This window comes from Vitis riparia, chromosome 18 (assembly GCF_004353265.1).
Source record: "Vitis riparia cultivar Riparia Gloire de Montpellier isolate 1030 chromosome 18, EGFV_Vit.rip_1.0, whole genome shotgun sequence".
Lineage (NCBI taxonomy): Eukaryota > Viridiplantae > Streptophyta > Magnoliopsida > Vitales > Vitaceae > Vitis > Vitis riparia.
This window is the reverse complement of record NC_048448.1, coordinates 390,087-447,706: the sequence shown is the minus strand read 5'-3', so window position 1 is coordinate 447,706 and position 57,620 is coordinate 390,087. Positions and strand designations below refer to the sequence as shown.

At 35.6% G+C, this 57,620-nt stretch overlaps 8 protein-coding genes across 15 annotated transcripts in view; 3 read left to right on the top strand and 5 right to left on the bottom strand.

Moving 5' to 3' along the window:
* Positions 1 to 494: 494 nt before the first annotated feature.
* On the bottom strand, positions 495 to 7,915 carry LOC117906805 (pyrophosphate--fructose 6-phosphate 1-phosphotransferase subunit alpha). Its single transcript, XM_034820011.1, has 19 exons — positions 7,789 to 7,915; positions 6,072 to 6,244; positions 5,597 to 5,709; positions 4,610 to 4,684; positions 4,410 to 4,523; positions 4,250 to 4,317; positions 3,942 to 4,025; positions 3,636 to 3,689; positions 3,302 to 3,382; positions 3,083 to 3,181; positions 2,921 to 2,989; positions 2,593 to 2,703; positions 2,451 to 2,495; positions 2,298 to 2,354; positions 1,969 to 2,073; positions 1,760 to 1,876; positions 1,519 to 1,622; positions 1,157 to 1,322; positions 495 to 867 (listed from the first exon to the last, which is right to left on the bottom strand). The coding sequence occupies exons 1-19, from the start codon at positions 7,876 to 7,878 to the stop codon at positions 742 to 744; spliced, it is 1,851 nt and encodes a 616-aa protein (XP_034675902.1). The 5' UTR covers positions 7,879 to 7,915; the 3' UTR covers positions 495 to 741.
* A 1,868-nt stretch (positions 7,916 to 9,783) lies between these two features.
* LOC117907116 (bZIP transcription factor 60) lies at positions 9,784 to 12,839 on the bottom strand. The gene is made up of 3 exons (XM_034820504.1): positions 12,265 to 12,839; positions 11,702 to 11,925; positions 9,784 to 10,277 (listed from the first exon to the last, which is right to left on the bottom strand). Exons 1-3 carry the CDS (start codon positions 12,750 to 12,752, stop codon positions 10,015 to 10,017), a joined length of 975 nt encoding a protein of 324 aa, XP_034676395.1. The 5' UTR covers positions 12,753 to 12,839; the 3' UTR covers positions 9,784 to 10,014.
* Positions 12,840 to 16,160: 3,321 nt separating this feature from the next.
* LOC117906730 (splicing factor U2af small subunit B-like) lies at positions 16,161 to 21,477 on the bottom strand. Of its 6 annotated transcripts, none has more exons than XR_004649885.1 (3): positions 20,320 to 21,383; positions 17,622 to 17,692; positions 16,161 to 16,505 (listed from the first exon to the last, which is right to left on the bottom strand). XR_004649885.1 is itself a non-coding variant. In XM_034819897.1 (2 exons), exon 2 carries the CDS (start codon positions 21,193 to 21,195, stop codon positions 20,377 to 20,379), a length of 819 nt encoding a protein of 272 aa, XP_034675788.1. In that variant the 5' UTR covers positions 21,196 to 21,249; positions 21,392 to 21,477; the 3' UTR covers positions 20,110 to 20,376. The 6 variants fall into 6 exon arrangements, 1 of the variants encoding a protein (XP_034675788.1); XR_004649884.1 differs by having other exon boundaries at positions 16,176 to 16,505; positions 16,590 to 17,692; XR_004649883.1 differs by having other exon boundaries at positions 16,176 to 17,510.
* Positions 21,478 to 22,538: 1,061 nt separating this feature from the next.
* On the bottom strand, positions 22,539 to 29,607 carry LOC117907489 (mitotic spindle checkpoint protein BUBR1). Its single transcript, XM_034821038.1, has 11 exons — positions 29,362 to 29,607; positions 29,195 to 29,254; positions 28,317 to 28,461; positions 28,040 to 28,197; positions 25,048 to 25,129; positions 24,904 to 24,970; positions 24,785 to 24,839; positions 24,185 to 24,347; positions 23,992 to 24,074; positions 22,996 to 23,073; positions 22,539 to 22,899 (listed from the first exon to the last, which is right to left on the bottom strand). The coding sequence occupies exons 1-11, from the start codon at positions 29,550 to 29,552 to the stop codon at positions 22,836 to 22,838; spliced, it is 1,146 nt and encodes a 381-aa protein (XP_034676929.1). The 5' UTR covers positions 29,553 to 29,607; the 3' UTR covers positions 22,539 to 22,835.
* Positions 29,608 to 30,887: 1,280 nt separating this feature from the next.
* LOC117907490 (calvin cycle protein CP12-3, chloroplastic) lies at positions 30,888 to 31,554 on the top strand. Its single transcript, XM_034821039.1, has one exon. The coding sequence runs from the start codon at positions 30,977 to 30,979 to the stop codon at positions 31,379 to 31,381; it is 405 nt and encodes a 134-aa protein (XP_034676930.1). The 5' UTR covers positions 30,888 to 30,976; the 3' UTR covers positions 31,382 to 31,554.
* Positions 31,555 to 32,898: 1,344 nt separating this feature from the next.
* On the bottom strand, positions 32,899 to 35,232 carry LOC117907661 (probable mannitol dehydrogenase). Its single transcript, XM_034821286.1, has 6 exons — positions 35,119 to 35,232; positions 34,376 to 34,477; positions 34,121 to 34,234; positions 33,505 to 34,018; positions 33,272 to 33,425; positions 32,899 to 33,193 (listed from the first exon to the last, which is right to left on the bottom strand). Exons 1-6 carry the CDS (start codon positions 35,154 to 35,156, stop codon positions 32,985 to 32,987), a joined length of 1,131 nt encoding a protein of 376 aa, XP_034677177.1. The 5' UTR covers positions 35,157 to 35,232; the 3' UTR covers positions 32,899 to 32,984.
* Positions 35,233 to 41,730: 6,498 nt separating this feature from the next.
* Positions 41,731 to 50,522, top strand: LOC117905967 (chlorophyll a-b binding protein 7, chloroplastic). 2 transcript variants are annotated; one of them, XM_034818867.1, is made up of 6 exons: positions 41,732 to 41,954; positions 42,041 to 42,207; positions 43,425 to 43,571; positions 45,345 to 45,477; positions 46,012 to 46,104; positions 50,057 to 50,522. In XM_034818867.1, exons 1-6 carry the CDS (start codon positions 41,802 to 41,804, stop codon positions 50,357 to 50,359), a joined length of 996 nt encoding a protein of 331 aa, XP_034674758.1. In that variant the 5' UTR covers positions 41,732 to 41,801; the 3' UTR covers positions 50,360 to 50,522. The 2 variants fall into 2 exon arrangements, with proteins under 2 accessions (XP_034674759.1, XP_034674758.1); XM_034818868.1 differs by lacking the exon at positions 43,425 to 43,571 and having other exon boundaries at positions 41,731 to 41,954.
* A 6,193-nt stretch (positions 50,523 to 56,715) lies between these two features.
* Positions 56,716 to 57,620, top strand: part of LOC117906666 (microtubule-associated protein futsch) — a 6,939-nt gene continuing 6,034 nt past the window's right edge. Inside the window, exons 1-2 of one of the 2 annotated variants that reach the window (XM_034819789.1) lie at positions 56,716 to 57,027; positions 57,182 to 57,620. The exon at positions 57,182 to 57,620 is cut by the window's right edge and continues 2,032 nt beyond it. In XM_034819789.1, the coding sequence (XP_034675680.1) occupies positions 57,238 to 57,620 (383 nt within the window). In that variant the 5' untranslated portion in view covers positions 56,716 to 57,027; positions 57,182 to 57,237. Of the gene's footprint in view, positions 57,028 to 57,112 lie in introns of both variants that reach the window. The other variant, XM_034819788.1, reaches the window with a different exon arrangement.

The window sequence follows — 57,620 nt, the reverse complement described above, 5'->3', positions numbered from 1 at the left end:
ATCCTACGTGATGGCTAATATCATAAAATAAGGAAATAGCAATCAGATAATGGAATGTGCAGAGCTCGCGCTGAGATGTCTCAAAATGAAAGGCCTACTATGATGGAAGCTGCACAAATGCTCAGAGCAATCAAAACGAGCAACAATTAACAAAACACCCTTTCTCCCATTTGTTGGCTTATTTATTATATGTTTTTGCTTATCTAAATGTCGGCCACGTTATGTACATTATCTCCATCCAAACATAAAAGCAATCTAAGTTAGAAAATAATTTTCTGTTCTTTAGAACAGACAACTCTTTTCAAGATCTGTTACCAAACATAGGCTATTACTTATAATTAAACTACCGTTATATGGTAGACAAATGTGAGCTAAATATTAAAAAGTACCAACAAACAGCAATATTAGAGAAAAAGCTGTGGCATTGGGGTATTTGTGGGCAAGGGAAATCAAACTATCGTGGTTTGATTGTTTATACCTTCATGCAATCGATGTAGTGCTGACAAAATTTCATCTTTAAAAAAAAAACCGCAGTACAATTCTCTCATAATTATTTTGTGAAGTTTACACCAGAGCAAAACTCAGTTTATTGCCATCATCTAAGCGTTCTGTACCTAACAAGAAGTTCAGGATATAAATCACCAGAAACCAGACAAAAAAGGCACAGTGGATATTGGAATTCCAGTACCATTAGCAGCAGCACCAGAAAGTTCCAAGGGAAGGGTGTAATTGGTTTGACTTTCAAAGCGGTGTCTGGCCACTAGAAGGTGATGTCATTACAGAGAGAATCTCTGTCACAGAAGCCATGGCACTCAAAGCTGCTTTGAGAACATCCTGTGAGCATCCTGGTTTCACAATGGTTCGCACCTGCAAAAAATTAGCAAGAGATATCAATCATAAAGTGTGATAGAGCAAATATGAGAAAGTATCTGCAGAGATTACAAAAATGGTACTCCATCTTAAGTAAGAGATTTCGAGCATGCAGGGTAAGCATACTATTCGTGGTTTTAATATCAACCACTGCTTCCCCTATCTCTCTGTCAACTTTATATTTTCTGACAAAGAGCACACTCAACAAAGGAACAGTGGTTGACTGTTCATGCTGCAACATTATAAGATTCACAGCGGGGGGGGGGCAACAGAAATTTGGGCACACCTTGTCAAGATATTCCTGGAGTTTCTTGATACGACCCATGTAATCCTGGTCCTCAACGCACAAAGTCACAGCCTTGGCATCAGCACCTGGACCATCAAACTGGAGGGGTCCTGGGTTTCTGTAAAGGTCGTCCAGCAAAAATTTTGTTGCATTTCGACTCAGAAGCCTGCAACAAAAATCATGCACACTCTTTAAACCACAAATTAGAGAAATGATTCAGACATACTTCGTTCATGTATAAAAAGAGGGAGGGAGAAAGATATTAAACACCCCCTTCCCCAACCAAAAAAATAAAAAAAATTAACATCATTAATAATTATTTCATATCCCAGAAACATCTGAGAAACTATGCAAAGACATACTCATATGCTTTGCCCTTCAGATCCAAAGCATAAGGATGAAGAGCAGGTTTTCCAATTGAAGAGGTCCCAGGACCACGGGAATAACGCTTTACAGTCATCATCGCCTGAGGTGTATCAATGCAGTCAAAGGAGTCAACATTCTTCTTCCAAAGATAAAAAAGTGAACTAAGAAAAAAAATTCAAATTTCTAATTTCATGTCATGGAGGAAACTAGACACACAACACAGTGAAAATTCCCTACTGTGATTGGAGCGGCACCACAACGCCATTTGTTCACAGGATTCTTTAGGTTAGTTACAGTTGCCATGTAACCATTTAAGCCAGCTGCTAGAACATGGTAGCAAATGTGCCCAAGAACCTGCATGGATATCGTTTCATATCAATTAAAAATGGTGCATATCAATAACTTCAAAAATTGAAGTCACAAAGTAACCCTAAATGAAAACATACGTAGGCATAATCACAGTCAAATTTTGATGGTAAGGATCCCCGAGCCTGATAACCAAAGAAGTGGCAGATGGCATTGAATTTCTTCCCCTTGTATGTACCTTCCTTCTGTTTTTATACCAAAGGTATCAGCGACAAAAAATGTGATAATGTTGAAGGATAGACTGCTAACTGAACCACAGAGCTATAAGCAAGTCCACAAGTAGCAGTTTGCTTTTCTTTAACCACACAGAACATTTATGTACAGACAAGAATGAATCATGCTCCTAGAGGCTACAAATGAGTTGGTTAGCATCAAAAGACAGACTAAAAAAAGATTGTGTATATCCTACCAATCGTTTGTTCATTTCTGCCTCCACAAGATGTGCGAGAAGTTTCTCTGTTTCAATCTGAAAAAGAAAGAAAAAAAAGGAGCACAATAATAACAAAAGAACGGAATTCACTAATTCTTTTTATAGAAACAAAAGGATCTCAAATCCCAGTACCTGAGATAACTGTGCTGAGTCATCTGATTCAGGGTAAAGGAGCAGCTGTAACATTAAATCCTCAACATTAAATGGGCACCACAACTCATCCAGATAAAATGTTAGATATCCCTCAATGTGAAGATACATAGCAAATTAGTACCTGCTTCTTGATAAAGGGTGGCAAGAATTCAAACAAGGCAGATGCCCAAGGTGAAAGTTTAGAAGAAATGTTATCAGCAGAAACACCTTGCCTGAGCAAACCATGAATTTCCTGAGTGGTACACAAGGAAAATAGAACAAAGTGACAAACATCATTTATGTCACGAGAAACCACAGGCACAAGCAAGAGACAAAATGTTAACACAAAAATATTAACAAAATAATTTATGTCACATGAAATCATGGAGCTTCTCCCTCCCTCCCTCCTTTGGGAGGAGGATGGAGGGGGAGGACATCACCTAAAGTACAAAGGTGCAAATGTGAGTTACCTGCAAGAGAGCATAAACTTCAGGAATGCTCTCAATAAGTCCTTCAGGAAGTAGGATGACACCATGATACTTGTCTGGTCCAAAAACACCAGGTCAGTCAGATAACAAAATTATTAATAATAACTGCAGAAATAGGAACAGTGACATCTTAGAGATTTGAAACTTGTCTTGTTCAGCCCTGGCTTGAACTGCATCACAAATTTGTTTTGTCAAGTCAAAAAGAGTAAGCTTTGATGCAGCCACCTCCTCACCAAGAATGACCTGTGAAGAGCATATTAAGTGTCATTTAGAAGGTTGATCAAACCAGTTGTAGAAGTCTTACTCATGTGCTCCAAATAGCTATCTTTAATTAGAATTAGATGGCAGACATAGAATACTAACCATATTTGGATGTGACTGAAGAGTGCACTCCAAAGCAACATGTGATGCTTTCCGGCCCATGAGTCGGATAAAATAATAATACTGAAACAGGAAATAAGTTAATTTAGCTTTGTGCAATGATAAGTTCCAGACAACAAGACTTGAAGATTTGGAAATTAATTACATATGAATTATGTATAACAGTGTACACAATAGAGTAGTTTCCAATTAAAAAGAAACAGAAAATAATATTTTTTATTGCGTGCAAGTTTTCAAGAAAGGCCATTAGACACTCTTCTAGTATAAACAGTTTGCAAGCATACGATATGATCATCCCACTTTTTGAGTGCTTTACCTTCTCTGCAGAAAGAGCATCAGTGCAGACATTGCTGATGAGTTGGGAATTGACCTGAATACAAAACCCAAAATTAAATAAATAAATAATACAAATCAGGGTTATCTTTCATCCTCAAGTTTATTTGATTGCTCCTAGCTTGTGTACAAATATGATCCCACCAATAAATTAAGTCATGCGGAATGATCCAGCAAATAAAATTGGATGCTCAGGAAAACTAAGAAATACAATATATTAAAATGAATAAACATATTGAGAGGACATGTATCACACAAAACGTTCAGGTATTGATCACAAGACTAATACCTTACATATTGTATCAAAACCAACATTGCTTTCAACAAATTGGTTCTTCAGATCCCCATTCAAAGTAACAGGAACCCCAACCACCTGCAAAAGCCCAACTGTTCAATTAACTAAATATTATTGATAGTTTACCAAAGATGACATGAAAAGTAGAGAAGTGTTGTAATATTTTTTGCAACATAGGCATTGAGGAACCAAATGGACCAGATACAAGAAAACAAGGAAAGCAAGAAAAAGATTCATGCGTGAGTTTTAAGAATATAAGCTGATTGACTTTCAATTTTGAACAAATTACATAAATGAAGTACCTTTGTTTGGCATTTTGCTTCTGCAAAGGTTTCTGCAAGCTGAGCAGCATCCGTGTTTGATGTCACCCCTTCAAAAGTACCAAACTTGTATATTTAGAAATGTCAAAACTGTATATATTAATCATATTGCATGAGTTAGATAATAGAAAACATGGCATACCTCCAAGAATGACAAGGCCCTCCAACTTCAAATTTTTGCATGTGGATAATGCAGCATTAACTTGTTCAGTTGTTCTTATTTGATCCTTTGTCCGTCCAAGCAAATCATAACCACCTTGGAAAAAAAAAATCATTTAGTTTGTAATATTTGGGGTAAAATTAAAGGTGTCAACATGACAATGTTCCAGTAGAAATAACTACCTTGATTCTTGTAGGTTGAAAGAATGTCATCAGTGATCTCAAGAGTTTTCTGAGCAAATAAACCTTCAGAGCCACCTGTTTAAGGCATAAAAGTAACATGTTTATTAAGCACAATTTTCCTCCAAAAAAAAAAGACAGGAAAAACCAACTAAGAAAATGGCTAGCTAGAATAAGGTCATTCTTGGATCAGATGAAAACCTAGATGAAGATGAAATAAGATATCCATATTATTAAGTGAAAACCATTTTCCTTGGCAAAAGAAGGACAAAAACAACACAGAAAATGCCTAGATAAGTTCATTCTCAGATGACAACCTAGGTGAAGATGAAACAAGCAGGATATTTTAGAGAGTGGATTATCATCTGAAGTATCCAGACTTCCAAATATATAAATGAAAGCTTTCAAGTGTTATGGGTAGCAGTTTCAATCTGCTTTCTTTTTCACAAAAAAAGACTCAAATGTATGTTAGAGTTGTATGCATCATAAGCCAAGTCTGAAGTGCTGAGAAGCGTTCTTGAAGTTTATTCTTCATATTACGAAAATTTGAGCATGGTAGCATTTCAGCCTCAAACCTCAAGCAGTAAGACATTTTTACAGATTCACTCCACAACCCTCAAACATCACCATCACACTGTTAGAATAACTTAAAGTTATTTTTTCCCCCTTTTTCTCCATAGCATAAGCAGATGTAATTTAAGTAATGACGATGACATGATTGCCCAATTATCCATCCGATCATACTGAGCTCATTGTGTCCAGAATCATAATACATACCACTCCAACCAGATGAAAAAAAATAAAAGCATAACAAAAACTTCAATGAGAAATCAACAGATCCCATTTGATAACATATGTGCACATATGCCAATCCATTAGATAAAAGCTTGCAATCAAAAGAACCAAAAATTAGAATTCTCTATACCCAAAAACAATCCAAGAATAAAATTCTCCATAGCTAAAAAATCCTAAGTATAAAATTCTTCTTACCCAAAAACCCAAGTAAAACATTCTTAGGGTTGTGAATTTTGAGAGCATTGTGAAGACCCCATATGACATTGTGTCCTCCCGGAGATTGTCTCCCACAGAAGACCACTCCCACCCTGAAAAATGAAAACAAATATAAATAAATTGAATGTTTATGATTGATGATATTGAATATGATCATTTTTTCCATTTTCTCTGTGTACGTTCTTGATGTTATATTGCCAGGCCCATTATCTCCACTACCTGTTTGACTTGTTTTGCCATGTGGACAATTTTGTCAAAATGATTGTTTAAAATTCTAGACACATCCAACACATGTCCAGCAATGCCATAGGAGTTTCATGTCCGATAAAGAACAACTCCTCTTTAAAAGTGCCTTTGATACTAGAAAAATAAGTTACATTTAGAATATGCCCAAGGAAAACTTCATAGAGATCATCTCTAAAAATTAAAATGGGTTCAATGGTCAAATGCACACCTAATGGGTGGATGCTCAGTTATAACCTGAGCATCAGGGACCTTTGCAGTAGCCCTGAGAAAGTGAGCCAATGGCTGACCATATGTGTGAGGAAAGGATCGGCTTATTGTGCGGGCACCAGAGAGGTCTGGAGCAGTTGTTGCATCACCAAATTCTACCCTGACAGTAGTCCCCTGAGTAAATGAAATTGTACAAATATTAGCTCATTGCATGTATATACAAACAGAAGTTACAGCGTTATAACTTTATAAATAACTGAGGAATAAACTTGCTTCAAAGGCTTCCATGCATAAATTGTCTGGGGAACAGAGCAACTCCTAGTATTCTCTCTGCTGGTGAGTCTACCTAATACAAAAGGTTTCTATTGATGACAAGATGAGTATCAAAAGGCATGCAAGTCTTGCATCTACTAAGTTGGTAACAGGGAGGGGGCTGGAAGAAGGAACCTCAGCAAACTTGTTTTGAGTTCCTTTTTCCCTTCCCTTTGTGGCAGGAAACTGTGATTGCATGCAAATGACAAAAGGGTTAAAGAAAGAATATAAAGGGTTTCTGGATGCATTTGTTGATGCAAAATTGCAATGGTTAAATAAATAAAAATGTTCTTACAATTCTCTTAATTTAAGATTAATTTTTCTTGGTTGGAGAAAAAGATATTCTGCAGACTGTCAATTATCCATGTTTTACACAGGACAAAAGAATTCATGCTCCTAACTACTTTCAGCTGACTTTAAAGCCAAACTATAAATTGATAACATCTTTAACGCAAAAGGCTTGAATGAAGGATACAAGAAACCAAACAGCATTAATACATCCAGTTTGCTCCTAACCATTTCAAATATTTCAATCTAAAAATAAAAAATAAGAAAAGAAAAAAAGGCCTAATACACATGGTATGCCCAGTTCAGCAAACTGTGGACATAAGATGCACGATTAACTATGTGTATATTGTCCCACATACACAAGGTCAAAAATCTCAATAACTCTAATCATACAACATTTGTCAACACGCAAGTTTCCATCAAAAGTTATTACACTAGTAAGTTCATTATTAGTAGTATTCTTCAAAAATATTTCTGAATACAAGCATCGGAGCATTACAATGTGGTTAAATCCAACATGCATGTGAGCCCATATGCACAATAATAGCAAACTCTTCAAATCCAAAACCTACAGCATGATGCCATATTTCTTCACGGAACACATGCAACAAAATCAATGAAATGCATGCATCATCTCATCCACCCGGTTTCTGCATAAGATCAAAGCAAAATGCATGCACCACACACATTAGATCGAAAGATCAGATAGATTTTCCTCTGTTCTATTTATATACCACTTTAATACAGTAATCCAAGCAGCAGTGAACCAAAATGGGAAATCAAAAACAAAAATTTCTAAAAACAAAAAAAAAAAAAAAAAACAAAAGATCCACTCCAACAATTCGACATTGTTTCCTCCACGCAAGCAGATCCCGACAAAAACAGGACTCCGGCGATCAAAAAAGCAAACAGCCGAAATATTCAAATCGCCTTTTTTTTTTCTTTTTTGTTGCAAAAGGTAAAAAAAAAAAAAACAAATCCAGAGATCTACGCGGATTGCTCGAATATCATGCCATGAACACAACAAGAGAAGATTCATCGTAAACAAAAGAAGAAAATAAATGAAGAGAAGTGGACTTCATAGAATCATGAATCAAGAAATGAGAGGGTGGAGAAACCTGAAGGCAAGGAGGGAGTTCAGGTTCGTAAAGACGTCGGTGTTTTTGAAGATCCGAGAGTTCTCTGGGAATGCCGAAATCTGAATCCATCGCTTCGCTTTCGCTCTGCCCTCTTGTCTCCGAGCCTGCGTCTCTGTTAGAAGGCCTTTTTTATAGGGAGTGGGCGATACAACCAACCAAGCCACTGGTTTGGGCCTTAGGGATCCATCAACAAAATCGCCCTCCTTTCCGAAATTATTACGACACAGCCACGATGATTTTTTGTATAATTACTGAACTACCCCCGAGCTCTGTTGACTAGTTCGCCTTGATCCTCACTTGTAGATTCATTTACCTAACCACCCCTCCTCTCCCCAATTTTTATGAAATTGCCATTTCATTTAGCTGTATATTTATTATTATTATTATTATTATTTATTTTTTTGGTATAAGCATTTTTAATATTTTTAACACTTGAATAACAAAAAAATTCAAATATTAAAAATATTAAAAATATTCCTTAAAATCATTATCAAATGGATTCTAAATTTGAGTATGATTTGACTAATTGAAGTTAGGTTTATAAAATTTTATCCTCTCTAAACAAGAAAATTAAAAATTATAATAATTTTATTGAAAATTATTAAAAACAATAATGATGGATTTTTATATTATGTTTGAAAATATAAAGGATGATTTATAAGAGGTTTTTATTAATTCTTTTTCCTATACTTATTAGGGCTCATGTTATAACACTTTCTTTTACTTTTGGGTTATATGTTTGGTTTTGGATGAATTTGAGAAAGAGATAATTTATAAAAAAATTATAACTTTTTTCAGAAAAAAATATAAATTACTAGAGGATGCAGTTTTCTTTAAAAAAAGTAATTATTAGAAAAGCATTTTTATTTTTATTTATTATTGGTTTTACCTTGATTTTCATACTTTTTATTAGCTTCCCCCAGGGATTGAAACATGATAGAGAAAAACGTGAGTTTTTAAGAAAAGGTTGGATCATTTGTATTTCTTTTTTTTCAACATTAAGATAATTAATCGACATAACTGAGTTAACGAAATTGGGATGGAAAAGAGCGAGAGAAAGCGAAGGGGCAAATAGGTAAAAAGATAGGAAGTAGCTGAAGTGGGAATATGCGGTAAGGATATTCGGGTAATTTGGCAAGGAGCCCACGGAGACACCAAACAAACATAAACCTACTAGGCCCCTTGTATTCCCTTCACCTAACACCCCACCACGCACACGGTGACAAGCCATTGGCTCTTTTCAGGGGTTCTACGTTTTGAGAGCTTTTCTTGTGTTGCCACATTCCTATCAGTTATCACCTTCAGCTGCAAGTCTCTCGGCATCTCGCCATTCTAACTGCCAAACAACACTTGTCAGTTCTCACTCATGCTTTACACCCGTATGGAGTACAATTTTTAAGGGCATTCGAGGCTCCTCCTGATCCGGTCCCTTTAATTAATTGACAATCAATTTTTCAAAGGGATAAAACCCACTCCTAAACATAAAAAATCAAGGACACAGGTCGGGGCCTCCCTCTGAACTGCTAGTGATATCACACCCCAGAAGTTGTTGGGGTAGCTATGACGGCAAAAGTCTCACGGGAACAACTAACCACTCAGCCCACAGAATTTGCTATTCTATTCAAACATTTCTTATTTCTAAAATGACTCAAACCAGGGGGCTTCTAGACTAAAAAGCTGAGCAACATTTCAAGGATAGAGAAAAATCCTGGTCAACAAAATATTGGTGCTGACCTTCGAGTCCTATCTTTTGACATACCGCTTTTGAATTTTGATTGAAAAATCAGAACCCACCATTATTTTGATTTTTATTTAAATAACACAATCCAAACCAGTTTACTCAAATGATCAAATAATTAACGACTTCTATTATAATTAAAAACCAAATCACATATTGCGAAAGTCATGGTCGGTGAAGCTTCAACGATCGTCATTCTAAGGATGAGGATTGAATACTTACGAGAGAAATTAAAATTAGAGTAAAGGGCGCCACACCAGCATTATTAGTTAACAAAGAAGCAGGCAACATCACAGAAAAAGTGGGTTCTAACTGGAAAACTGAGGAACAGTGTTAATTCATTTTACAGACTACAAACATCTCACCAGCCATTTTTCAGTCCACTAGCTCAGCCTACACCACCCCCTAAACCCCACAGGATAAAATAAACAACGAAAACTGGGGGTATATAGGGGAACATAAATGTTTCACACCAAAACTCCATGAGCAAGAGAACCTGGTTTCATCTTTGTTTTTGAAGCTTTGCATCTCTTACTCTTGACATAAGACTGTAACAACCATAATTCAAAAATTTTACTTCCTGGCCCTCTTGGAGCCACACTTTTCTGGCCTTTGTCTTCCACGCTTCCCATTGGAACGGCTTCCCGACTTAACTGGAACTGTACGGGAAGAGACGGAGCTAGACACATGATGCCCAGGAACCAAAGCAGGGAACCCAACAGCAGGGATTCTGCAAAGCACCAAACTCAAATGTTCTCAAAAGTTCCAAACACAAGAAGGAAGAAGAAGACTTTCATTCTTAATGACCCCATCATTCAACAGAGGGCAAAAATATCACAGTGATCAAAACAGAAAGAATTATTCAGTTATATGCAGTCTAAAGGCCCTTTTTTAAATCCTTCCCCATGAAGGTACATATTAATGTTATTAAGTATCTTAAGCAGAAAATGATTTATGTTGAAACTTGATGGGCAGAGCCTCCAAGCAGGCTCTTCTAATGTAGCAACCAGAAAAGCTCAAAGCAAAACTTACCTTCACTTGTCTGGTCAAACAAAAATAAATTTCCACATCTCATGGCAAGCCAGAGTAGCTCGTAAAAGAGGGGTACAGGATCCATATATAAAGAACCAGATTCATGTTTAATGTCACAGTAATTGGGTTAATTTCATTCACCTCCCATTAGGTTTTTGTTAAATACACCTAAACTCCTTTGGTTTGAAATTTCATCAAACAGCTCCTCTCTCATTTTCATTTGTTATTTTCACCCACCTTCCTTCATGTTATATTCACTCACCTCTCCTCCCACTCAAAATAAGGGAGGTATTTCATGAAATCTCAAAACGATAAAAGTCAGTCTACTTAGCCAAATCCCAGGGAGAGATGAGTAAAATTAACCCCAAAATAATTCTGTTTCACCTCTAAGGGCTATTTTCCTCTTTGCTTATTTCTCAAGTCAATAATGTAAAAATCATACCCACTCCCGTTAAGAATAAGGGATATTATCTACTATTTCCCTCTTTGCTTATTTCTCCTAAATATCATACCCAAAGCAATTTCCTGTCCAACCTATATCAAAATTGTATGTATGTATACAATCCAAAGCTTTTGTGTGGAACTTGTTTTGAATCACTCTATCCTTAAAATCTTAAAGCTACTTAAATTTATCGGTTCCAAGAATGCGATAATGAAGCAAAAAAAGAAAAAAAAAGTTTAAGAAAAATATTTTTATCATATTTGGTTTAGCATGATTTTTTTTTAAAACATCAAATATAATTTTAATTAATCAAAAACTTATAATCCCTAGATGAGGAAAAAAAATAAGTGAAAGGGATTTCTAAAAATATCATATAAAAATAATTTATTAACTTTAAATCTATTTTTTTTATTTTACTTCACTTTCTTTTTCCTTTTACATTCTATCCTTATCATCTTTCCCATATTTTTTCAAAATCCAAATAATGGGTTAAACAATTCTTACAACATTTTATCCATATTGTCACAAGTTGCCTTAAATTTGCATCAAACAAAGGGTAAGCTAAGAACTTAATTACGAAGATTAAAAGACCAAAAGGGGACGTATTAAAACTACGAGTCTCCAAATGAAAACTAGGCTGAGAACAGAAAAATGATTGATAGAAATATGACGTTTCGTACCCATCAAGAGCACAGCAGACTCCTGCTTGGTCACTGAAGCACCAAAGGCCTTCTCATTCTGCAAGTGAAGACGTAGAGTTTGATTCTCTGCAAAACAGCACTGGAGCAAATGCCCCAGCCTTCTGCATTCCGATTCAAGATACCTACTCTTCAACTCCAAATCTCTCACATACGTCTTTTTCCTCTCCCTTGATCTCACTGCAGCATCCCGATTTCTCAACTGCCTGAAAATCAAAATTCATATTACATCCTTGTACTTGGAACACACAGGAGGCATACAAGTAGCTTTCCCCGTAGATTTCTTGTCCCATATGGTTAAAGGACTATCAATCTAATTATTTAGCATAAAACATAATAATAATACTAATTAATATTTTCCTATCAATTTAATTCAGAATTGAACCACGCAACCTGAAGAAAATCCACAACGCAAAGTTTGTACATTAAAACTTAACCTCGATCTGACTTTTATGCATGAAGATAGATAAAAACCCTAAATACCTAGAAAACCCTAAAATTTAGGTAATCGTTATCGGCTAAAGAAAATCCTAAATTACAGGTACCTTCTTTGTTTCTTAGAGGCCTGATCTTCATCCTCCCCGTCGTTCTGGGCGTTTCCGTTATAGCCGTTGATCTTTTCCTGCTCGGGACTACCATCGCCGGAAACATTCGAATTTTTGTCAGGGGATGCATCAGCTTGGCCAGCAGAATCAAGAACAGTAGAATCCTTATCGCTGGAAGCGTCAGCATCAGCATCGGCATCGGCATCGGCATCTGCAGGATGATCAAGAACAAAACCTGCCAAGAAATCCTCGCCAAAATCCTGATTATGCTCAACAACGACCTCGTCGTTGTCGTCTCTCATCAACAAATTCTCGATCTCACCGATCCAGGAAGAAACCGAATCTGGAGAAGAATCCGATAAAACATCGGGAGGCGAATCGGAAACGAGGGGAGGATCACCGATTAAGACTTCCAAATCCTCCGGTAATTCACTGAACATTTGTTCCCAATCGATGATTCCATCCTCCCCAATTTCCAAATCGTCCATGACTAGAGGAACAATTCCTCAAATGTTAAACCCTAAATACAGAGAAGCACCTCGAAGGAAAAATATATTTACAGAGCGTTTTTAAAATTGTCATATTTGGAGGCTATAATTTATAGGTGACCCAGACGCGTTTTCTTCGGTGACAAGGGAACAGCGCAAAGATAGCATACTGCGCATACATCATAACATTGGTGTGCGTTCATGGGTCCTTTTGCTACAAGGCAATTGATTTTTATCATATGGCCACGTGGACACATATGGAAGAGTGGTTCAGGAAAAATAAAAAACTCCACGCCACAGGCAATCGTGGAAGCGGACTGCATCATCGGACCAATAGAAACGCTTATTACTGTCCCCCTTAGCCCACGTGGCATTGTGATCAGTGACAATTTATATTTGATTTATTATTTATTATTGATGGAGTTAGGATAAAAATAGTAAGAAGAATAAAAAATTTATTTGTTAAATTATTCGAAAGTTAGGATATTAAAAAAAAAAAAATTATAATTTGTTTGATTCAAATTCTCTGTTTCTTGTAATTCATGCATTTGAGACTTTAATCCTTAAAAAGAAAAAATTCTGGTTAAGCAAAAACGAAATTTTTTTTTTTTTTTTTGTCAAGTAAAGAGAAATACAGAAAAAGAAAATGTATATACAAAAAAAAAAAAACAACATCATCATCTCACTTCCAACCCCGTGAAATAATAAATCAAATAAAAACGAGCTAAAATCTAAATGTATTATGTCCAATTCAAGAATATGTGCATAAAAATTGTATAATTGTTTGATCCACCGTTTCAAAATTGTCAAAGGCTCTTTAAAGGAATTACTATCCATATCTTTTTCTTTTTCTTCTCAGTAAAAAGCACCATGTCAACTAAAAAAGGCATTATTGACTAAAAGTGGTATCATCCATTATACATCAAATATGTTAGAAAAAATTATTAATCCAACCTAAAGTAATTAACATAAAGGAATGGTGAGTAGGGTGATGATCTCTAAATTATATGAATACAAGAGACAATTATATACAAATATATAATAAAACAATATAAAAAATAATTACATATTAAGTAAAAAAATATATATATATATATAAACACAAGATTTTTATAATGGTTCGATACAATCCGGTTTACGTCCACTCTTTTCTACCTTTTAAAATATTTAAAACAAAATAATTCTTACATGATTTTAGTATATAAGTAAAAAATGTAATGTATGAAAAACCTAGACACCCACAACATTATAAAGAAATATTATGAAACTTAGGTTTTGAAAAATACTTTTCTTTAATGTCTTCTTCTTCTTATTGATTTCTCTTTGGCTTAATTTTATCGTTGTGATTGCCATTTTGAAAATTTTATTGTCTAATCGCATTTGAAATATGATTATTAATTCCAAACATTGTTTTGTTAGCATTAAAATCGAAATTAACCAAATATTGGTTTCACATAACAGAATAAAAATAAGTTACCAAAGTATGGCTACTTTGAGTCAATCAAGAAGAATACGATTTGTTAGTTTCTCGTATTCTTTATACAAATAACACGTATTCAGTAAACACCAACCCCTTCTTTTTAGTTGATTTAGAGTTAGAATTCTTTCTTGAAAAGCTTCAAAAAAAAAAAAAAAAAACTAACCCTCCTTAGGACCCAAGGGTTCCACACAATGGCTAAAGGGAATACCTTCATTCTGCAAATTGCTCAAGACAAGTAAAAAGATTTAATTGTAAAGAAGTCACCCTTTAACGCCACCAAATCATGACATATTTGATATCCTTTCCAATTTCTTGCCCTTACAATCTTTTGAAAAAGACTTTCACCTCTCTCATCTCCCAATCATTATTTTGTTTTGTGAATACTAGATGCCAACAACTCACTTTCCCTAACTACTCTCATATTTGGTCTACCCAACATCTTTAGCGAACAAATTTAGGGAAACCTCCTCTAGGCAATCCTCACCACACCACCTCATTCCAAAATCTCACCCTTCTACCATTTCTTACCTGAATTCAACCTTTTTTTGTTAAACTCTCTCTACCCATTCCTAATAACATTCCAAAGCTTTACTCCATAACCTTCTTCAAAACTCCAAAACATCAACCCTTTATCTTCCTTCCATACATTCTTATAATCACTTGTTTCCAAAAAAACTCGTTCTCAAATGCAAATTTACAAGATCATTTTCCAAGAAGGACCTCATTCAGAGTAGATAAATTTATAATACCCAAACTCTCATCCTTTTTATCAATGTAAACTATTAACTAGTTCACCATCTAGGACTTATTTTAGAACTATCCTTCCCTAGAAGAAAATCCATTTAAATCTTCTCTAATTTTAAACTAACTACACAGGGAATTGCAAATAAAGACATGTAGTAGATTAGTAAGCTAGAATGAATGCTCTTTGCCAAAGTCAATCTCTCTCTCTCTCTTTTTTATCAATATCATCTCTTCCATTATGCAAGTTGTTTCTGAAACCTTTTTTTCACTACATCCCAAAGATGCTCCTAATGGTAAACTTAAATAAAAGGAAAGGAGAAAACCCACCTTACAACCCAACACCCTAATTAATTTCTCAAAATTAGAAACCTTCCCCAATGGGATCAACTCACTTTTATCCAAATTGATTTTTAAATCGAAACCGCTTCAAACCACATGAAAGCCCAATTCAAGAACTCTAAATGCTCCTTATTAGTTATAAAAAATTATCAACAAACAAAAGATGTGACATTACCATTTGCCATTGATATTAATTAGAATGTTCTTAAATTATAGTATTTGTCAATAGAACTTGGTATTCAAATATGAGAAGAAAAAAAAAACATTTAATGATATTTTTGGAAGAATCAACTTATAAAAATTCTTCCAATATTTTTTTTTCAGATTTTTAAAAATAAATTTAAAAAATAAACATTATCAGCATAGAGAAACGAGTTGAAACATTAGAAAACACTAGTAATTTTCGCCTCCATAAACTTTATTAATGATATTTTAAGAATCATTTCTAAATGATTCTAGTGATTTTTAAAAATCTTACCATATATATTAAGAACCCGTTTAGTAGCGATTTTAGGAAACACTTTTAATATTTTTAATACTTGAAATTTTTTATCATTGTGTTAAAAATATTAGAATCGCTTTCTACCCTCACTCTCAAACACACTCTTAACTTTTGCATGCAAGGAAAACATTTCCAAATATTAGATCTAGAATCACTCATCACTTTCAAATGTTACAGCAAGTGCTTGCAATTGAAATGTTGCTATATTGAGAATCACTTCCCTGCTATGAGAAGGGGCATTTTAAAGAGAGGTGAGGTTGACCTCAATCCATGGCTCTACCGCATCCTGAACATTCGAGATACAAATTCTGGCAAGTAATTTTAACCTATGGCTGTCAACAAATGATACGAAAATTAATTATATCAAATAAAATTCTAAGAAACCTTTGACATTATTCCTTGCACATACTAGAAACTTGCGTCCAAGTAATAGTACATTCCTACAAAGAGACTTTAAAATTTGATTATGACGGGCCAGTTTATTATATTACCTAGCAGTACCATTTTTCCCATCACTTTTAAAAGAGGGGTAGACGACCATCTTTTTGATGGCAAATGACAATTAAATGTCCAAAATGTTTGGATTTAATGCATATTCATCCAAGAAATAGGGCAGGGATCTGTACTCCAATCTACGTCTCCTCAACTGACCCCGCTAAAATCTGTCTTCATAAATACCTGTCCCTCCCTGAACATTATTGTAACATATTAAGATTTGACTTGAGACGAAATAAATTGGGCACTAATTGGATATTTTCTAACAAAGAATTACTGTTTGGAATGCGGCAGCGTCCAGAGAACCCATAACTAAAAGCTTAAAGACCTGCAAGGTATTTTACCTTCCCTACAATTTCCAAGATTTGTCAGGATATATCAATGAATCTTGAAATCAATTAAAATGAACGCATATCCAAAGGTTAGAGAATCAGTTCAAAACGCAGGCATGGTAGGCTTAGTGCCTAATTCTCCTCCACACTTCTGAGGAATGGTTTGTACACAGAAGGAATCTTCACTATAACTTTGGGGAAAAACTTGCAAATGAGTTCCTGCACTCTGGCCTCCAACCTTAATCAATCAACTTTTAAGATCAAACATGTTAAAAGATCAATAAGCTTTCCCCTGAGATGCTTGCTAGAGACCACCCACAAGAGATATAAATCACCTATCTGTAGATTTAGTATCAGCAAAAGCTAAAAATTTATCAAGTCACCATCTCAAAATAGAGCATGTCCTAGCCAGGAGACTAATGGCTCGAACTAAATCCTACCTTCCAGGGCAGGAAATACTTGGGAGAATAGCATCACAGAAACCAGTATAGCCTTCCCTATCACACTAACATGGAAAAGAAGAAACATCTTGCCTGATTGATATTTTTTTTTTTACCAAATTTAGAAAATTTGCTGCCCAATGAAAAAGTAAAGATACAAGAGGATTTCTTTCTTTATGGGATGGGCAAACCTAGCTAACCAGCAAAAATGCCAGGAAGCTAGTTTAATCCATCTGGTCAGATTGTCGATTTCCCTGTTTCTTCAGAGACAGGAAATCATGCCAATGTTTTGAAAACCTTATTTGATTGTTTCAAACAGCAAAAAACATGATTGACCTTGAGGCTTGGCTCAAGTGGTGGCAAGGCGTTGGATTGGAAATGTAGAAGTTCAAGATTTGATTTTCGGAACAAGAAAAAGCATATTACCTACAAAACAAAAACAACCAAAAACATATTTGCACATCTATTTCACTTTCCCTGCCAAAGCACCTGTTATTTTAAAGTGATAGAACCAAGGAGCATGGTTGATACACTAACCAGACAGCTTGGAATGTTTTCTGACCAACTTCATGTTCAGTAGCCCGATTTCAGGGCTTCCCAGACAGGCCCTAAAAGCACACGCAAAAAGTAATCAGGAGAAAAGGACAAGGTTTCCATCTAGATGGAAAATAAAATCAGCAATATAAATGCAAGATTATTCTCACCCAGTGAACTGACCTTGAGGCCCCAAGGTGAGACCTACGAATTACTCTGACACTCATGGTGAAGTTTTACTCCCAACTATAACTACAACATGCTGTGGAACTTGTGACTGCAGATCCAAGTCTACCATCATGCCACTCAATCACACCATATTACAAATACCCCATGATCCTATATAAAGCTATACCCTCCGGCGGCCTGAAATGGTGCATTGCCTAAATAACACATGAAAAGTCTTTTATTCTTACACTCCTTATGGGGGATTTCCTTTCTGCAAAGCGTATAATTAGACATAATATCCTCCTCTATGCCCACCATGCTTACCATTTAGCTTTTAATTGGAGTTCTATTTGTTAATTTTATTTTCACCAGAAAAAAAGTGAGTTTTTGGATTGCATGGCTGCAAAATATTCATTAAGCTAGGTAATTAGCTGCCAAATATTCAATCGGCAAGTACGAAAGGCATACAAGGACTTGCAAGCTACGAAAACATGCATCCACAATAATTTACAAGTCATGTGTAAGAATACAAAGTGTGGTTGGGTGTCTGCATAATAATACTTCTAACTTGCCCATGACTTGCTTGAACATTATTTGAGAACCTCCAAGAATTTTAAATCTTATTAAAATGTTACATGAGGTGCATGCCTTGAGGCCTTAAAGGCTCCAGTCCTTGGTCTCAAACCTTGAAGTGTGAGTAATTGAGGAAATGCAAACCTCACGACATGAAGCTCATATCAATATACCTTATGTGTGCTTCACACGCCCAGCAAAGAGTAAGTTCGTTCTCATACATAAAATGGTGATAGAAAACTGAAAGAAATCTGCTAATACACAAATTTGATCAGGGAACTAAAAAATACTGATAAATACAGCATAAGACATGTGACTGTTAGATGTATAACTGGGAGGAATAGCAAGAAAGTTTGGTGGAACTCAATGAATTGAAAGAAAGATTATAGGACAGCATGAACCATGACAAGGAAACCAGTTACCAGGAAAGCTTCTGGAATTCATATTCCCTACTATAAAAATGCATCATCAAGGTAAGATAGTTCTATTTAATCTTCCAAGTTAAGCTAGAGTTCACAAAAGACAATTACAGAATGGAAGGTGAGAAAAATTCTACATATCCTTCCAACAGCATGGTTTGAAAAAATAAAATTTGTTTTCTAGTTTAAATTTCATGTATCATTCTAGAAGTTAGAAGTTACATCTGAACTATGAATCAATTGGGGAAACAAATAAAGCAATCATATCAATCCAGAGATTTCTACTCACCAAAATAATCCAAAAATTTTCTAATAGCACTTCATGCAGCCAGTTACACAAGAGTTCTACAGAAAAGCCCACATCCTCAGCCATACAATCTCCAACTAGGAATGAAAGGCACATACTTTTGAACTTTTAAAGACATAGGCTGACATTATATTTCCCTTATTTGTTTTCTGAAAAGGAAACTAAAAGAAATAATGTGGACTAACAGCTTTTGTCTCTTAATGTTAGAAGAGAATGAGGCAGAGCAGTAAACTGTTGTAATTTCATTCCCTTCTAGCTCCCTCCAATGTCTGAAGGGGAATTAAAACTCTGCACCTTTCCCTTCTATCCACTCCTATTTCCTTTTTCACTAATCTGTCCTCACAAACCAAGGAAAGAACAATTTCTGCTCCTAGCAGCCCTTGTAAGTAGAAAAAAAATAAATGGTGGATGTAGGGCAGAAGTAAAAGTGGAATACAGTGGAGACGGTGGCAGAGGCAGCTAAGGGGGTGGCAGTCATGGTGGTGATAACAGTGGCAGAGATGGTGGTGGCAATGGAAGTAGTGATGAAAGTAGAGTCACTACACAATGCCAGCAGTGCTGCTACAGCACCAGCAGTTGTATGCATGTGATGGCGGTGGTAGTAAAGGTAATAATGAATGACAATGGGGGTTTGGACAGTGACAGCACCTGCTGTGGTGGTGGCATGAAATGGTAGGAAATAAAAGGTGGAAATGGCAGTAGAGGTGAAAGCATAAGAGTCACAATCAGAAGGTTCCATTAACAGAGAAGCTTACACCTTTAGAACCTGGCACCCACAAATACCAAGTAGCAGCTAAGTCTTGTCAATCCTCATTCTCTCAAGATTTCAAAACCTCCAGGACCTAAAAAACCAAAGATTTTAGGTCGTGAAGAAAAAATAATTATTTTTTTGGGCAAGAATAAATAATCCTTGCTCAAGGCAGATTAGAAATTGGTCGTGAAGAAACCTTACTTGTGCAAAAGAGAGAGAACGTAGACATTCTCAATATTCAGCACAAGAGAAAACCAAGATAGGGTCCAAATATAGTATAAAGGTTCGAAGGAAGTGCCTAGAACCCTTGTAAGACACAAACTAAAAATCCTTCCATCAGTGCTAAATGCTAATTTAACCAATACAAGTAATCTGACCATCACACTACGACCTCAAGGTTCCCCATCAACATGGAAAAGAAAATCATTTCAAAGGTTTTAGGGTGCATAAACATATCATCTGATCTGGGCCTAGAATAATTACCAATAAGAGAAGAAAAATGCCAGAGCCAGCCCCAAACAAAGGACGAGAAAAATGACTTCACTGCCTTTCCTCTCTTTCTCGATTCCACAGCTCAATCCTCGCTCTGCGCTCCTCACTCCCTTCTCTCACCAGACTCCTGCTCCGCCTGGGACTGCCATGTCTTCTTCGACCCCCATCACTCCCGTGCTTATCCTCGCTCCGTCGCCCATTTCCTCGGTAATCTCCACGGTCCCCGCTCCTTCGCCTATCAGAATCCCTCCGGTAACGTGGACTCAAACTCCTGCTCCGGCTTCGACTTCTCCCATATCCGCTGTACCTCCCAAATAGCTTCCTCCTCAAATCCCTTCCAATAAGCTTCACATGCATAAAATTACAGTAACCCCCTCGGTTGCAATTGTTCTCCTCAAATTGGCGACACGTTGCTTCGCGAAAGTCGGTAACGGGAGAAAAATCCGCAATGATAGGGCGGCCGGAGTAGAACCGCCCCTGCAAAGCTTGCAAAGCAGCGGCCGCCTGCTCCTCCTCCTTGAACTGAACATAAACATTACCGATCATGTGATCGGCCAGGTTATCACAAACATTGAGACTCTCGATCTCGCCGAACTTGCCGAGCTCTTCAAAGATATCCTCGTAGAAGTCCTCAAAGTGTTCCTGAATCTTCCTGGGATCAATAGGCTGGCCTTGAGCGTCTACACCTGGAGTAATCATGTCGGGACGCTGATACATGTTGGAGAGGAGAAGCGTTGGGGAGATCGTGGGGCGATTGTGGAGGCGCGAGCATCGATCTCCGTGACGACAAGCACCGATCTTGAAATAGAACGGACAGTTCACGCGGTCCTTTTCGGTGCCAAAGATGGAAGCCAAGTGCTCCGCCATTGACGCCCCCTGGATCAAGCTCGTTAGGGTTTTTTATTTTTATTTTTCTTTTGCCTGGATAGGGAAACACGAATTGGAATTGATATCAATATGCAATTGATTCCATAGCATTGGAAACAAACAAACAAAAATCACAAAGAAAATGAAGAGATGGTTGGAATCAATAAACCCTAGTTTTGGGGGATGCGGAACCTACTGTTAATGGAAGGTTCTAGTGTCGTACGACCTGACCCAACCAAATAACCAGAACCAAACATCAACGGTTGGAACTTCACTGGCGTCCACTATAAAGTATAAAATCCTCGGACCCAAACCCAACTGAATAATGCTATCCGCCCTTAATGGGCCTTTTATTATTTATCCATTTGAATGCCTTTTAACTTTCACCGACTGCTCATTGGTTGTAAACAGTAAACTGGGCTTAATATTTTATTTTTATTAAATATTAAGCTGTTTATTTTTTTATATATTAAAAACCAATATCTTGTATTAAGAAAAATAATATGATATAATGTATTTCTAAAAAGTCCAAAATAATAAAATTGTTATAATTAATAATTTATCATTATCATCCTTAAAAAAACAATTAATATATTTATTTTTTATATAATATGAAAAATAATGGATTGTTAAAAACTAAATCAAATAAAAAAAAAACATAACAATTCAAGTACATATTTTCAAATATCCAAATACATTACATTTTGTGTTAATATCTAAATATTACATTTCTTACAACTATAAAAAACTTAAAATGTCAAGTTAATTAAATACTTGAAAGAATTCTTTTGCAAGTTGGTCTCGAAACTGTTGCATGGATTATTGATCAAATGCTGCAAAAAAACCATTTGTAGTTGAGTTTGATTTTGATTTGTATCATCACTTTCCAATTCCACTTCATTGTCATATTTAGAAAATAATTTATTTGCAAATGAGATTTGTCAAATAAAATTATGAATGAAAAAACATGCCTTGATAATTTTTGTTTGAGTAGTAAACAAATAAGGTGTCATTCTCTTAATTGTGTTTTGGAATATGGACCCTTTTAAATAAAGCAAGAAACATGTTTGGTTCCTATAAATAAATACAGAAGAAAATGATTTTTGGTTCTTTGGTTCTTATAAAATATGGAAAATAATTTTTTGATGTTTAATTGTATTAAGAGGAATATTAAAAAATAGTAAAACACTTGTCCATTTTCAAATTTTCTTTTCTTCCATTTCTCCGCTCTATTTCTTCCCCCTTACATTTTCCCTCAAAAATTCCTTCAACCCAACATAGCCTTAAACAAAATGGGAGATGAGAGAAGCTCTGGTACTAATTTCACTCAAACAGTGGTGATGGGGTTGGATCAGAATTACCTAGAAATATCAAAACACCATATAAATGGCACAACAACATGAACATAGACACAAACTCGTTACCCCGGACAGTTTGTTCGATGGTCAATGTTTGAGAAAATAACATGCAACAGGAAAAATTCAACTTCTTCAAGCTTTAAAGATAAAAGCTAACCCATTATAAAGATAAAACAACATGAGGAACATGAATGTAAATCTGATCTAGAAGGAGGCCATTTCCCTGCTTGTGTGGGCAAAGGTTGAAGGCTTCCTAACCCTGGCCACTGATTTTTTGGCTGATCATCTGGGAAGACTGTTGAGTGGGAAATTTCGCAATGGATTTTCCCTCAATAACTGTGTTTCCCTGCATAAGTAAGAATTTCAAACTGTTAATTACTTAAAATGGACTCAAAAACTTTATTTTGGGCATCAGAATATCCTGATGGCCATTTTTGCTCACCTCTTAAGGTCTACGCCATCCCCCTGCTCGAGCTGCGAAGTTGAAGGCTTCCCATCCTCACCACCCATTTCAGGCATTCTGGTAAGAGATGACACAAGTCACCAACAAAAGAACTTGTATAGGGCAATATGGTTGGTGAAATTTTACATTATAAACAACTTTGATGTGTGATTTTAAGGGAAACAGGTGTCTATTATACTTCATAAATAACAAGAATTACTACAACTACCAGTCAAAATTAAAACTTAATTTGATATAAATGAAATCATTCAGAAGCAGAGAAACATTGTTAGTACTCATATTTCAAAGATTGAATAGTAGAAAAACTAAGGTAGTGTTTGTTTTTTTACTTAATTCTAAATAGAACCTTAATACTTAATAGTATTAAATATTAGGTTGTTTGTTTTTGTAGTATTTTATTTCTATTAAGTATTAAAAAGTAAAAAAAACCATTGTGTTATTTTTTCTATTTAGAAAAAGCCACATATTTTGGTTTTTTCTATTTAGTAAAAAGTTTACAATAAGTCATGAAAAAGTAAAAAAACAAACAACCTAAATTCTAAAACTAAATGGTTTTCAGCAAAAAGCCAAAAAAACAAACACCACCTAACTCACACCAGATAAATGAAACCAAATTTTAGTTGCATTGTTTGATAGTATCCTCCAAAGAAACCATTTCCAAATAGAAAATCATCCTTACAGGTATTCATATGTGAACAAATGGAACCGTATTCTGGTAAGAGACGTGACAACAAAAGACAGAATATCAACAGCAGAATTATAATCAGATAGCATGTATTAATATTAAAACAAATAAACACATACACACATGCACATAATCAGATAGTACATAAAGGTACACATTCCTTGACAGATAGCGAAGCAGACTTCTCTTTTTCAGTGTGTTTAACCAAATATACGAAGTGTGGCATGCAGAATATAACTCAGAAAATCATTTCTAGTAGGAAAAGGTAAAATCATGTCATTATCACTCACTCTGCATACTCCTCATCAACAAACACCTCAATTCTGGGAGTTGCAGCTGGTCGTCCAATTCTAGGCACAGCTCTTTGTGGAATCTGAAAGAAAAGGATTTAATAGGTTGAATACTCTCTGGGGCTCTAAAGAGAGAAATCATACTGCAAGTGGAAGTGCAGATAAAGATGTGATTAGAAGTTAAAAAGATAACCTTATATGATGTCCACTTGGCAGGGATTGCATTATTTTCTTTGTTTCTCTCAGCTCGACTTCCAAGACTCTGCCACAATTTCAATTCATTGTTTGAACCATCTGGTTGATGAACCATGCTAACACCAGTATCTGTATCTTTATATATGGAAATTGCATTATTCCTGTAAAATGAAAACAAAGAAAGAGAAGTGAGGCAGTATATAATAACATAGATCAAAGTAGTCAGATAAATCAGCTTGTGAACAATAGCTTGGAAGGCGTGAAAGACAAACATATATGTCAGAACAGAGGATATGTTAAAATATGTTCCCCCACTAAATCTTGGTATTCAATGGGAAAAGATGAAGATATCGTATATAACACCACTTCAACCAACCGAAAGGATAAACATTTTTGACCCAAAAGCTTATGTTGTATGCGAAATTGAATATGTAAGAGGCTATATATGAATGTAAGATGGAATATTTAACAGGAAATCACATCTTCAATGAACATCCAAAAGCCTAAGTGGCACCTAATTTAGAGAACCATTTTGTCATAATTCTTGCAGCCAACTGCCTACAGAGCCTCTTTAGAGTTAAGAACTTCACATGCTCACCTATCTGGCTTCAGTTTCTTCCTAGCAAGATCAGAACCCCCTGCAGTTTGTCTTTCTGCAAAAGAGGAAAAAATTTAGCCTGTGAAAGAATTAAGATGAAAAACAGCATTTCAACTTACGATTTTCTCCTCTAGCCAGGACAGTTCCAAAGCTTCGAACTGGTAAATGCTTCTCTGTTAAGTCATCCTAAAATTGGAAAGACATTAGAATGAAAGTCATTATGCCAGTATAAATTTAATTCTAATGCTTTAAGATGCATATACCTCTGTAGCTTTTGGTCTTGTTAGACAGCGGGCAAAAAATTTCTTATAGGCTGCCTTCAACTTTTCTATTGGTTGAGCATTCCTAAAGCATAGAAAAATTGAATTTTGGTAAAACAAGAACATAAATAGTCTAAGAGATATAGAAACTAAAATTTTTGCAGAACAGAGATACAATTCTGTCAGAAGATCAATCCACAAAAATACATCCTAAAACTATTGACCCCTTTAGTTCCAGCTCTTCACAAATAAAATAATCTTCACTTCAACTTCTTCAGAATCATACTTCAATTCCAAAATTGTTAAACATGAACTTAAGTTTTTAGCCCTTTTTACCAAATTATAATAATACAAAAATCCACAAAGCCTCTCATCCCCATTACTGGACACATCTATGTGAATCCTTTCCTGCCACTCAGCCCTATCTAGGCTCATCTGTATGTATTGCCAATCTGTTTGGTCAGACTTAAATAATAATTAATTGAATATGTCATATAGGAATTCAAATAATCCAACCACATCATAATATGACATATTAGATAACCAAGAAGAAAAGAAAGGAGAGAAACTATCTGTCCTTGAGAAATTTACAGTCGAGAAGGTAGGGGCAAGTCCTATAATATTTAGCATAATACCTAACCAACCCACTTTCATTAAAACAGGTAGACACTTTTTAACTAACCAAGATTTGTCCTTATATGAGATTTATAGAACCAAGAAAGCAAAGTAAAGCCTATAAAAAAATAAAAAAGAAGGCAAAATCAAAGAAAACACAAGAAACAGAAAAAAGAAAGACACTCTAAACTCTCCAAGCAAGCCATCTTCAATGTTTCTAAACACAAGAAACCCCTTAGCCACTAATCAAGCCTTGTATTTAAGTATATTGTCATATGTTTTTTCTTTGACTTTGAAAACCCATTTACATCCTATTGCTTTCCTCCCAAGTGGTAATGAAACCAATGACCACGTTCCATTCTTCTGAAGAGCCCTATATTCTTCTAAGATTGTCTTTTTCTACTCTGGTTGCTGCAAGGCAACAAGCACACTAGAAGGCTCTGTTAACTCTGCTAGATAAATCTTAGGCTTGTATCTACCATTCTTGGCTCTTGTTATCATTACATGAGTGTTTCCTAAGCTCCTTGCTTCTATAGCAGCAAAAACTAATCCTACAATATTATTGCTCAAACTAGGTTGCACAGAAACATTAGTCTCAAGTGTATGAGTAGGATCAACATTAGCAATAGCATTAGAAGTATCCATGTCACATAAATGCTTATCTTCATGTTGCGTAGATACTACTAGTGTAGAAATAGATGTTCGAAAAGGATTATCTTGAGAATTAGATGATGCAAAACCTAAAAGGAGCTGAGAAATATGAGGAAATACAGGTGGTGTGGCTAAGGGCCTTAAACTTATCTGAGGGACTGAAAGGACAACTGGTGACTTTTTTGAAAAAGGAAAAGAGAATTCATCAAATATGACATCTCTTGAAATAAACATCCTACCATTAGGGTCTAAACACTTACACAACCCTTGTGATTTAAATTGTAGCCCATAAATATGCATTGAGCACTCCTAAATTGCAACTTATGTTTATTACAGGTTCTAAGGTTAGGGTTATACAAGCACATCCAAAGGCTCTATGAGTGTTATAGGCAGGTTTAATCTTGAATAAGGTTCTAAAGGGGATTTAATACTAAGAATAGAATTTGGAAGTCTATTTATAGGTACAAAGTCGCTTTAAAAGCCTCATCCCAATATTTCAAAGGAAGAAAAGAATTTGCTGAGAGAGAGAGAGCCCATTTTCCACTATATGCGCCTATCTTTCCTATCAACAACCTCATTTTGTTCGTGTATGAGGGCAAGAAACTTTATGTACTATCCCATTAGTAGACAAATAATCTTGAAAGACTTTGAAACTCTTCTCCACAATCTGTTTGTATGGCTTCAAGTTTGGTATTGAATTGTAACTCTACTTAAGTTTTGAAATTGATAAAAGTTTGAATAGCATCTGATTTATTTCTAAGCAAGTAAATCTAGGTAATCTAGAGTAATAATCAATAAAATGGATGTAATATTTGATTAATATTTATATCCATTACTAGCCTGAATGTATGCTAGACCCCATAGATCAAAATGCATAAGTTGAAGAGGAGCAGTATAGACTATATCAGACAAACTGAATGAGAGTTTATGAATCTTACCTATACAACAAGATGTACAGAAAGAAGGTTCCATTTTATTAAAATTGGGCATATTACAATGAGAGAGTACACATTTGACAACTTTTTCAAATGGATGACCTAACCTTTTATGCCACAAATCAAACAAAGAACTCTTAGAATTGGTTGAACAACTAGTATGTGCTGAATTATCTATATTACAAGAGGCTGACAGCACTTGGGATGAACCATTGGAAACTGAAGAGATAGAAGATAGCAATTGTGTAGGATTGAATATGTATGCATTGCCAATCTGTTTGGTCAGACTTAAATAATAATTAATTGAATATTTCATATAGGAATTCAAATAATCCAACCACATCATAATATGACATATTAGATAACCAAGAAGAAAAGAAAGGAGAGAAACTATCTGTCCTTGAGAAATTTACAGTCGAGAAGGTAGGGGCAGTCCTATAATATTTAGCATAATACCTAACCAACCCACTTTCATTAAAACAGGTAGACACTTTTTAACTAACCAAGATTTGTCCTTATGTGAGATTTATAGAACCAAGAAAACAAAGTAAAGCCTACCAAAAGAAAAAAAAAAGAAAAAAAAAAGGGAAAATCAAGAAAACACAAGAAACAGAAAAAAGAAAGACACTCTAAACTTTCCAAGCAAGCCATCTTCAATGTTTCTACAAACCCATAATTACTCTCCTGAAAACTTCCCTTATTTAAGTATAGAAACACAAATGCATATCCAAATCAAAGAATATAACAGAAAACTAGCCACATCATACATGATGTACTAAAATAATATAGATTACCTTTCTATCCCAAGATTGAATATGTCATTGGCACTTTTGACCTTATTTTTGGACTCCATGTGAAGAGCATATGATATATAGTACGAAGAATGTGATTGCCCAATTTTGTTTGCATCCAGAAAACTATATATGACTTCCGCATCAACACAATTTTCAGCCTGATGATCCATTTAAAGAAAAAAACATCGTTTAGGTACAGAAATGAAAACAATACTTTGAGGATAGGTGGAGGTAACAGTTTAATAATTAAGGCCTTGATGATGAAGAGAGAACTCACATATTCTAGCCACACTTTCAGGTAGCGAAGATCATCCTTGTAGCGGTCTTCATGCCAAAAAGTGCGTGCACATTGTTCATAAATAACAACAAGTCCTGAGTAGTCTCCACCAGGAGGGAAGGCCTCCTGAACCCATTTTATGCACCTTTGGAGTGAAGAAAAAGGGCACTTGTTTAGTACATGGACTGACCTCATGCCACAGATGCACAACTAACTGTGACAATAAGACTCAAAACTACGCTGTTGTAGTGTAGAAAATGTTTTCCCTATGTGCTGTGTGCGTCCCTTTTTTTATTGGCTCTTTTAATACACTGTTTGCGATGGTTAGAAGCCTAGTAAGTTCATTCTGTAGAATAGATATTTCACTTGAAAAAATAACAGATGAAAATTCACATTGCCGGTAAAAGTGATAGTTAGGATACCAAACTAGATATCTCACAATATACATAAAACAATCCAATGAAGCAGAACTCATGTTGATTGCTTAAAATTTTAATTGCATGGAATTGAAATTCCAGTTTAAATTCAATTCAATCCTGCTAAACCAGATGCGACCTAGCTGTAATTGTGAAAGCAAATTGGATCAAAACCTAATGCACTTTTTGATTATGGAGAAAAGATAAGAAATAAATAAAAAAATCATAAGCATGAGTCTTGGGTTTCTATTACATGGGACACAGGGGAACTCAATCTATGTAGCCTAAATCAAACTAATACCCTAATCGCTCCTTTGGTTATAGAGAAAAGGTACAGCAAGAAGAAAGTAAATTTGATTTTTCATTATTTGGGGCCAGACCAAACTAAAGCCTGCCAACGGATCCTAAAACATTAGATTCAAAATTTGGGAAGATTTAATTCATAGAGAGAGATGTACTGACTGAATCCATGGCTGGAGAGGATCATCTCCTTGGTACTCATCAATAGCCTGTATCAACTTCCTAACAATCCAAAAAAGAAAGAAATCAGAAGTGAAAATAGACGATCGATTCCAAGAATCTGAACAGACAGAATAGAAAGATGAAAGAAGGAAGACGAAAATGAGGACCTTCGGTTCTCAAGAAGAGAATGCTTCAATTGATTGTCCGTTTGAGCTTTGAGAGCGTTGTTCAAGAGATGAATGTTACGGCCTCTCTTCAGTGGCCTCACGTTCTCCTTGAAGAGTTCCCATTCGTTTCCCGTCTCTTGCTTCGAGCAGAGAAACTCCGTCTCCGGGTCTAACCTCTGAACATCTTCCATGCCCTATCGACCGTTTGAGAGAGAAAGAATTCAAAATTTGAAATCCTGTCTAGGGGTCTTTTCCTTTATATAGAGCTCGTCTTAGACTTTATAACCGTTGAGAAAACCAAGCCACTTTCTCATTATACCCCCGAAGAGTAATGGAGGTTAATGGGCTAGGCCACCAACCAGATAGTGGTGTACAATGGGCCACAGCGGATGGGCTTCTACATTTTAACAGGGTCTGGGCTCAGTACGGATCTTGAGAAAAAAAATATAAAAGAAAGAAAATAGAAGAAGAAATTAAAAGTGGAGAAAAACAATCAATAACTTAAATTTTAAATTTTTTAAAAATTAAATAATTTTCACTATACTTTATGTCTCTTTAATTTTTTTTAATGGTTAATTAAATAAGAGGTTTTGTATTCATCTAAGCTTTTTTTCTCTTTTCCCTTTCAAAATCTTTTTAACTTCTTCTCATGGCAAGAGAAGTAACATAATAATTACTTTTATCATGTAATTGATTTCATGTTTTGATAAATTATATTTTAATTTTTTTTTCAAATAATTTTATTTTAATAGGTTCAAATTTTTTAATTAAATAAAATTTTATTTTAACAAAAATTAAACTTGGCTAAAAAAGCTTACATCTCATTTGGAAATTATAATTAAAGAAATTCGTAAACCACACGCTAAGAATTTCTTGTAGCATATTTTGTCCCTACTGTTTGGTGTAATACAATATGAAATTATTAAGAAAGAAAATGTCAAATGACGAAAGTCTAAATGCTTGTTTGAAAATGTTTTATTTTTAAACGAAAAAAACTGTTTTTTTACCTAAAAACATAAGAAATGCATTAAGAACTTTTAAATGTACAGGTGCATACTAATAAGGCAAATTTGAGTGGGAAACAAAATTTTATTACTGAAAATATTTAAAAGTTATTTCCAAAATATATTTTTTGAAAATGTTTGGCAACAGGCCAAAGCATCTGTCACCTGTGAGAGTGAGACTGTGACATCTGATGGTTGTCAAAAATACAACCACAAAGAAGTGGTGGTAATGGGCTTTGTCAGCTCCGTTTCTCATTGAGGCTTTGACTGTGGCCTCTGCGTTACGTCGATAACAACTACACAAGAAAAAAACAGAGGGTTATGAAATCTGGCCTTCGGTTACTTCGTCTTCACCTTATCCAAACCTAAGTGTTTGTAGATTCGGATAATGTTTCTGGAGATTTCTTTAATATTGAGAATGTCAATTAAATAATAAAAATATCGCACAAGGGTATTTTGGTAACTCCGCCAGCCAAGCCACAACGACCAAAAAGGGAACAGGACTCAACTCTGGTTAACCTACCAAAATTATCGCTTTATATCGATAGAAACAGAAGGGAACTCGCCTAAGAGAAGAAAAAGAGATCGAACTCGCTAGGGTTTGAATCACGATGGCATCTTTCGTGGCTTTATGCGCGCCATCTCATGGATCACAGGGCTCCATCCTGTCTTCGTCCTTCTCGATAAGATCCGGTGCCTTGTGCGACGTATCTCTCCCCCTGCGAAGTCCAAAGAAGGTGAATTTATGCGTGAAAGCGATGGGGGTGGTGAAGTTCAAAGGGACGCAGATGAGAGAGAAGCAGCTGACGGAGTTGATCGAGAAGAAGGTACTGGAAGCGAAGCAGGTGTGTGAGGGAGACGAGACCTCCGACGAGTGTAAGGTGGCTTGGGACGAAGTGGAAGAGGTCAGCCAAGCCAAGGCGGATCTCCGGCGGAAGATGGAGAAAGAAGATCCCTTGGAGTCGTATTGCCAGGAGAATCCGGAGAATGAGGAGTGTCGAATCTACGAAGATTAAGCTTCGAACCTAGGGTTTACTACTGGATCTGGAATGGACTGTGTGTGTTTATTGTATCATTGCATATAAAATTATCATGATGATATTCCTGTAATATGATCATCGCCACTCTATGCTAATTGCTGTGAAAATGATTTTCCGGGTAGCTCAATCATATGTTTCCTTCCTTTATCTATTGTGAAAAAGTATTTTTATTATTTTTATATTCTTTAAATTTTATTTAGAATATATAAATAAATAAAGAGAAATAATTTATAAATATTAAATCTATTTCTTTTTTCTTTATTTCTTTATATTATTATTTTGATTATTATTATTATTATTACTACTCCGCTCGCTGTCTTTGATAAATTTAGGGCAATTATTTGCTATTTTAGTGTAAAAATGAGTGTTATACGTTCTCTATAGAAAAATCATATGGTATTTGATAATATCATTTTAATACCTTTCTGAAATCATATTGCATCTCAATTGCATTTTATTCTCTTCTTGAAATTGCACATACACCCTGATGCACCAAGTCCATTCCGTTGATCGAATGGTGAAATCATTGTTAAAGGTATGATGACGGCACTGTAAAAGAATAGAAGGAAATGCTTAAAATATCCTCCATTTTGTTAGCATATGCTATCTCATTATCTAATTAATTTTAACTAATTTTTTAATCCTAGTTAATTTTTTTTATAAAATAATCTACTTCTAATTATTTTAAAATTATAGCTAATTAAATTTAGTAAAAAAATTAAAATATTCTTAATCTAATTAATTTTTTTTTATATATAATTAATTTTAATTAAGTATGTTACCATAAATTGGAGAAGAATTTACTTATGTCTTAAATCAAATCTAAACATTTTCACCAATTTTAATAATTGGTTTATTAGTAAGTTGCGAGAATATTGTATTTGAATAAAATATTTTGTTTTCTATAATATATATTTAATATAATTTGATTATTGTATGTATAAGAACAACAATTTTTGTTTGTAATTAGATGCTATTTGAGTCTTGTGGGACATAATTGAGCAATAAACATTTTTATCAATTTTAATAATTGGCTTATTAGTATGAAAAAATATTGGATTTGAATATAATATTTTGTTTTCTATAATACATATTTGATGTAATTTGATTTTTGTATCTCTTAGAATAAAATTTTTTGTTTGTAGTCGATGCTATTTAAGTCTTGTTGGACATAATTGAGCCTTACCTCTAGTATTAATTAAAGCTTGATTTTACTTTTATCTAGGGATGTTGGTTATTGGGTTTACTAGAAAATAATACATATTTCGAGTCATTTTATATTCTATAACATATATTTGATTTTGTTTGATCCTGTGTGCCTTAAAATAATAATTTGTGTTCATAGTCAATGCTATTTGACTCTTGTGAGACATAAGCATTGAAGCCTGATTTTACTCTTATGTTAACAAGATTTGGATATTGCTTTTAAAGAAGAATAAAAAAACATGGATAATAAAGAAAAGACAAAATTGATCATCAAACATTGGTGTCCATCTTGCTAAAGTTTAAAAATATGGAGACATCCACAACACTCTTTACGGAAGGAATTGAAATGATGCAACACGTTTGATAATAATGTTTAAGGGTTGGAAGCAGCAAGGGTATTTCCAATGTCGATGACAAACCGGTATCTGACATCACCCTTGGCAAGACGCTCCATTGCAGTGTTGATGTAATCCATGGAAATTACCTCAATATCCGACTTTATATCGTGTTTTGCAGCAAAATCAATCATCTCTTGCGTCTCCTTCAATCCTCCGGTGAGACTACCACCCACAGTCTTCCTTCCTGTCATTGTCATTTCTTATTAAATTAATCCCAATCAAAACAAAAAAATTAAATTTCTTGCCATATATTTATATTTACCCAAAATTAAAGGAAAGACGGGAAGCTCAAGTGGCCGATCTGGTGCCCCCAACATAACAAGCTTTCCTTGGGACTTCAAAAGGCCGATCAACGGAAGGAGAGGATGAATTGCAGAGACCGTGTCAATTATACCATCCATTGTGCCCATTGCACCCTACATAACCCCCATCAATTATGAAATAAAACTTGATATATAATTAGAAAGCATGTGAATACCAAGCAACATATTCAACCTGCATTTGTTGTTCATCACGGCTGACCAGAAACATGTCTGCACCAAGATGTTCAATGGCTTCTTTCTTCTTTGCAGGGGATGTGCTAATTACCGTGACTTTACATCCAAAAGCCTTGGCAAATTTGACAGCGATATGACCAAGCCCACCTAGCCCAACTATCCCGATGTGCATACCTGGTTCATCGAGTCCATAATATTTTAAGGGACTATAGACTGTGATCCCGGCACACAGGAGCGGTGCTCCCTTGTCAAGCGGCATGTTATCGGGGATACGAATCACATAGCGCTCATTGGCCACCATGGTGTCGGAGTAACCGCCATATGTCATGGTTCCATCATGGTACAGAGAACCATAGGTTAGTATCAATTTGGGGCAGTAGTTCTCGAGGTCATGAGAGCAGTCGTCGCAGGAGTGGCATGCTCCAACCAAGCACCCCACGCCTACTTTATCTCCAACTTTGAATTTCTTCACCTTGCTTCCAACTTCTGTCACAGTTCCTACGACCTCGTGCCTACACAATTGAGGGAATGAATATATTTCAATGCTATATAGCATATGCTACTTGAAAATAATATTAATTAGCATTACTTATATGTAAATTAAAAAATTGTACCCTGGCACAAGAGGGTAACTGGCGGAGCCCCATTCGTTCTTGCTGTTGTGAAGATCAGTGTGACATATACCACAGTAGAGCACTTTAAGTCTCACGTCCTCCTCTCCTGTGGACCTATGACATATATATTTCAACCACAAACACCATCAGATCATCAAAACAAAAAGAAAGATTCCAATAACAAAAATCTTTTCTCTTTTTTTTTATAAAAAAAAAAAGAAAAGAAAAAAGAAAAAGAAAAGGAAAGGAAATTACCTTCTAGAGAAGTTGAAAGGAGAGAGATGGCCAGAGTTGTCTCTAGCTGCCCACCCAAAGGCCTTCACTGGATGTTCTTCTTCATGGGATGTGACTGCTTTGCTGAGTGATCCAGACGACACACAGAGAATTGAACCTCAAGTGAGTATTTCTCAATCATATACACCATTGTTTGCTATTGAAATTAAATGAATACTACATTCTCTCATAAATTCTGCGGCACCCATGTAATTAATTAATTTCATTTATTCAAATTAGGACATTTATCCCATGAGTCTTGAAGAATTCAAAAACTTGAAAAACAACACACAGACAACATAGGGTAAAGAAGAAGGAAAAAGATGTTATCAAATTGAAACAAACATGCAATATGTTACAAAATAATAAAAATAGACAATAAAAATAATAAAATAAGAACACATAGATTTACGTAAAAAACCTTAAATAAGAAAAATCACAAATAAAAGAAAAAAAGGTTTATCATATTAAAAAATTAGTATAAAAAAAAAGAGTTCTAAGCAACTACAATAAAAGCATAATCATCATCATGTTTATATGTTCCTTTACTCTTATCATAAATCCTCCAAAACTTTTCATAATTTCAATTTTATCACATATATTGTACCGTGAACTTTTCGAGTCATACCAAATAGAATTCGGGTCACTAAATTCTACCACAATAAATGTAATCTTTTGATAGATTATAAACAAATTGGAAATGAACATCAGAAGAGAAGTAAGACCTTCCGGAGAAGACAACAGATGCGTTTGTGGAGGCCATTAATTTCTTTTCCGGCCTACTTTCTGGAATAGAAACAGAACTAAGCTAATGTAGATGATGAAGATCTATAAAGAGATTTAAGGTGATGGGCCTGAAGGTGATGGTATTCAAGCAGTCCATTTACAGGAGTTGGGGTTGCCATGAGTCCATGGGATGACACATCAGGTGAGGTAAGATGACACATCGGATGAGGTAAGACATCTATGACTATAAATTAATTAAGAACGAGCAGCTTCACCATCCCCTTTGGGTTCAAAATAATCTTGCACCAAAACAAAAAAAAAAAAAAATCATCTTTATTTATTCCTTTCAAACCTATGTTCAAATTAGTCGCTCTCGTTGTTAGATAAAAATAATATTATAATTTTTTAAAATTATATTGAAACCGTATTTTAAAAATAAGGTTTGAATGGATAATTTAAAATTATATTTTCAAAATAATTTTTTAATTAGGTTATAATTATATTTTAAAAATGGGATTTTATATTCAAATTAGATTTCATCTAAAGATTAAAAAAAAAGGTCAATATGGCATCTTTCTATAAAAGGGAATCTAGATTAAACATGTGGAGGTTGATTAATATAAGTTTCAAAGGGGAGGCTAGAGTTACATTATTTATCTCACCATAATAGTCAATTTGGGCTCAAATTTCTTTACCTTTCATTGAACCGTCCACTTCCTTGGCCGTCACGCCTTATTTAGGCTTGAAATAGTGTAGACCCCATTTTGGGTTTATTTTTTGCACCCATTTGTTTTTGCCACATGGTAGGCTTTTAGAGGGCCATGTGTCGTCTTTGAAGTGGTTATTAGATAATGGCATCTTGTTTGTTAAGGGAGGTGGTAGTTTTGACACGTGGTGAAAAGATTCTGAAGACAGTTTTGAGGAAGTTTTGGAGAGAGAGAGTTGTAGGTTTTACAGAGGAGCTGAGGATGAAAGGAATAGGGTTTTTTTTTTTTTTTTTCCTGGGATTCAAGGGTTTTGAGTGAGATATATGTGTAAAATAGAAATAGTGAACTGGTAGAGAGACAATTTCAGCTTCAATGAAGGTCATTCTATAGAGAGTTAGAGAGGATAAAGGGACGTTTGGAGTGGCAAAGACAAAAAGCAAAAGATAGCAGCAATAGAGAAGAAGCAGATAATCAGCTCGCCACTCTTTTTCTTGTTCAAGTATGATTACAACATATTTTACATTTTTCCCATTTTAGACTATTCTCCCTTGTTTCCTACTGATTTTGGGTTCATCTTGGTGCTTGGATGTTGACATCAGATATTGTGCATATTTATGAAATCTAAGACCGATTTTTATGCATTTTTGTTGATTTTAGTCTGGTGCTTTTAGCTCCATTTGTAAATAGCTTGTGCATTTATCTGTTCATGAACAACTTGAATATGGATCCATCATTGAATCTGATTATTAAAGATCATGTTCTTACTTCTTTTTTATTCCACATGTATCCAGCCATTGACATTTATGAAATGGAGCTAGATTTAACCGAGTTATTTTCGTTTGTGCATGCTTTGTTTCTATTTTTACTTTCTCCTCTGTTTTTGGTATGTTTGGAGTGTTGGGTATCATGTTTAGGTTGGCCATTTTGATCGGAGTGCTTCTGAGGGAGCTTAGGTGAGCCACACTGCTTATAGTTAGAAATTTTTTGGGGCTTGCAAACCCATGAGAACCACTGCAATGGAAATGGATTATGAAGATACACAAATGATAATCATTGTTGTCGGGTTGGTTCAATAGATTTAGCCGTTGAAGGCAACAATCATGAGCAATTTATCTAACTTTGTATCCCTCGTGCAATGGTTCGGGTTCACCAGATAGTGGAAAATTATGAAATTCATTGATTATTTGTGAAGAAGTCAAGGATTAGAGCTCTATTAAAGCCTGTTATAGCATGATATTGTCTGGTCTTTTGAAAGAATGTCCACTATTTTATCCAGCATTCGGGTCTTTGGGAGACATTGTCCTATTGTCTATTTGGTGAGTTGAAGGTTATCAAGCTAAGAAAGACGTGAAGAAGGCTTGCTTCTAGGAAGATATGATGTTGTTTCTCTTGACAATGATGACGAGAATAGCACAGCTAAATGAAGAAAATCATTTCGGTGTCATTTCCACTCTGATCAGATATTGAAAAAAGACTCTCCCCAGGTAGGAATTCTGTTGGTATAGAGAAAATGGGAATTCATGATGTAAGGTTGCCTTATTGATTCAGATTAGTGGTTCAAAACTTCATTTCCAAGTATCTGAATTCTTTGTAGAGAATGAGTTCCAAGACAATGCTAAATTGCCAAGGTGCCTAGTGAATGTTCCATGCTTATATAACACCCAGATACCTAGTTACAACTTCTGATGACCAATACCAGTTAATAAATTGTGTAGGGACCCCTCCCCCTGATGACACGTGGCATGCATTTCTATCCGGATCAGCTCCATCCGGATTCCCCCAAGAGGACACGTGGCGCGCTTCTCCTATCCGAACTCCCTCAGGGAAAAACACACGACACTCCCAAACACCACATTCGGACGACCGCCATATCCTATCCGGATATACTGTTGTCCGGATCGTTGACCAAAATAAGCAAGTCTTACTACGTTATTACGACAGCCTGCCACAGCCCACATTCCGCCGCCTGCAGAGCAAAAGGACAGGAATGATGGCAAGTCACCTCCCATGATCTGTGACAGCCAAGTCACCTCCAAAGATCTCTGACAACCGCTCGTAGGGTGATGATGGCCCTGCCACCACCTAGAGGCATCATGACGAGCCAAGAAGTCTCCTCACCATTAAAGAGGGAGGCAGAGCTTCTGTCACTATATAGATGAACCTTCACACAAGGAGGAAGGTAAGCTTGATATACCTAGTAAAAGGCCAACTGATAAATCTCCCTAGATACATGGCTAACAAAACCATCGGATGGTGTGTTCGAACTCCCTGTCCGGACATCTTTTGCAGGGACTACTGAACCAGAACTCAGTGTTGGTTGGGATCGTGCGTCCATTCAGCAGCCACGTGGATCACAGGGACGCGAGGCCTCAACAAATTGGATTCACTATTGTTTACTCTCGAGTTAAATCTTGGGAAGGGTCAAAGAAGTATGAATGGTGTTGGAGTGATTGGAAGCTGGATGATATGAAAGAGATGACCATCTTTTTCTTCATAACCATCCAAAGCTGAGCTTAAGTCATTTCTTGGTGGGATTGATTCCACCACTGGTGGTTTTGAAACTGACATCTCCAAGGATGGATAAACTCGAGAGCATACATTGTTTGCTTTCACCCTTGGTATGAAGTAGATGATTTGCTGCTGAAATGAGAAAAATGCCACGACATCAATGTACTGTAAGGTAAGGCTTCGAATGTGACAATATGATAGAAAGGCCTACCAACCTTGACTGGTACAAGGGCTCGACTCTTCTTGAGGTCCTGGACATGATCAATGAGCCCAAGAGGCCCTCAAACAAGCCAATGCGTTTTCCTTCTTTAGGATGTGTACATGATTGGTGGGATTGGAAGTGTCCCAGTGGGACGTGTAGAGACTAGTGCCCTGAAGCCTGGTATGGTGGTGACTTTTGGCCTATCTGAATCGATAGTTGAAGTCAAGTCTGATGAGACATACAACCGCTCTCAGAGGCTTTACCTGGTGACAATTTTAGCTTCAACATGAAAAATGTTGTTGTGAATGATCTCAAGCGTGGGTTTGTTGCCTCTAATTCCAATGACGACCCTGCAAATGAGGCAACCAACTTCACCGCCCAGGTCGTCATCATGCACCACCCTGGTCAGATCAAAAATGGATATGCCCCTGTTCTTGCAGCATCTCCTTTGCCACTCATATCCCCAATCCACCATACCCATATTTCCATCTTTCAATATCCACTAAACTCACTTCTCTCACTACCTTCCACCATCTAACCCACACCCTTCATACCCACCGGTCCCCATTCTTCATATCTCCTGAACCCGATCACCACAACACACTCATCTGTTCAACTCATTTCATATACCATACTCGCCACCATCCTTTATACCTACCAAACCTGCACATTGTCTTCCACACTTCACCTTTTCTTCATGGCGCTCAAATCACTTCAGCATACCCTGGTCTTAAAAGGATGCTAAGGGACTTTATTTTTGCTAAGCTATAGTCTCAATGTTTACTTGAAAAACTTAATCTAGTCATGCATGGAACGAATGTGAGATGTCTCCAACAACCAAATTTAAGTCTAAAGACAAAAGGGTGGGCAAGGAACCACCGAAAACTTCTTCAAATTCTTCAAGACCCGCCAATGTTGGTTGCAATATTTCAACCAATGCATATGGTCCAGTTTTAGGAACATTCCATGCCTTTGAATCGACACCAGTGACAATCACCCCACATTTTCAAAGTAATGATCGTTCTTGTAACATAGATGAAACTGATGTCGGTGGTTATTTGATGTCGAGAAAACTAGAAGCACTTGCCCAACAACTTGTGGTAATGGAGTTTTCTTCTGAATGTGCTACAAGGGCTCTCATATTAAATGAAGACAGAGTAGAAGAATTAGTTTTGTGGCTATTTTGAATGGGGTGAAAAAGCAGGCAAACACAAGAGTGAAAGCCTTGATGGTGGGAATAATTTGAAAATTGACAGAGCGGAAAAACTTGTTCAGAAATGACTTGAAATGACCAAGTTGGTTTGGGACCAACTCATTCACCTGCAGCGTACATGTTCCACCACCATGAAGCAAGTCACTCGATATCTCCAATGAAGGACAAAGTCAATACCCCAAGCTTCGATACAGTCAATATGGATGTGGATCTCTACGACAAGCTGTATGTCTAATAAAATAACTCAAGGGTCAATTTACTACCTACTCCGGGCCCACACACATGACCCCATTTTGCATTGGCCACCTTCCTATGTTCACTTTCGAAACCCACGTGCTTCTTTCCTTTACCCATCTTCATGCATGCCTTCAAAATTTGATTTTCATGAAATTCTTATTTTGATTCCCCAACTTTTCACTATTCTTTAGAGTTTAGGAACACCAAAAATCCCATTTTCTTTGAACTTTGCTGCCATTTTCTCTTCGGCAAGCAATTTTTCAATCTTCCTTGTTTTTTTTTTTAAAAAAAAAATGTTTTAAAATAAGCATGAATTAAATTCTTTAATTCCAAATAATGGAATTCATGCAAAAATAAATTGGACTTTGGTGGAGGCCCAACATCAATGATGTTTTCTTTTAAAAAATAAATTCAAGTGAAGTGCAATATTTGTTAGTGACGGTTTCTTACTTTGTTTAGTGACACATGTGATATATTTTGTATTTATTATTGTGCATTAACCCCATTTCATGATAGCACATTATTGCTTGTTGCTAAGGTATGTTTTCGCTCTCACTTTGACTATGTTTTATGCATGTTTTGCTTTTCAGTTTATGATCATTTTTGTATCCATTGATTTCCTAATTAATTGCTAGACTTATCTTATCTTATTTAGTAGAGACCCATTTTTAGGGGCTTGGAGGGGTGTTACGGTCTTTTACCGTACCTTCCCAATAAGTAACCTGACCTCCAAGCTCAAGTTTGATTTTTCACAAATCGTCTTTTCCAAATAAGAAGTCAAAATTAGAGTTTTCTTTCTTATTTTGTTTTCCCTTTAAAAATAAAATAAAAATAAGTAGCAACTCCAAGTCATTTTCTAAAATAATAATAATAATAATAATAATAATAATAATAAATATTTTTCAAATAAAAAGAGATTTCGTCATCTAGTGGATCGGAGCGCATGCGCAAAAATACGGGATCCACAAATAAGTAAGATTATGATTTTTCCTTATTGATTGATCTTTGTTCTGAAGTTTTGGACTTCATTAAAAAGAAAAAGAGTCAACCGAATTTAGAAAGAGAGAAAGAATAAGATGTAAAACTTGAAATGAATTAGAAATGAGAAAAAAAATGATTATTTTTAAGGAGAATAAAAAATAATAAAAATATTAAAAATAAATGATTTCTTTGAAGTATGAGTAAGGGTCAATTTTTTCAAATTTAAATTTATTTTAGTCATATTTAACCAAATAGTCCATAATTCCATACATATTAATTCTATAATTTTATGTAAAAAATAAGAAAAGGAAAAAAACTATTTAACAACATATCAAGAGGTTTTTTTTCATGGGTACTATAATTTTTCAAAATGCATTTAAAAAAAATTATTACATCATAAATGATCGTAAAATTACGACACTATTATTAAGTAGAGCTCATGAACTCAATATAAAAAGTGATTTAAAAAAAAATAATTTAAGTATAAAAATAAATAAGTAATCAATAATATTATATTTTTAAGTATATATATTAAATAATATATATTTTTTAAAATCCGCACAACAAGTGGGAGTTTCATTATCATGTTTTATCCAAAGACAACTTTGCATAAAAAAAATTTGGATCTATAAATATTAAATTATTATAATATTATAAGAGTTATAGTCACAAATTGTGTCTGGGCTATTCGTCACTTATTTCTATGGACGATTTTTTTATTTTTTTTAAATAATAATAATTTTCGGGGTAAATTTCTATGGATGGAGTTCCATTCCTTGAAATTCCCCATTGCCTGAAAATCCAGTTTCTAAGCGTGTGGTGTAGCAAACAGCCATGGCTCTGCGGCAGCCTTGTTCAGTTTCATCATCTTCATCGTCTTTCTTCGGAGGTTATCGCCACAGACTCTACTCGAAGATATCATGGCCAAAATCTCGAAATGTCAACTCCACCAGCACTCATTCAGGTTGCAAAGCTTCATGGCAAGAGGTCTGCGAATTTCTAGGGTTTCTTTGTCTTCTCTCGTTTCAGAACTGTGAAACTTATCTCTACTTACATTTTTTTTTTTTGGGAAGCTTGCCGGCGTTTTAATATTCTCAGCGATTCCTTTCACCGCCGTTAAAGCCATAGCGAATAGCCCTCTCGGAGAGTCGCTTCAGAGCCGAATGGAGGAGAATAAGAAGGCCGCCGTAAAGAATTCTTCAAAGTTCAAGGCCTTAGCTGAAAAGGCTAAAAACGAGAGGTAATACGAGCCTGGTAAGGTTGTGTTATATTGGGAAAATCGCTTTGTTTGGTATAATGAGGTATCAGATTTTCACAATGTTAGATTTCGATGTTGGGTTGATACATATGCTGCATTGTTGATTCTATTGATCGTGGCTTCCATGTATGGTTTTGTAGGATCCTAAACTACCATGTTGCCTCCAGCTTCTGTTCCTTTGGTTTTATCTTATAATATGTTTAATTCCTTTATTTACAGATATGAATTATCCATTTTATAATTAAAATGGAATCAACATTTCTATATTCCTTTGCCAAAAATTATACTAAACCCAGCAAAAGCCAGTACATTGACCATCATTCTTATTGAAACTGTTGCTGCTCCTAGTATGAATGTCTTACTTGGAGAAAATTTGAACTATATGTAAGAGCAATTTTCTTTGGAGGAAATACAATTCATTCCTAAATGCAAAAAGAACCATTGTTGGTATATCTGCTTGTGCCAGTCGAAGGCCTCAAGTTTTAAGGTGATTTTGTTAGTATTTATTACTAATGAAGTATAATGTTTGCTAATTGTATGTTTTTTCCTTTTGAGTGATCCATGTATGCATCCCAATTACTTGGATTAGCCCATTCAGGTCATTTTTTAATTTAATTTTGGTTCACCTATAAAAAAAAATTTAGTGAATATATTCAGATGATAACATAGTAAACAATTCTTTTTTTCTTCATACAGCCATTTTTTTGGATCTCCAACTATACCACTGTTTTTTGCTACATGCATGTGATCTATAATTTTTATTTACATCTATTATTGTATTTAAGGAAATTGCTCACCCATTTACTCTCCATTTGGATCTTGCAAAGTATTAGGGGAATAAAAAGAAGGAATCTTAAATTCTTTTATTTGGTTTGTCATGAAGAATGCAAAGGAAATGCATTATGATACAAATTATTTAAGAATTTATTTTTTTCCATATTCTTTATCATCTATATCAAAGAGGATAAAATATGTGACAGATTAGGTTAAAAAAATTTTGAGTTGAAACTTATTTATTATTTTCCTTCCAATTTGCTTTCCTGTCATTTTTGCCTTTTTCTCATCCACACTTTCTGCGATTGAAATGGAGGCTTAAATACATGGAAATTATAGCTACTAACAAAATAGTTTATTTTGTTGTTGTTTAGTAATTTAATGTTATTATGTATGTGATTTATGTTATATTCTCCAAACTTCAGTCTGTGGTATGGAGAAGAGCGTCCTCGCTGGCTTGGTCCAATCCCATATGACTATCCTGCATATCTCACTGGAGAACTTCCTGGGGATTATGGCTTTGATATTGCTGGTCTGGGCAAGGATCCTGTGGCTTTCCAAAAATATTTCAAGTATGTCATGTGTCTTCTCTATTTTTTTTTATAGGTAAATAAGAGAATAAATTAGAGCGCAAAGGGCGCATCAGAGTACACGTGAAGCATACAAGAAGGGCCCGAAGGCCACATGTCTTCTCTATGTCCATATCAAAATGAATCCTGTCCATTTATTTATTGATTGATTGATTGGCAATAAAAGAGAACATATTAATAGTGCCTTAAAAGGGACACAACAAAGTACACATGATGTATGCAATATACCCTAAAAGGAAAAACAAGGAAAGAGAAAACAAAAAATAACCTCCCTTTCCTTACTTCAAGCACAACTAATCTACAAAGCCTATAATGGACATTAATTGATGGTCTATGTGGAGCTTAACCCATTCCAAAAAGATGGCCATAAAAGAATATTTAATAGCTTGATCTAACTGCTCAGTATCCTCAAACATCCTCCTTTTCTTTCCTTTCATTTCAAAGAGTCCAGAACATACATAAAGGGGTGGCTCACAAGGCTTTCTTCCACTTCTTCCCCACAAAAGAACCATGCAAGATTAGATGATTCTCTCTAACTGTGGAGTGCACCACCCTTGTAATACCAAATAGAAAGAAGGCTAACTGCCACAACATGCTTGCTTTGGCACAATGAATAAGCAAATGATCAGCTGATAAGAAAAGAATATTTAATAGCTTGATCTAACTGCTCAGTATCCTCAAACACCCTCCTTTTCTTTCCTTCCATCTCAATGAGTCCAGAACATACATAAAGGGGTGACTCACCAGGCTTTCTTCCACTTCTTCCCCACAAAAGAACCATGTCAGATTAGATGATTCTCTCTAACTGTGGAGTGCACCACCCTTGTAATACCAAATAGAGAGAAGACTAACTGCCACAACATGCTTGCTTTGGCATAATGAATAAGTAAATGATCAGCTGATTCTTATTCTAATACACAAAAACATAAGGTTTAAAATGGTTCATATAGAAGGACATGTTGGCATTCAAAGGAAGGACATAAGTAAATTGGATGAAAAAAAAAAAGAAAAAAAAGGAAGGACATAAGTAAAGGAGCCCTTTTTTTTTTTTCATCCAATATTATTATAATCTTATCATATGAATGTAACTGTTTGCTCTTAAACTTTGAATAAGCATGGCCCCTTATTAATTTTGAGGAGTTCAGATGCAGGTCTCAGTTGAATAGACTGAATGGTATTCCATTTGCCGGCCCATGTGGCTGACATAAGGAACACCTAGTGGTAGTGATATAAGACTATTTTTTCAGATAACAACTATCCAACTTCCCTTCCTAATTATTAGCATATTCTGATGCAAAAATGAATTTATGTTTTACATTGCAAGGGGGCTTTTGTGATATTACTCTATACGGCTAGTTGCTGAACTCTATGAATTTAGTTGGGACATGGCTATATTCAGTAGAAAATTAAACTGGAAGCTGGGAATTTCTATCATGTCTACTGTAGTGAACGATCATTTCTTTTAGGCCATGTTTGGATTGCTAGAATAGAGATTGAGAGTGGAAATTCATTCCAATCCCATTCATAACTGTGTTTGAATTGCTTTTTAGAAATGAGAATAGGAATAAAAATTTCACTCTCATGGAAGCCAAAGCCAATCTTATCAGGATTTTGATTCTTCTCTCCCACATGATATTTTGACCCATCTCCATTCCAGTCTATTTCCATTCCTATCCCCTTTCACCAGCCTCACCTTTAGTTCTTTTGACTTAAATTTTAACTGCTAATATCAGTTTAATTTCTGTTATTTTTCAGTTTTGAGATACTGCATGCGCGCTGGGCTATGCTTGCAGCCCTTGGTGCTCTACTTCCAGAATTATTAGACCTATTAGGAGCCTTTCACTTTGTTGAACCTGTCTGGTGGCGAGTCGGCTATTCAAAGCTCAAGGTTATTATCTTCTCTCTCATTCATTTCTTTCTTTTATAGCTATTATGGTCAATGAAATCTTTGAGGTATGGTGAATTGTTACTTGCATAATTCATCCTTATTGTTGGGGATTTGTTGCAGTATTTCTTTTACTCATTTGAGTCAATTATAGAGTGCAATTGCTTTGACCAAGTTTAATTCAAAATTTTTGTTATGAAAAAATTGAAACTGTCCTCCGGGCTGTTTCTGTGGAAAATTTGGTTATCTGATGCTAGAGATCATAAGGTTATCTATATACCCATGTAGACATTTTAATTGTATGAAACATTTTTGGCAAGAAAATGAAACAACAATCTATGTGGAACTAGGCCAAAATTACTGTTTTTTTCAATTGTGGTTGATTAGGAATTGGATCTAGTTTTTCATCAAATGGCATCCCCTGTATGGCTCTGTTACCTTGACTAACAGTCTACCTTCTTGAAGAACGTATTTTCATATCCGTATTTATGGGACTATTAGTTTTTGCACATGATGAGGAGTAATATTTCTTTCCAGGGAGATACATTAGACTATCTTGGCATCCCAGGATTTCACTTTGCTGGAAGCCAAGGAGTAATTGTCATTGCTATTTGCCAAGCCCTGCTGATGGTAAGAATTCTATCTAGCACTTTATTTTCTCTCAACCACTTTTAAAGTTCTTTATGCTCTGCAAAATGCTATCACTAATCCTCTCTCCACATTCAACATTCATTTATGTGTTGGAAACCAACATGGCAACTTCCTCTCAATTTAGTAACTCATGGTTGTCAGCTTTTCTATCAAAGCACTTTTTTTAGGCCAAGCTTATTAAGGTAATGTGTCACAGCAAATGCATTATATTTTACACTGTTGAGAGAGAGAGAAAGAAGAAAGACCTTGATTCTCATTAATGTAATGATCTACTTACAATTGAGAAATATATATATATACAAGGCTAAGAGTCCTACAAGGCTAAGAGTCCTAACTACCATACATGTGTCCTACCATATATGTGTCCTATATTAACAAGGAAAGGTTATACACTATAAATACATTATATTCAACACTCCCCCTCAAGCTGGAGCATATACGTCATATGCACCAAGCTTGTTACAAATATATTTAATCCTAGGACCTCTGAGAGATTTAGTGAAGATGTCAGCTAGTTGATCATTTGAATTAACAAAACTTGTAGCAACACATCCTGATGCGATCTTCTCTCTAATGAAATGACAGTCAACTTCAATATGTTTGGTCCTTTCATGAAAGACTGGATTGGATGCAATATGTAATGCGGCCTGGTTATCACATATGAGTTTCATCTATTCATCCTTTCCAAATCTCAACTCTCGAAGAAGATGTCTCAACCATATGAGTTCACATGTTGCCAAAGCCATAGCTCGATACTCGGCTTCAGCGCTAGATCTGGCCACTACATCTTGTTTCTTACTCTTCCAAGATATTAGATTACCTCCAATAAAAACACAGTACCCTGAAGTGGAACGTCTATCTGTGGGTGAGCCAGCCCAATCTGCATCTGTGTAACCAACAACCTGAGTATGACCTCTGTTCTCGTACAACACACCTTGGCCTGGTGTACTTTTGATATATCGAAGAATGCGGATTACAGCATCCCAATGGCTATCACATGGTGACTGTAGGAATTGACTAACAACACTCACAGGAAAAGAAATGTCTGGACGAGTAATGGTGAGATAGTTCAATTTACCTACAAGCCGTCGATATCTCCCGGGGTCTCCTAAAGGCTCCCCTGTCCTGGTACAAGTTTGACATTCGGATCCATAGGTGTGTCTACCGGTTTACAGTCTAACATACCGGTTTCTTCCAGGATGTCTAAAGCATACTTCCTTTGGGAAAGGACCACAGCAGAACTGGATTGAGCTATCTCAATTCCCAAGAAATACTTGAGTTTCCCCAAGTCTTTGGTCTGAAAGTGGGTAAAAAGGTGTTGCTTTAGTTTCTGAATACCATCCTGATCACTGCCTGTAATGACGATGTCGTCCACATAAACAACCAGATAAATACACTGCCCCAAAGAGTTATGATGATAGAAAACTGAATGGTCTGCTGTACTGCGAAGCATGCCAAACTCTTGAACAACAGAACTAAAACGACCAAACCATGCTCGAGGAGATTGTTTCAAGCCATATAGAGAACGGCGTAACCTGCATACTAAACCAGACTCCCCCTGAGCAACAAAACCAGGAGGTTGCTCCATATAAACCTCCTCGGCAAGATCACCATGAAGGAAGACATTTTTAATATCCAATTGATAAAGAGGCCAAGAACACATGGCAGCCATGGAGAGAAGCAGACGGACAGAAGCAATCTTGGCAACAGGAGAGAATGTGTCACCATAATCAGAACCATAAACCTGAGTATAGCCTTTAGCAACTAAGCGGGCCTTAAGGCGATCAACCTGACCATCAGGACCAACCTTAACTGCGTAGACCCAACGACAGCCAACGGTAGATTTACCCGAGGGTAAAACAACAAGATCCCAAGTGCCATTAGAGTGCAGAGCAGCCATTTCATCCACCATTGCCTGTTGCCAGCCTGGATGGGAAAGAGCTTCATGGGTGCTCTTTGGAAGAGAAACAGAGGATATAGCAGAAACAAAAGCAGAATAGGCTCAAGATCCGGACGGAGGCCAATAAGAGTAAGAACCATGAAGAACTGGTCAAGCTGTGTTTGTTGAGCCCCAACATCAGGAGTAAGAGGCATCACAGTCAAGAACTCCTCCTTAAGAAAGGCAATCTGGCCAATATAAGTAGATAGATCCAAGTCTTGTTGGCTGAGATGGACAATAGCAGAAGCCACCTTATAAAGACGCTGGATATCATTCGTATATAATCCTTTGGCCTGAGTCCAAAATTTAAAACAAGTTTTGTAGGCCCGAAGATGAAGAAGAATCTTGGGATCAACCGATTGCCATAATACACTACATAACTGTGCATCTATCTTCCTCCACTGTACGCGGTCAACCTCAGGGATATCTGCCTCCTGTGTAATCAAGTGATCCTCATATCCTTGACCCATAAACCAAAGTTCAACAGAGGCAGACCAGGAAAGATAATTGTCACTGCCAACCAATTTCTCCGAAGTAATCATAGGAGAGCCAGATATAACAGCGGAAAAAATGGAATTTTTAGTAGTCATATCTACTTATCTGGAGAATGAAGTATGTTTGGATCGAAGAGAGCCCTAATACGGCTTCAGATTGCGGCGTGGCACCACCGAAAAAGGGAGACGGCCTCAGATCGCGGCGTGGTACCACCAGAAAGGTAGAAGAACACTTCCCAAGGCACGTGCAGGGATTGGAGTGGAGAAAAAGTAGTCGGAGCTTCGCCGGAAAGACTGTTTGGAGGGCCGACGGAGACAAAAATCCCCAAAAGAGGTATGTGCAGGGCTCGGATGGGAGAACCAGGGAGGTAGGGAGGCTGGTCGGCGTCAGGCGAAGCTGGAGGAGGAGGCGCGTCGCCGGAAAAGGCCTCACGCGCCCTCACGCGCCGGCGCGTGAGATGCAGCCGCCGGCCGGAAAATTGCACGTGGGCGGCGCGTGGAGGCTTTTTTGGTGCTGGTGCCTTCACAAAAGTTGGAGATCTCCTCCAGGCGCTCCTTCTGGTATGGTCGGTGCCGGAAAAATACGTCGCCGGAAAGTTCGCCGGCGGTGAGTGGTTTCTGTCGACGATCCGAATGTCCGGAAAGTATTGGGAGATGGGGAAGGTGACCGGAATGAAACACGGTCACCGGAAGGTTTCCCGGAGTTGATGACACGGGAAACAGGAAAGAATTAGGTTTTCTTCCTTAGCTCTGATACCATGTTGAGAGAGAGAGAAAGAAGAAAGACCTTGATTCTCATTAATGTAATGATCTACTTACAATTGAGAAATATATATATATACAAGGCTAAGAGTCCTACAAGGCTAAGAGTCCTAACTACCATACATGTGTCCTACCATATATGTGTCCTATATTAACAAGGAAAGGTTATACACTATAAATACATTATATTCAACATACACAATCCTAAATAAGGCAAACCTAGTTTTTCTCAACCTTGGCTTGTTAAACTATTGAGTTTGAAACTTAAGCTTGGGCTTGGCTCATTTTGGTTCTTGAATGAACTGGAATCAGCCATCTAACTACCATAGCACTAGTTCATGTGGAACCCAACCATTAAAGTTTATTGTGATTTATCATAATTCGTAGCTCAGAATGCTGGGTCAGTGCTTAAAAGCATGTGATCATACTTCAATTGTTTATTTACACATTGGTTATTGCTGCGGAAGATGTCAGATAATGGGTATAGATACGGTAATTATCAGAAGGCAAGATTTTCAATAGTCCCAAAAAAGAGAAAAAAGCGGGCTTTTTATAAAATGAGGATTTAAAGTATAGAGGTTAAGTAAAATCGCATGGAAGACCTATGGTTTTCTATGTTTTGAAAACTCTTGTTACTTGTGTAAATAGGTTGGACCACACATGGAAGACCTGTGGTTTTTTCTTTTTTTTTTGGTACAAATTTTATTCTGAAACCTCTTGTTACTTGTGTAAATAGGTTGGACCAGAATATGCAAGATATTGTGGGATTGAAGCTTTGGAGCCTCTGGGAATTTACCTGCCTGGTGATATTAATTATCCAGGAGGAGCTCTTTTTGATCCCCTGAATCTCTCTAAAGATCCTGTAGCCTTTGAAGAGCTGAAGGTGAAAGAAATTAAAAACGGGCGCTTAGCAATGGTTGCCTGGCTGGGGTTTTATATACAAGCTGCTGCTACAGGTAAAGGTCCTGTACAAAACCTTCTTGACCACTTAGCAGATCCCTTCCACAATAACCTGCTTTCCATTTTCAAAGCCTTGTAAAAGTTTTTCTTTCCTTTGTTTATACATAATGTAAAATGTTGTGTTAAGCTCAAACCCATGTAAAAATAACAATGAATTAATTTTAAAAAATCTTTCTGGTGGTTTCTTGGTTTGTTGTGTAAGCAATACAGGAATCTCCAAATTCAATTTGATGGAAACCTAATCACTCAGTTCTTCTACATGGTAACCTTCCTAATCTGAAAATCATATTTTATTCAGCTTTTTAATTTTGAAGAGGCAACATCCTTCACATTGTATGAGGTGTATTCTATGAGGTTTGCCTCAAGGTGAAAAGCTCATAAAGTGTCAGCTCTGAGGCTCTATGTTTTGGGTATAGAAGTCACAACTTGAAGCTCCTTGTGTCATTGTTATGCACTTGACTCGTATGTCTACCAAAACAGCATGTTTCCAGAAAGCTGGAATCTCCACCTTGTTTATTGGATTTTGATGAGGTGGAGGCGGGGTAAGTTTTGGATTTACATTAGTTACTGTTGAACCAAAATCACTTTAGTGATCAGGCTTATAAATTTTAAGAAGTTTAGAGCAGCTGCGTGCAACATAGGTTAACTACACAATTATTTGTTGGAAATTGGAATCATAGACCATAATACTGACAAATGCTCTTTCCCAATCTTATTCTGTCATATGTGATCATTGAGCAAAATATAGATAATCTGTTTAGAGTTTTAATCAGAACCATATATCACTATAGGGATATCGGTTTTCTTTTTCCATCATCCTCATATGTTCACACTTTTCCTTAGGTGTGTTGAGATTTGATTAGATTGCCTTTTTTGATGAAAAAGTGGAGTATTTTTCTAAGCAAGTACCTTGGTTGATTTCTAGGATTTTGGCAGCTAGAACTCTATATGGTTCGGAATACACGATTACTGAATAAATCTGAACTTAATCCAACCATTTGGGATCCTCGACATGAATTTAGTTGTCTTCTCGGTGGTGTTTTTAATAACTGTATCTCTTGTCAATTGTGAAGTAATGATGTTTCTCTCAAGAATAGCACGATTCCTCCATGTACATCTTCAGTTCATCCTTGTTGGGAAAGATCAAACCGTGTTGAATGACCTGTCTTTTTCAGGTAATGTTTGTTTTATCATGAATGCAGGTGTCTCGCACTCGGCCACCCTTGCCTTGAAATTTTCTAGAGATGCGCCCCCTTTTCTTGCATAGTTTTCCTTAATTTGGAAGAAATTCCATGTGCTTCCCAGTATTTACTATTAAATCAAACTATTCGGTTGCAGCTGCCCTACTGCAATCCTGATTCCTAAAAGGAACCTTCCGCAGGTTGAGTCATCGCTAGGGTTGATGTATTTGGATCGATGTGTTACTAGTTTGTTCACATCTTAATGTCTAGGTAGCATGACATTTATTCAACTCAAATAAACTATGAGTTTGATTGAACAAGTGTCCCACTCCTCACCAACCAAAGCCATAATGATAATGACAATAGCAAATCTGGATGTAAGTTGTGACTATTTTTCTGTTTGAAGATGGGATAGGATTTGTGAAACTGCACATGTTACGGACTTGATTGTCGGCAAATGGTGTCTAATTTCATGTGGATTCATGTGGGGAGCAGCCTGGGTCTGGTTTTGTTGCTTCTACTGTATTCTAAACCCCTAACTTTCTTTCTTTTGACTAAAGAGACAAACCGCTTGCGTAACCAGTTTTCATTGTTGCACAGTGACATCTTTGGAGACGCACTCTCTTTGGCGCATTGGCAACCTTGTCTCTTGTTCAGCTACTCATCCTTCACAATTTTTTATTTACAGGATATCACACGTCATCAAGCCAATAAATTAAAAATAAAAAATAAAAAAAAATCTAGAATTTTATATATTTATATTTATATTTATTATATAAACACATTTTAAAACCATCAAAAAGCATTTCTAGGCCTTGGAGTGGATGAAATTCATGGAACTGGTCATCACAAAATAGGCGGGTACGAGAGTGATTGTCCATCTAATCCCAATCTTATGAAACATATCTATGGCATCATGTATCAACATGGCTCTAGAAGGGGCGTCACCATTGTGTGTTTGTGTGGGTTTAATCCCATGGTCAATTTTGATATCCCATATCGTCACGGTACGTATGGTAAAATTCCTGTGTATTTGTAGAACTCTCCTTATAAAACCTTCGCATTCTATGGGACCGGAGGGAATGATCATTAGACAAATGGGGTCATATACAAATCTCAATTGTGTGTTGTTGTGTGAATGTAGGCATATAAAAATGGAATTACACTCTACGGGATGCCTTTTCCAGAGAACTCAAAGGGTCCCATTGGTGTTCAGGAAAATCATGCAGTCCATATAGTTGTCTTCATCAGCTGCTTAAAGTTATGGGCATGGGACACGATTGGAGTCCATAGCGTTATCCGGCGTCCCTACCATTATCGCATGCTCCGCTCAAAAATATCAGGCCCACTCTGGACCGCCCGCCATATGACCTAAGCAAAACGTCACCTTGGTCCTCCATTCTACTCATCTTTTGCCATTACGTACGCACAACTTGGATTTTTATAATTGGAAGGTGAATTTAAAATTAATTTTTTAAAATACGATATAATAAAAAATATTTCTAAATCTATGACATTTTTTACAATTTTAAAAGGTAACTTTCATAATTTTTATATCAAATTTCAAAAAAATTAAATTTATATTGAAGGTGTCTTTTTTCCACAATTCTTATATCAATAACACATTAAAAAATTTAAATTTATATTAAAAGTGTTTCTTCAAGAGCCACATTTTATAATTATATAAAATAAATTTTATATTAAAAGTGTCTTTAAAGATACATTTTTCACAATTTTTATATTAGTTACATAGTAAAAAAAATTGAACTAAAAATGTCTTTTTAAGACACTTTTTATAATTTTACAAAATTAAATTTATATTAAAGATGTCTTTTGAAGAGATACATTCAACAATTTTTATATCAGTCATCCATTGAAATAATTGAATTTATATTAAAAACGTATTTTCAAAAAAGACATCTTTCATAATTCTATAAAATTAAATTTATACTAAAATATTTTCCTTCAAGAGACTTTTAGTATAAATTTTCAATAGATGACTAATATAAAAATTGTAAAAAGTGTTTCTTCAAAAGACACATTTAGTATAAATTCAATTTTATGGAATTGTAGAAACGCTTTCAATGTAAATTCAATTTTTTTTTCACTATGTGACTGATATGAAAATTTTCGAAGATGTCTTTTCAATAGACACTTTTAATACAAATTTGATTTTATGATATTACGAAAATAATATTTTTTTTAGTATAAATTCAATTTTTTTAAAACGTGTATGACTAATAAAAAAATTATAAAAAAATATCTTTTAAATAGATACCTTTAATATAAATTTAATTTTATGAAATTATGAAACGTATTTATTCAATAGACACTTTTAGTGTAAATTCAAATTTTTTTTTTATAACACGAGTGATTGATATGAAAAATATGAAAGGTGTTTCTTTAAGAAACACATTTCAAAGTGACAAAAAATGTCATAGATTTGAAAATGTTTTTGTAACTATCATGTTTTAAGAATTTTTTTTCAAAGTACCATTTTTTAAGAATAATTTTTTAAAATAGCCCGCACAATTTCTTGTACACGTGTATGAGTTAAAGATGGGTCGGTCACTCACAATTCTTTCCTATCATCCAAAAGCCCTCTTCGATATTATATCATATTCAATACCCTCCCTCAATGTTATTTGGACATAAATCTATTATTAAAGTATAAAAATATAAAAAATATAATCTGGGTATGAAGAATGAAATTTAACACGAAAAAAAAAGAAAAAAAAAAAAGAGGGAAAGAATGTAATGAAACAATGAATGAGGCGACTATCTTGCGTCTCTTCATTTTCAATGCTTTAAATTATGTATTAAAATTCAATGATTAATATTAAAACATACATGCTGATAAGTTAAAAACTTAAAATGAGATTGGTCAAACATTTATACAAAATCACAAATGTACAATGAATCGGTTAAATATATTGAACATTATGCCACTTTCTTTGGCAACTATTTGTTATGATTGAATTATTTAAACATACTAATGTATTTTATTTTATATCGTTGGCACTTTCATTAGCTTTGATCTCCTACCATGGCCCTCCACGCCTACACCCAAAATAAAAATAAAATAAAATTTTTTTTGACCTAGTTCGTGGCCCTGCCTACTATGTAGATCGGGTTAGTTTGAGAATTAGGGACCATGTGACATGCTATCTCTGCAATGCCTCCAATTTCCTTTTTTAAGTTGTAACAAAAGATTTTGTTCTTTTCTGAACCATTGATGTAATTGTTAACAGAATTCTGTTGACTTGATCAAGCCAAAGTAGTGATATAAGCCTGAAATTCATATTATGTGACAAAGTCTTCTCCCTAGGGATAGTCTCTTAGTGATTGAATTTGCAAACCCATTTCAAAAATCACTTGGGTTTGTGAGTTCCCTCGACAAAATTTTAATTTAAATAAATGAGGTGGCCGATACTGATGGGTTAAGGAATGAATATTTTTAGTGGGTTATGACCATTGATTGCGTTGTTACTGTGTGGTTTATTGACCCAAATGATTGTCTTGGTTAAGATGCCGTGTTGGCTTTGAAGTTTGAATACAATCAGATCTAGACTCTATCAAGTCAGTGTGGCCTGGCCGGGGTTACAGCCCTTATTAAATATGGAATTTTACATCACAAGCAATGTACAAACTATAGAATAATGTGACTTTACGTTTCACTATTCAAATCCCTAACCCAAAAAAAGGGTTCCCAGAAAGGGATAAGAGACAGCCTTTTGTGCAAATGTTAATGAGGAGAGTGGGGCCAGCCTGACAGACTCAGGGGAAGCGCGTGAAAGAGGCTTTAGGGTTTGAGATAAGGACTTCCATTTTTGTACTTTATCAAGGGCCAAGGCCTCTCTTTTCTCTCAGTTTTCTCCATATTAGAATTGATGGAAACCTCGTGAGAGGCCATGGGCCTGGTCCCTACTTGCTTTCCGTTTCTTCTGTTACAGTGCACCTTTTTTTTTTCCTTTTCTTTTTTTGTGGTGTTTTCACACTTGTGCTCCTTGTCCTCTGCTTACGGTTTTTTTATTTTCTAGTGTGAAATATGTTTCAAAAAAATCATTCCCCATCTTTGAAATTTTCGAGAAAGATTTAGACGTGAGATATAAAGAAAGTTCCATGATGACGTGGGATACCAATTTTATATCACCCACCTTATAAAAATAAATTAATTATGGATTTAGATAGATTTTGATTTTTTTTATATTACAATTTAATAATTTTTATTGAAAGTTGAAGTTGTTATCTATGGTAACTATATTTTCCTAAAATCTCTCCCTTCTTTAAATTCTTACCTATCCTAAACCTTATCATAATATCCTAAGATTCCATTTAAATCGGCCACCTTATTGACCACTTTAACTCGTAAGTAAGGAAGCAAATAAAATATCTCAATGTAAAGTGAATAAACAATACTTTGGCTCAACCCTTTTTGAAACAACCCCACTCTCTAATCTTTGTATGTTTTAAGATATCTAATTTATTTGCCTATCCATATAAAATTTTAATAAAATTACTTATTTGATACAAAGATGAAGAACATATTTGATAGTAATTATGAAAAGGTTTCTAATCGTTTTAATATTTAAAAATACTAAAAAACACTTATCAAAATCATCATCAAACACATTTAAAATTACTTTTAACAAAAACATAGAAGCTAAATTATATCCCATAATTAATTATTAATCAATTAAAACAAATATTAACATTAATCTCTAGGTATTTTAAAGTAAGGGTTATCTAAAGTACAAGTTTGATAATTATGGTTTGAAATTTAATTTGATTTGACTTGATTTTTTTTTTCCACATAAGTGTCCATAAATGTGAAATGATAAAAAAGAAAAAAATGAATTTTTATAGTATTTATGCTTAACAATAATAAGGCAATTTCCTTAAAATACCTTTTTCCTTTTTAAAAATTGAATATAAATATAAATTTTTTGTATATTTCCTTTTAATTGGCCATTATTTTATGGCATTTCAGAAAGTATAATTTTCAGAAAAGAAAATAATAAATATAATTAAGGTAAAAGCGGTTGTATTTATTAAAAATAAAAAATAAAAAAAATAAAAGCTGTTTGGGTGTTGGACTGTTAGTTACATTCGATAAATATCCGTCATCAAAATTATTTTGAAACAATGGTGAAAAGATTGGGAGTAAAAACAAATTTTGGTTGGGGTTGATTTTAAAAATAGTAGGAGAAAAAAAAGGATAAACGTAAATTAAATAAGCGAAAAGGGAGAGAGAAGGAAAAAAGAAAAAAAAGAAAAAACGTGAGTGTATTTGAGTTCAAATCAAACAGCGAGAGAGAAGAGAGAGAAGGTCGTCTTCCCCCTCCGCCAGTTGTTTCTTTCTTCTGTGACTCTGCATTTCACTGTCGAACCCTAATTTTCCTATTCGGATCCTCGATCCGTACTCGGTATCTCTTTTATTTTCGACAATGGAGGTTCTGGTTGACTGATCTCGCCCTCGATCTGCTGATCCAGGGGCTGCATTTACCGTTGTTTGGTCTCGAGATCCCTGTTCTGCGTTCGGAGTGCTGCAGCGCAGTGGAATCTGGTATGTTTGCGTGATCTGGAGTGCGAGTGCTTTATTTGTTTGTTTATTTATTGTTTTTTTCTTGCGTGATTAATTTTGGTCGTAGGATCTTGAGAGAATTGTGAATTACAATTGAATTCTGGATCCTTTTTGGTGTTTGGTACAATGACGGCAGAGACGGAGGTTTCGGAGGTTTTCAAGGGTGAAATCGTGGAGGCGTGTGATTTGGATATGAGTTCGTACGAGGATCTACCCAAAGGCGGTGGGGAATGTAATGGGGTTTCGCATGAGGGTGGAGAAGGCGTTGTTGGGAATGGAAAGGGTGATTCCGAATGTTCTTATGTGTTTGTTAGCGGGAGCGATGTGGTCTCTGATGACTACGCTGAAAAGGACCTCAATGTGGAGTCTCTTCGGGAACTCGACCAACCCAAGGATGAGAAAGAGGTCCAAGTTGGGGAATTGAGTATTCAGAATGAGGAAAATCAATTGCACGAGGCAGATTGTTGCGTTGTTGAGGGAACTGTTGTTTCCTCTTCAAACGACGGTGTGCAGGTTGAATCAACCGGTGGACTGGTCCCGGAGGGTGATTTGCTTCAGGAGCCCAATGCGGAAGT

Excerpts from the sequence above, each read along its gene's own strand:
- LOC117906805 (XM_034820011.1), bottom strand. The coding sequence starts at position 7,878 with ATGGATTCAGATTTCGGCATTCCCAGAGAACTCTCGGATCTTCAAAAA. Across the intron at positions 4,524-4,609 it reads TTCAACCTACAAGAATCAAG|GTGGTTATGATTTGCTTGGA; the intron begins GTAGTTATTTCT and ends TTTTTTTCCAAG. Across the intron at positions 2,496-2,592 it reads CACCCTTTATCAAGAAGCAG|CTGCTCCTTTACCCTGAATC; the intron begins GTACTAATTTGC and ends TTAATGTTACAG.
- LOC117907116 (XM_034820504.1), bottom strand. The coding sequence starts at position 12,752 with ATGGACGATTTGGAAATTGGGGAGGATGGAATCATCGATTGGGAACAA. Across the intron at positions 11,926-12,264 it reads GCCTCTAAGAAACAAAGAAG|GCAGTTGAGAAATCGGGATG; the intron begins GTACCTGTAATT and ends TTTGATTTTCAG. Across the intron at positions 10,278-11,701 it reads GTCTGCTGTGCTCTTGATGG|AATCCCTGCTGTTGGGTTCC; the intron begins GTACGAAACGTC and ends GGTGCTTTGCAG.
- LOC117906730 (XM_034819897.1), bottom strand. The coding sequence starts at position 21,195 with ATGGCGGAGCACTTGGCTTCCATCTTTGGCACCGAAAAGGACCGCGTG.
- LOC117907489 (XM_034821038.1), bottom strand. The coding sequence starts at position 29,552 with ATGGAAGATGTTCAGAGGTTAGACCCGGAGACGGAGTTTCTCTGCTCG. Across the intron at positions 24,840-24,903 it reads CCTGGCTAGAGGAGAAAATC|AAAGACAAACTGCAGGGGGT; the intron begins GTAAGTTGAAAT and ends CCTCTTTTGCAG. Across the intron at positions 24,348-24,784 it reads AAGAAACTGAAGCCAGATAG|GAATAATGCAATTTCCATAT; the intron begins GTGAGCATGTGA and ends TTCATTTTACAG.
- LOC117907490 (XM_034821039.1), top strand. The coding sequence starts at position 30,977 with ATGGCATCTTTCGTGGCTTTATGCGCGCCATCTCATGGATCACAGGGC.
- LOC117907661 (XM_034821286.1), bottom strand. The coding sequence starts at position 35,156 with ATGGCCTCCACAAACGCATCTGTTGTCTTCTCCGGAAG. Across the intron at positions 34,235-34,375 it reads CCTTTCAACTTCTCTAGAAG|GTCCACAGGAGAGGAGGACG; the intron begins GTAATTTCCTTT and ends TATATGTCATAG. Across the intron at positions 33,194-33,271 it reads CGTCTTTCCTTTAATTTTGG|GAAGGAAGACTGTGGGTGGT; the intron begins GTAAATATAAAT and ends TGACAATGACAG.
- LOC117905967 (XM_034818867.1), top strand. The coding sequence starts at position 41,802 with ATGGCTCTGCGGCAGCCTTGTTCAGTTTCATCATCTTCATCGTCTTTC. Across the intron at positions 45,478-46,011 it reads TCGGCTATTCAAAGCTCAAG|GGAGATACATTAGACTATCT; the intron begins GTTATTATCTTC and ends ATTTCTTTCCAG. Across the intron at positions 46,105-50,056 it reads TTTGCCAAGCCCTGCTGATG|GTTGGACCAGAATATGCAAG; the intron begins GTAAGAATTCTA and ends TTGTGTAAATAG.